General features: G+C 38.4%; 1 protein-coding gene and 2 long non-coding RNA genes across 3 annotated transcripts; all 3 read left to right on the top strand.

Moving 5' to 3' along the window:
- Positions 1-26,860: 26,860 nt before the first annotated feature.
- On the top strand, positions 26,861-32,400 carry LOC135463448 (uncharacterized). The gene is made up of 5 exons (XM_064740708.1): positions 26,861-26,972; positions 28,897-29,001; positions 29,681-29,920; positions 31,665-31,871; positions 32,348-32,400. The coding sequence occupies exons 1-5, from the start codon at positions 26,861-26,863 to the stop codon at positions 32,398-32,400; spliced, it is 717 nt and encodes a 238-aa protein (XP_064596778.1).
- Positions 32,401-65,034: 32,634 nt separating this feature from the next.
- LOC135463558 (uncharacterized) lies at positions 65,035-68,171 on the top strand. The gene is made up of 3 exons (XR_010443557.1): positions 65,035-65,172; positions 66,952-67,158; positions 68,028-68,171. It is a non-coding gene; the product is annotated as an uncharacterized LOC135463558 (long non-coding RNA).
- Positions 68,172-68,680: 509 nt separating this feature from the next.
- Positions 68,681-70,937, top strand: LOC135463612 (uncharacterized). Its single transcript, XR_010443560.1, has 3 exons — positions 68,681-68,815; positions 69,117-69,263; positions 70,794-70,937. It is a non-coding gene; the product is annotated as an uncharacterized LOC135463612 (long non-coding RNA).
- The last annotated feature ends 1,152 nt before the right edge of the window (positions 70,938-72,089 follow it).

Genomic DNA, 72,089 nt, shown 5'->3' with positions numbered 1-72,089 from the left:
ATGCAGCCATTTTCTAAAACGTAGAACCATACACCTCCCTTCAACTGAAACTTACCCATAAACCTTAAAGTTTGAAACGGCTTCCTGTGCTTCTTCAGCAGGATGATATGTTAAATGTGATGACAACATAGCATTTGGAGAAATTCTAGACCAGTGACTTCTAATAAATTGCTGACAAGAGGCCGTATGTCACCGGTTACTTGCGGACATTTACCAGCTATCACACTGTCGTCGCTGCTCTGGTTATACTCTCTGGTTGTACGTCTTCAACTATATCACTGTCATGGCTTCTGCTGGCTCTTTCTCCGTTCGTACCTGGGAAGGTCTGCTAGCGTCCTGCAGATGTTCGTTGCTTTCCTTCGGGCTCTGTCCAGTTTCCTGTCATCACAGTGCTGGTCACCGTCGTATAATTGGAAAATATTCTTGAGTAGGGCGTATAACACAAATCAGATGAAACATATAAAGTAAAGGCTCTTGACCAGGTATGCTCTTTATGCAAATTAAATCCTGAATCAAATCCGCGTGACATGTTTTGAGTATTTGTTGACCAGTGACGTCTTATCAATTGAAATTAACATTATTGCATTATTTCGACCAAATTCTGCTTAAGCCAGGGTGCTTGGGGGCATGTAAATTGCTTATTTGTGCATTTGCCTGAGCAGTTAGAATAAAATCCTAACTGAGGTAAACTGATAAGAGGCTGTATTTCTCTGGTTACGTGTGACCATTTGCCATCTATCACTTGTGTCTCTGCCCAGGTCTTACTCTCAATGCTGTACGCCTTTAATTATTTTGTAAACTGCTACTATTTATGCATTTACTAGAAGAGTTAAACTAAAACCCTATATGTAAATGAAGTAACCTGATAAGAAGTCGTATTTCACCCGTACATGTGAGTATTTGCCATCTCTCACTGACATCACTGGTTTACCTCTCTATGCTATACGCCTCAAATATACTGTAGAAAGCAGTCATTGTATAATCAACAGACGCTTCCTAAACTATTACTTTACAAAAGATAAAGATTGAAATAACATGTATCATACGGACTGTCTAGCCTCCACTCCATAATCTTTTCCGTTAAGTCTGGGTTATATAACGGTGTCATAGTTTACTAACAGTGAAACAAAACCATCAATACATGTCGAAACAGACATGGATGTCCCTTATATTACCTCCGGCAAGAAGACAAAATCCATAGAAAAGAAAAATGTAAATTTCCACCGAGGGACAATACTTGTGTTGTTTACATAACACGACACCAGTATATTTATGATTCAAGGACAAATATCACTTTTAAGCCTATTGTGTTCCGCTGCCTTCAGGGATTGCGTATTTTTCAACAATGTGTCCATTATTTACAACCGTCGGCTTTGCTCGACTTCAATCTACAGCCTTGGCTGGAGCTAAGTCGTTCAGTTTAATGTTTCACTTGACTCCGATCCAGAATGATTTTGCAGAAAAGCTGACTTAATTAAGATTCATTACCCTGCTTGCACGCTTCATTAGATGCCAATAATTAATTTTCTGTCGCTTCTTGTCTGATCGAAGTCAGAAAATTTTCACCCTTAGTACAACAGCCTACTGGCGTACAACTCCAGACGTGCGATTCCGTGACAAAAATATGCATGCTCAGGCAAGTCTACAGAGGAAAGTCAGCGTTGAAATATTTATCTGGTAGAGGATTCCATAAGCATAATAATCAAGGCCTTGGATTTCAGCCCTGTTACTATCAGAATACCAAACCTACTGCATATTTCATATTCTACTTCAGCTACCGGTGCATGAGTGAAGCGTACAAATTTATCTGTGGAATGTGGTCTTAGAGATTAGAACTTTTTTTCTGATATCGTATTCGATTTTGCATGCACTGCTAACTTCATCGCTATTATCCATAGTAACCAAAGTCGACAGTCAGTACTGGAATAGATACAACTAAACCATTCTTCTGATTCCAGGTGCTGATAAAAACCAAGAGTTGCTTTTGGGATAATTCAGACAGGATATATCAGTGTAGCTAATTATCTGATTTTACTCTGTGCTACAATAAGGTTAAACATATTGCAATCAACACACCATTGCATAATTTTGTTAAACTATTTCTGCTTCAGCGGTGGTGCTGGGGCGAGTAATTTGTTACTATTTAAGCATTTACAAGAATAGTTAGAATAAACCCTCAGGTAAAATGACTAGAGTCGTATTTCACCGCTTAACTGTGACCATTTGTCAGTTATCACACTGTCGTCGCTGCTCTGGCTTTATTATCTACTCTTTTAAATTCTAAATGCGTTGACAACAGAATAGTTAGCACTCTGGCAACCGTATAATTATATTTGCAAACTATCACACTGTCGTCACTGCTCTGGTTTTACTCTCCAGTGCAGTGTGGTCTTGATATTTTTACTTTATGTTGTATTCCTGCATTAACCAGGAGTTTGCTGTTGGCCTAAGCATACCGGAAGTCTGACACTTTCCACTGTTTTTATTGTTTGTCAAATGTGATGACAACATATAAGTTTGAGTATTTCTAGACTGAGAAGTATTAAATATTGCAGTTAACATAACTGCACCTTTTTATTTAATTCTTCTTAAGCATGTGGTGCTAGTGGTTTTGTAAGTTGCTGCTTTCAAGCATTTTAAATTATCTTGTTATTGCCAGCAGTAAGCTCGCAGAGACGGCTCTCGCTGTCACGATGTTAGTTATTCATATCCAGAAATATAATGGACATATTTGGCGAAAGGATGGTACGTTATCTGTAACAAGATATTGCCTAAAAGTCTTCTTTAAGACTACAAAAGAGTGATATCTATAGCTTTGCCAGTAAAGCAAACAATGCCTATACAGGAAACCTGGCCAGTTCGGGGTTGGGTCTAACATATTACTTCAAAAGTGACCAATTGGGTACTCTGCAGCCTGCTGCCTACCGTAAGACCATAGCCAAAGAGTGTGTTGTGCACGGTGAGTGAGAGGTATGCTTGGTATCCAGGATTTAGCTGAAATCCTCTCTAGCAGACTGTACGACAAGAGGGGCGGTCCAAGTTTTGACATTGTAAATTATTCTTACTCGGACAGCGGTATTCCGAAGGGCCCTGCATACGACTGGTAAATATCTCGTTAAATCTGTTAAATCGTGTGTGTTATGTTACGATTTCAATCAACGTCACAAGTTATTAGGGCAAAAACCGGTGTGTCACAGTTGTTCCTCCAAACGCCTTCATTCGAAATTTCTGAAGTTTTACAATGAGTATAATTCTCTATAGAACAGAATCTCTGGGATTGTGCTCATGCTTGTGTTTAATTCCGATTAACCCGGGTCTTGGGGCAGTATATTCATCGTGTTGAATTAAATCGCCACACTGGATATATGAACAGTTGCAGTCAGAGCGCAACTGAGATACATACATTAATATCATGAGTTACATGCTGGCATGGTACACAGCTTGAATACGGATTTCACTCAGTCGCCATGAATATATCTTTCGCCTTTCCAACATCATAGAAAATAGTTAACTGTTTCTCTTTGCATAATTCCGGTCTAATTGCATATTTTATATACTTTCTTAGGTCGTTGGTGGTTGTCTTAAACGCCGATTTGGGACGTCAGTCTTGTTGACAGCTGGTAAATGAATGTCTGGGCACGCATAAATTGTATACAGTGATTGAGTGGTGTTGCATGTCTGGTGTCTTAGGTTTGGTAGCAACCAGTTAGCAGAAATGTCGTTATTGTACGGAACTTCGACAATCATTCATTCTATGACATATTGTTGCAGAAAAACAAATATAAACATATCTCCCATGAGATCAATAAAGAGAAATATACATAACCATGCTACATGTAATGTTGAAAGCGAAATAAATCTCAAGGAAACAAGCACACAAATATATAACCAAATGTCCTTTTTTATTTCTTGTTTCATCATGCTATACGATAAAGGGTTTCATAACAAATTATTTTATTTCACTTTCCTCGAAATTTACGCTTTATTTTGTCTCCCAAGGGAGGTGCTTGTGAATAAAAAAAAATACCACAGGCTGTGCAATCAAACACAGGATCGAAATGTTATTATAGTCATCCAGATTATAATGACAATTTTCTCTTGCTGTCTAAATTTGAATATTATCATCATTTCTTTTGATAACCATGGTGATTTATTAGTGACCGATCTCAGATGTGGCGTAAAATCCTAATCATATATCAGTAAGTGGCGAGAAAATAGTCTTGAGTGTGGCGTTAAACATCAGCCATAAATAAATAAATATCCGTTAGTGGCCCTCCGGCACTAATACAGACTTTATTAGTAAGCACGCTACCAAGTGGTCAAGACGATTTCCTGTGTCCGCTTTGGATCGAGATACTCGGTGGCTGTTATACAGGACGACTCCTGAGCTGCCATATTCTATGGAATTATCTGGCCTCGGAAAGAAAACTGGAGAGAAACCAATCTTTGCCACTGATCGTTATCGCGTCATTACGTTCAAGTGATCAGCAGACGTGTTTTCGTCTTAACAAAGGGTATCAGGGAGTGTGGATTAGTGGTTGCGTTCACGTAAAATCTTCTGTGATGTTCTGGTAGTTTCGAAGCACTCTGCTGAAATATTGCCAGTATCTTCCTTAAAGCAACTGTGGGTATTAGAGTTGTCAATATGATTACCGTTCCATAATCCAAGCGAGGTTTTAAATCTCAACGTTAACGACCTTCACCTTGGGATTAGATTATATCGCGGTCAGAAAATCCCAGAGAACACGCGCCTCTCCTTAAGTACATATTTGAACAACGTAAGCCTCTGGTGTCTGAAGATGAAAAGTTTGTCCCATGGGAACAAGTCTTGAGAGCCTATATACATGTAATCGTCGTTCTTGTTATAAAACCGTAATTCTAGACCAGTGACGTCTAATTAATTACATTTAACATCACTACGTATTTTGTTTTACTTAATTTTGCTCAAGCCATGGTGCTAGGGGCGTGTAAATTGCTATTATTTATGCATTTACATGAACAGTTAGAACGAAACCCTGAAGTAAATTGACAAGAGCATTTCACCGGTTAGGTGTGGCCATTTGCCAGTTATCACACCGTCGCTGTTCTGGTCTTACCCTCTGTGGAGTACGCCTTTAATTGTATTGTGGAAACGCCAGTGACAAACAGCTTAGTTGTCAGACTCCTCGTTGTGGCCCTTTCTGTTAGGGAGGTAAGAAAACACGTCATTTGAGCAAAAGTGCCTGGCTATTGTTAGGCTCGTTAGAGGTGAGGCTCAATACTAGTCCCACAATTTATTTTTATTGGGTTAATAATATTTCATTCGTTATAAAATTTTAAGAACATTGTGATCATGATAGAGTCTGTACTTAAACCCTGTAACATACAATGTAGCGATTACAGGATGTAATATGGTATTAGGTAATTACGCATGGTAATGCGATATCGTACTGTCGTTGTGAACAAGATACATATATATATATATATAAATATATAAACGTAAACTGCCCATCCTTCTTTCAAACTCTTTTCCGTTACACGTCGTTTATGTAACAGAATGCTGTCACAGTAAAAAAAATCAATATTTCCTTTACAATACTTCTTTATTCTCGGAAAGAATTCCAGAGTGTTACTTAAGTAAAAGATCAAATTTCCACCAAGGGATAACAATTGTTATAACCTTTAACTACGACGGTATCATTATGTTAAGTATTCAAGGACAAACAGTACTTCTAAGCCCATTATGTTCATCTGCGTACAGAGATTTAGCACCAGTAATTTTGTTCGATTTAAATCTACAACTTTTCGCTGAAGCTAATGCTGTTCAACGTTAACAGAGTTAAATGTTGCATTTCACTACGGCCTCATCAGGATTCATTATCCCCCTGCACTCTTCGCTAGATATCGATAAATAATTTCTGTCTCCCTGTATGGTTAGGGTGAGAATGTGTTCACCTTTCTTAGCATACGTCTTTCAACTTACTGCCGTCAAATTCCAGAAGTCCCATTCCGTACGTTTCTCTACAACTGCAGACAGCTGATGAGTAGCAAGCATTGTCCTCTGTTCGTTATCGCCGTATTACCATAAAACCATGACTTGTTCTGTCCTGCGAAAGGAGTGTCATCAAAAAGGATGTCCTCAAGTGTGGATGACTTGTTATATTTACTGTAATATCCGGCAATTGACTGTTAGTTTTGGAAGCCCTCTTTTTTTAAATGTGCCTAACGTACCCCCTGCCTGTCCTATCTGGTCTTGTCCGACAGTCATATCAGCTAGGGGCATAATAGTTGTCAAAATGACTATCATTTCATATTCCAAGCGTGGTTTTAAAACTCATTATCGTCCTTGACCATCAGAATAGAGTTTATCGCGTTCAGAAAATAGCCAGACCTGCACCGCTTCAGCCTCCTTAAACACAGTCGAACGAGCAAAGCCTGTGATGTTTCAACGGGGTATTCTGCCCCTTGGGAATAAGTCTATATACATGGAATTGTTGGGCTTTTCTGAACGCACTAACGACCTTGAGATCAGATTATATTGCTGTCAGAAAATGCAAAAGACTTACACGGCTTTCCGCCTCCCTGAATTTACAATTATACAAGCAGAACCCCCTCCCTCTCCACTCCACCCCATCCCCCATGCCAGACCCGAATAATTTAGTCATCGAGAATAAGAGTAGAGAGCACAAGTACATGTAAATGCCGTGTTTGTGGAAATGGCAGACAGTGACCTAAAGCTTCCTCGCTTGGCGTTTAGCACCAAGGGGATATTGCAATGACTGGTTGATCCGTATCAGTAAAATGGTTCAGGTGGGGCAGCTTACATGTCTCAGTGAAGCATAACTAGATAACATGTACATGCACTCTTAGGACTCCATCGTCGTAACCAACGGCGTTAAACCGTAAGCACTCACTCACACACTTATATGTGATAACACAACATTTTGATAAATTCTAGACCAGTGACGTCTGATAAATTGCAATTTAGCTGTGATTTCGGAGGGGGTGGGGGGAAGGGTGGGGGTGGATAACGCGTGTAGATTGCTGCTATTAAACCATTTACACGATCAGTTAGACTAAAACCCTAACGTGACAAGAGGCTGTATTTGTAGAAGAAAAGAAATCTAGATCATTATCTCGGAAAAGACATGGATATTGCTTTGTTTCCGGAAAAGAAAACAGATTTTCCTTCCACCGAGGGACAACGTTTGCGATGTTGTTTACGTAAGACTATAACTATGTTAATCCTGTAAGAGCAAATACCACTTCTAAGCTTATTGTGTTCCTCGGCGTTCATAGCTTGAAGAAGTATTCTTCTGTGTGTGTATTACATAGAACAAGCGGTTTTGGTGCACTTAAATTTACAACTTTATCTAAAGCTAACGTCGTTGAACGTTAATCCAGTTCATTTTACTCTGGCCCAGACTGACATGCAGAAAATCTGATTTTGTTAATATTCATTATCCCTCTTGCACGCATCATTAGATATCAATAATTAATTTCTGTCTCTCTTTGTATGGTCAGAGTGAGAATTTTGGAGTAGGAGTGAGAAACCTTCTAATAAACTGCTGGTTACTAACAGCTGTCCGTGCTCTGCCCGGTGTTCTCCCACCATAACACTTTTCGCCGTCGTATAAGTGAAATATTCTTGAGTCCGCTGTAAAATACCAATCAAATAAAAAACTAACAGTTGTTCCTTTCCAGGCGTCTGATTTCGTATCTTTCTCTACGGACGGCTGTAGGAAAACAAATCGTTCAGGCTGGTCGTTATTGCCAGGTTACCTTCACATCATGACTTGTTCTGCCCATTCAAAGGGATGCCAGTAAGTGTGGATGTCTCAACACGTTTTGGTAAAGTGTACGGTGATGTACTGTTACTTTCGAAGGTCCTCTTGTTCCCCTGCTTGTTATATCTCATTCTGCCGGACAGTCAGGGTTGCCATAGCAACTGGTGGGTAGTACAGTTGTCAAAATGGCCATCACTTTATAACCCAAGCGATGTTTTGAAACTTGTTATAAAGACCTTGACCTTGGGTTTAGATTATATCACGGTCACAAAATACCAGAAGGCTTTCGCGTCTTTCAGCCTCCTTAAACATAAAGTCGAACAAGCAAAGCCTCTGATGTCTGAGGTGAATAATTCTATCCCTCAAGGATGAGCGAATAGGACCCATGTACATGTAATTACCGTTCTTGTGAACACGCCACTGACAAACGGCTCGAGTGGCGGACACTGTCCTTCTACTGTGACCTGTGAAGGGAGATGACAAACACAAACTGTCATTTCATTACTATTCATTACATACAGGAACCTTTTAATACTTTTGTTTGAGGAATATTAAATCTCTGAAGGAAAACTTGTTCAATAGAATGAAACCATCTCATTCAGTGGACATTTCAAAGGTTAAGAACAAAAACATGACTAAGGTAAATGGACATTTCACCTGTTACGTGTGACCATTGGCCAGACCTGACACTATCGTCACTGCTCTGGTTCCATTCATTATGATGTAAGTCTTTGATTATATAAAATTTCTTAACGCAAAGATCAATACCCGACGTATTAATGTCTTTGCGCTGCGCACGAACGTTTCAATACTCTTCATTGCATGTAAAGCAATGTATGTTCTTGCTCCGTTTATTACGTTTATGAATGGTTTCTAGTCGGAACGAAGTCGTTTGGCGAAGTTATTTAATGAAGAAGTGTTAAACATACATGAACAAACATACAAAAGCTTCCGTGTTAAACACCTGTGACACATTTCTTGGGTGCAAATCTTCGCACAAATCATAGAATCCTTCGTTTCTTTTTTAAAGATAAAGATTGGGATAAGTTGTATAACGTGAACAGTCTGGCCCCATTTCTGTTGTCTTTACAGCTACTCCTGAGTTATATAACAGACTGGAATAAAAAAAGGAAAGAAATCAATATAATTATTCCGACACAGACATGGATATCGCCTAATCACTTCTGGGGAGGAAAACGGATTTTCCCAGGAAAAAAAAAAGAAATTATATTTTCACCAAGGGACAACGTTTGTGATGTTGGTTACACAAGACGATAGTATGTTAATTATTTAAGGACAAATACCACTTCTATGTCTACTGTGTTCTACTGCCTTCAGGGATTTGTGTATTTTTTGCTATGCGTGCATTATTTAGAACCGTAGGTTTTGCTCGATTTAAATCTACAACTATCGTTGAAGCTAGCATCGTTCAACACTGATCTACTTTAATGTTTTATTTTACTCACACCCAGACAGGCTTTACAGAAAAAACTGACTTAATTAAGATTCATTATCCCCCTTGTACGCTTCATTAGATACCAATAATTAATTTCTGTCTCTGTGATCGAAATCAGAATTAATTCAACCCTCTATGGCAAACTACTGGTCACTGAACTGCCGTCCAATTCCAGATGTACGATTTCGTGACAAAAATATTTATATAGAGGCAAATTGTCCAAAGGAAAGTCGGCGTTAAAATATTTATCTGGTATATGATTCCATAAGTATAATAATCAAGACCTTAGATTTCAGCCCTGTCACTGTAACAATACCAACCCTACGGACATGAGCAGCAACACTGAAGCCTTCCAGCCCACATTTTGTGATGTTCTGTATCAGCTACAAGTGTATGAGCAAAGCCTATGAATTTATCTCTGTACACAGACTGTTTACAGACTTCCCTTGAATACATACCATCTATCTGTTAAGAGAAACATGATGCTCATTACGCCAGATCAGTTTCTATTGGCGTTTTTCAAGTTATGCAAATTTTGGGGTCTGCATTAGAATGCAATGTAGGTACCTTTACTCATAATTTTCGATCCACTTTCGTATAAATTCCGTTAGATAGGGCCTGTGTTAAAATGGGTATTGCTTGTCCAGTGGATTGGTTACGCCCATTGTGTGTGTGTGGAGGATAAAGACAAAAACGCCAGGAAAGCGCGGCTTTTCCATTGCGATATTTCGAACACAGATTTGCTTTCAGAGACGGATAAGTTTAACATGGATCGCTATAAAAAGAAAGCGAATGCTATAACATTAAGACCAATCTTGACACTTATTCATGCCTGTTCCATTAATTAAGTTGTTTTAATGTTATTGTTTGTTAAATGTGATTGTATGTTAATGGACATGACAGCGCAGCGTCTTGAGTAACTGTACACCTGAGACGTCTCATCAATTACAATTAGAGTCAGTACAATGTTTTTTATTGTTGTTGTTGTTTTGGGGGGTTTTGGCGTAATTTTGCTTAAGCCATGGCGTTAGGGTTCGTGTGATTTACTACTATTTACACGAACAGTTAGAATAAAACCATAACTAAGGTAAACTGACAAGAGGCCATTTTTCACCGGTTACGCGTGACTATTTGCCACCTATCACACTGTCGTCACTGCTCTGATTTTACTCTCTGTGGTGTATGTCTTTAACTATATTGAAAATTAATTAACTTGAAAATATTTTCTGAAAATCCGAAGAAATGGAGTTACAAAAGCAAAACATTTAATTCTGTGTCGACGCACAACAGAACGTATTTCCACGCAGAAATTAGGTGTGGCTCTCTTTAACTTGCACCCCCATTCCATCTCAACACCCAATGACAATGTCTAAACACGCACGATCACATGTCCTAGGTGACTAGAAAGTCAAATGAAAGAGTACAGAAACAGATTATTTGCCTAGGATAACCATTATGGCTGACGATTCATATACGAATGACTGTTGAGACGCCATGAGTTCTTCTCAATGGCATTTATGGCATATTCGTACTAATTGTTAGCGTGAGAAAGTACATTAAAGCTGGTGTCTGCCTCAGCAGGGAGTGTGTTCTGGAGCGTGGTAAACTGAAATAGCATCCTTCTTCGTGGTGGTCATTGCCCTGGAAACGTAACCCTGCTTCTTGACTACCGCTAAATCGTTCATTTTGTCGATAGTATTATTAGTCACGAAGATGCCTGAGGAAGATGTCTTTTAATTCATGATCAATACGGCATGTAAACCCATATATGACCCAGAAGCTTCTCACCAATGTGGTCGCTTCTCACCAAAGTTCAAGTCCAGCTCACGCAGGCCACCTCTCTGGCCGTATGTGGGTAGGTCTGTCAGCAGCCTTCGGGTGGTTGTGGCTTTCCCCCTGGTTCTGCACGGTTTCTTCCAACCATAATGGTGACCGCAGTGAAATATTCTTGATTACGGCGTAAAAGATCAATCAAATAAGTAAATAAACGCGTCAAACATTTCTTGAGAGGCTCTATCGGAGACAATGGTGAAAATAACTATACACATAAGTTAATCAAATTCTGTTTTGGAGCAAAAATAGCTCAAACTGGTGGTTTTCAGTAAATATAAGGCTCGAGTCTGTATTATTTGTGGTGTTCAAATAATTCTACAGCTCAAAAAAGTTATAATGATCACGGCGTAAAACACCAATCAAATAAATACTTATTTCACTAGAAAACTAACCAGACGTTCTGAGGAATGTCTTTCTCATTTTAGATGCGATGACGGTCAAAACATAATATAATTTCCATGCATCAACTAGTGTTTAAAACTAACAAAAAATTGTGAGAGGAATTTACATTGGACATTACCATTTTGATACCCTCGCAACAAAAACAAACATCAAACAAAAACACTTCTAGAAGATAATGGTTCAGTCATCTCTTTTAAAAATCTGTGACTATCGACTGCAAACAGATTAGGTTTTAAACGCTGGCATTGTTACATTTATAGGGCCTACATCCATTGTGTGAAGATGAACGTGCTTTAACGTTATGAATGGAATGAATTTTCTTCTTACTCCGGCGAGAGCAAACCTGTAATACTGAACCTAGTTTCGCTAAATCAGAGCAGTGACGTGGTTAGTGTTCAGCAATGTTTGTCTCCCGAAGAAAGAGATTCTCGCATTTCCAGAAAAACAAATTGAGTTGGCCCGAATTTAACGGCTCGACTTTTTTAAATCATTGGCTCTAGGCCTGTAATGAGAGGAATGTAGATTGGACAAATAGAAGAAAACCTTACGGAAATGCCAAAACACACTGCGGCAGTAGACTTTAAAACTGGAATTTCACTATTCCAAAAATCAAAGCCAGCGCAGAGAGCGGTTATCCTTGACCTCTCGTCTTTGGTCGCGTTTACGTTGCTTACGTTAGCTCGATACTTTTCCACGACCTTGGTCTATAAGATTATCTGGTCACAGGGCTAATGTGAGAGAGAAACAAATCTTTCCCTGCGGTCGTTAACGTCACATTACCTTGGAATCATGACCTGTTCTAGTCTACTGGGCGTGGATTAGTAGCTACTTTTACAACAAATGTATATATTTGACTGGTAGACGCACTTTCGACTAGTGCGTAGTAGCTGCCGGTTTGGTTTATTTTGTCTGCCACAAGGGATTCTCAAAGCTGCGGAACGAATCCCGCCTATCCTTAAGCCATCGTTATTTGGTCTAAAATTCTGCACAATGGCGAACGGTCTTGGTCCTAGGGGCTTGTACAAGTTGGTAATTTTAATCATCCATAAGAACAGTTAAACTGTGTGTACGTGCAAATATGTTACTAAGGAAGTTCACCAAATGTTCTAGTATAGTTACTCTTCCGGGCGTATTGCTGCAGTATATAATGTTGTCACGTATGGCGCTTTTTTCCCAAGACTGCATTTAATCAAATGCGAGTGTTGTGTAATAACGTCTCGCTGGTTGTTCATATACTTTCAACACTTCTGCCCTGTTTTGCAATCACTGGCAAAGCTTCATTTGATGAGATCATTCCAAAATCGGTGTATGATTTCAGAAAACGAATCGAGCTGAGCTCTGATAGTATACTGAGCAAGCTGCTTGAATCAAATAACAGGTTTACGTCAGCACTTATGGATAAGTGGCATACTACTTTATATGTTCAACAATGCCGCTTGTACATTGGTGTAGCGCAGAGCTTTGTGGTCGTGACATTTTGGCTATTCTCTTACTTCTATTGTAAAACCTTCTTTTCATATGGACCTTGGCGTCTGAAATAAAGCATTATTATTATTAGTTATTGAATGAAGCCCAGACGGAGGTGACAATTCGCCAAGATTACAATGTTTCTCGTTTTACTCTCAGTACTGACATATTTTCTATTCCTTTTGCCACCAGGTAAGCTTTTTTTGCAGTCAAAAATACCCCGGAGATACGCTTTACATGCCGAATCTTGAAACGCACGATGAACAACCGAAGGTGTCATCAACCCCTGTTGGTTAAGCGGGGGAATTTGTTCCTCTGTAGGATAGGCGACATAATTGCCCTGTTTGTTCAACATCCCTGGCCAGCAAACCAGTTGTTACTGAATAACTGGTCTATAACCGTTATTTTTTTTACACCACGCAGGTTAACAGACTTCAAACAAACACGGTAAGGTGTCAGTACCAGTTGAAAGCAAGAACAGCAAACAGAAAAATGATCTATGTGGATAGGCGCAAGAGTCTTTTCTGAATAGCTAACAGTTGTATCAGAAAATTGTTGCTAAACAAAAGTATCAAATTTCTATGCAAGTCTATGTTCAAAATCAGATATTTGCATTTTTCTCATTCACCGAGAATCATCTATATCCAAAGCAATGGACACTAAACATTGGTAAAACGCCGGAAGTACATGACTATTGTCAATAAAGAAATTACGATAGCAGCGTATTCAAGGTATGCTTTGATCCCAGTTATTTAGTGTCGTACAGTAGATTGATGGGAAACGGAGATCAGTGTTATATTTATGAGTATTTTTCTAGACCAGCGACGATAATTAAATTACAATTATCACTGCATTTTCTGCTTAAGTCAGCAAGGGAAATTGCAAGTGTTTATGCATTTATACGAACAGTTGGAATAAAACCTTGACTAAGGTAAAGTGACATATGGCCGTATTTCAGCGATTCTGTGTGACCATGTGTGAGCTATCACCATATCGTCGTTGTTGTAGTTTTTCTCTCTATTCTGTGCGCCTTTAACTATATTTACTAACCAGTGCTGAGCGGTATATAAGGTAGGGTATCTTCCATTTCCTAACCATTGGCAATAATGGTCCAGGGCAGTTTGTAAAAATTAACCAAACTATTTTGTCTGTTTATTGGAGAATGTTATAAACACAGGGACGCTATGCAGTGGGAGATCATGATGTAAATGTTAACTTGAAGTTAGTGGAAAGCTGGATGGAGTAAAATCTACCCCCAATATGCAAGACTGAGTTATTTATTTAGTTGATGTTTATTTATGTAATATTTAGTAGATTTTTACTTACATACTTGTATGACGACAAGGTTTACGGTTTGGAGAAAATTAACCTCCTGATATGAAGATGCCACATAAATAGCAACAGGTGGATTCGAACACGCTGTCTCATGGGCCAAAGGCTGAACACGCTGTCTCATGGGCCAAAGGCGGAACACGCTGTCCCATCGGCCAAAGGCTGAATACGCTGTCTCATCGGCCAAAGGCTGAACACGCTGTCTCATCGTCCAAAGGCTGAACGCGCTGTCTCATCGGCCAAAGGCTTGGCAGTTGCACCGAAATAACAATATTTCTTTGCAACTCATTGCTCTGGTACACCCAGTCACCAGGCTACAAAATCATCCCACAGCGGACACCACAGTCCCTCCCAGGTTTTGTTTCATTGGACAGCTTTGCCAGTCGTTATAGAAAAATTACCTGCCTGTGGAAGAATAGTTGCTCAAGGCGCAAGCGGTCGATGACCATTTACAGACAAGAAACACCGAAAAAACCTTCACACCGGATGTGTTTTCGCTGAAGTCAGTTCGCTAGGGGTTTATTGGAAAAAATCAGTATACCGCGAGCCACACATGGTTATTGCTTAATTACTTCCGGAAAGAAAAAAAAAGATTTTCTCACAAAGACATATCCCGATCAAGAAAATACGCCTTTGAGCGACCTACGTGAGAGGATTTTTTCATTTATTCCAGGAAAAGTTTTCACTCTTAAAGCAGTTGCGTTCGTCTAACTATTCATTAATATAGTACAAACTATATATTTGTTCATATTATATACCTGACTTTTGGATATACATTAGATGAGAATAGTGTCATATGGGGATAGTTCATTAATCGCTTGTCTTTCATATAATCAAAGAAGTATAGCATAGAGAGGATGACCCTAGCAGCGACGACAGTATAATAGCAGGCAAATGGTCGCACGTAACTGGTAAAATAAGGCTTGTTGTCAATTTACCTCAGTCAGGGTTTTATTCTAATTGTTCATCTTAATGCTCTAATATAAGCAAATTACACGCCCCCCTCCTTGGCACCATGGCTTAAGCAGAATTAGCTAAAAAAAAAAACAGTGATGTTAACTGCAATTTATTAGACGTCACTGGTTTAGAATTACTCAAATTGCTGTGCTGTCATCACATTTAACGCACAATCACATTAAAACTATGCTAAGAAACCAGGTCTCTGGGATGCTTAGTCCACCAGCAGAATCCTAACACAGGGTCAACTGTCGCCAGTGTGTCCAGCTGTGTGTTTTCATGAATCTGATAAAATTAGTCCTTATTTAACAACCTGGCACATATGTCGGCGTGAAGGCAAACTAATGATGTTGTGTTTGGAATAAAATTAACCATTTTCCAGAGCGACAACCGTGTCAGAAGGTCGACGCAGACTTGTTCTACTGAGTAATCAGCTCTACTAAGATCCATTATCTCCTATGCACACTTCATTCGATTTCAGTAATTATTATATGTCGCTCCACCACACCCTGTTCCTCACCCTGTACGGTGGAATTCAGAATTCTTTTTCCCTTCAAGCACATTTTTCTCACTGTATTGGTGTGACTTTCCTCAAGGTCGGGTTCAGTCACGAGCCCGGGAGAAACCCACGACCATCCGCAGGTTGGTGCAACACCTACAACGTACGGCCGGAGAGGAAGAAGGCCACCAGTAAAAGTGTAGTAGGCTGTCTTGCGTTAAATAAGTGTTATCATAAATTAGAATGGATAATTGCTAAGTTGTGATATTACGTGAGGTGTGGCAACCATGGCGAAATCATACGTTAATCCTGGTTGAGAGCACACGTGGCCATCTACCTATCATAGACATTAAAGCTGAACATTTTACCTTTGTGGTGCAGTGATACCGTGCCGATTTCCCGCCTTACTGTGGTTGGGGTTTTATTCCACCTGCATGTATATACTCAAAAAGTAACAACAGACACGTTCCCTAACACTGTGTCTTAAGCAGAATTAGGCAAATAATGGATATCAGTTGCAATTTATATGACATCACTGGTCTGGAAGTACTCAAAATGCTATGCTTTTATAACATTCAAAATACAATCACAATAAATCAATGCAAGAAAGGATGCTTAGCCCACCAGTAGATTCCTGGTTTATGGACACAATATAAAAATATGCGACATAAAAGACTACAGCATACAAAGTAAGACTGGTGAAATCATATTACGTACTGAGGTGCGATGTTCCAAATCGGAACCTTTTTTTGACAATGATGTAATACTTAGAAGATTGCCTAACTCAAGATTTGTTATATTTAAGTAGTGCCAAGGTCACTGAGCTCAGATCATATATTGTACTTCATTTATATCAAAACGCTATGGTTTTAACTTTGTTGTGGTACGTTTCATCTCTGTTGTGGTTCGTTCATCTTGAGAATCTATCCAGAATACGAAGACAAATACGAGAGACTCGCATCACAAAAACACGAAGTTTGGCCTCTTCACGTTTTTGATCTTGCTCTCCTTTAATGCGCTCAAACCCCGTCATGTATGTGGGAGTCATTAACAGTATAGTATCGATTGTGGCCAGTGGCTAAGTCATAAGCTTGTACAACCCTTGGGACGTAAGGGGAACATCTCATTCGGTCATATGTTCTATTTTAAATACCAGTGCATGCGAGACGTACTAATCATACATCTGGTGTGTTTCCAGAGATTAGAACTATTTTTGGTGGGAATTCTGTTCGATTTTTGTATGCATTGTCGATTTCATCACTGTTATCAGCGTTACAAAATGTAGTATTGGGCGACATTCCCATTAAGAATAGATAACGCTCAACCGATGTTTAAGCTTACCGTGATCAATTCCAGAAGTAATTTTCGAAACGTTGATGCAAAATATTTGAGTAAATATACATTTAAATTTATTTATTTTATTGCTGTTTTATGTGGAACTCAAGAATATTTCACTTATATGATGGCGGCCATCTTCATGGTGGGAAGACGCCGGGCAGAGACAGTGGCGAACCTACGACCATCCGCAAGTTGCCTCAAGATCTGCCCATGTAAGGCCGGAGAGAAAGCCAGCATAAGCTGAACTTGAACTTCGAGCGCCCGCATTGGTGAGAGGCCCCTGGGTCATTGCACCTGGGCGTGCCCCTGTTCATTTAAAATAGGTTCTACAAGAGTTACAGCATTTCCGAGTTACGACAGCGGTGACGTCCCTTTATTGGAGTTAAAGGATGTGACTTAACAAAATTCTGATAGCAGTGTTTCTTAAGTAAATAAAATATTTGTTTTAATGTTGCTTGATGACATAGCGACCGCTTCGGCGGCGTTATGGCTATAGGTTAGGTGTTCAAATCCAGCTCTTGTTTTGGGGGGTTTGAAGTCATCAGTAAGGTCGGGCATGGGGGTTTCCACTACACATAAAGTTGATTACCGTCAAACTATAAAAAAAATCTGGATTATGGTTTTAAACAGAAGCTAAACAAATATTTTCAATACGACGCCTACAACACAGAATATAAAACCAAAGCAGTGACGACAGTGTGATAATTATTGTCACAATATTGCCACAGGTATTACCAATGGTCCGAGTGCTTGTGAATTTATCTCAGTTAGGACCGAGTACATGCTTAAAAAGTAACAACATCTACGCTCTCCTAACCTCATGGCTTAAGCACAATTAGACAAAAGAAATGCAGCCATTGTTAGTTACTGAGTAGACATCTCAGGTCTGGACTCACTCAAAACACTGAATCCAACTCTCTCTCTTTTTTTCGCCCAGAAGTAGGATGTTAGCAATCAGACCTGGTTCTCTCTGAGTGTTAATCCTACAGTGTCTAGACACACCCGCTGTGATTTCCCAGGCGAATGGAAGGTCAAGTAGGAGACTACAAAAGTCCATGGCCTTTAGGGTTTAGCCATCCACAGTATTTCATGTATGAAAACACGTTAATATCACTCCCTCCTGTCTAGTTACGCAGCAGGACGTGTTTTCCAATAGCGTAGTAAATGAAAGTAACACCTACATTTGTGATCAGGTGATCGCCCTAGAAAGACTGCCTGGATTCATGATTGTGACCAACAAGAAGGCGACCAAACACGGGTATTATAGTCCCTAGCTCGTTTGTACACTCATACGTATTGGCCACCTTTTCAGAGCTTTTTTTTAAAAGACTGTTGCATTTTTATTGATTTCAAATTGTGCACAAACTGAATTGTACGGTAGAATTCTATTTTAAAAAAATAGTAAACATAGACAGAAACTAATGGGACTAAATTAATTGGAAGCTTGTAGTTGTCCATTTCGGAACATTCCGCACCTTATCACTTTGCCTTGTGTTTTCGCCTCCAATGGTATGCAATGTGTTTATTGGTTGAAAAAGTAACTTTCCCTCTCGTTTTTGGACAAAATCATACAAATTAATGGATGGAAACTACTATCTACTTTGACCCATTCGCAGATATTGCTTCATACAATTTACCTTTACCATTTCTGGTCAAGTGTTAAGTGTTTTTCTGCGCTCTGAAATTTTTTCTCCTTCAAGTTGACCTTCAAGCCATTTGGGAGTGTGCAATTCTCTTTTAAAGCAAATGACAGTAATTGTGGGATAACGTTTACGCCCATAAAGGGTTCTGCTTGTGCTCATCGGAACTGTTAACGGCTAGGCGTCCGATAAGACACATTTGAACCATTAAGTTTTCCAACCAGTTGGTTAAACCGATACCCCTTTTGACGCTAAATCTGTTTCCAGTGACAAATTTCATTTGTCATTCTGAGACAAAATCACAACAGCCGAGAGCGTGGAATTCAACTCATATTTTAACGACATTTCAATAGCCTGTCGAATAATTCTGGGAGTTGAAATGTCAGTATGAAATTGTAATGTAGTACCTGAAACTAGTGCTATCAATCATGTTTTAAAAACACTCTGTCAATAAAGAAGGACAATTGCATCTGTCATTTTTTGTCTTTACCCACGTCTTATCAATTCACTGCCGTTCTTATAATTCTCACAGAAAAAGCGACGGCTGATTGCCTGACATTTAAATTATCAGCAATGAACGTTATTGAGTTTGTAAAAATGACAGCAGCAGAACGAGTCCTCCTCAGTCTTTCCGTACTGAATTTTTTATAGCAACCATCATTAGAAGCGAGTCACATTTTAGCATAGAGGAGAAACCAGGCACAAGTAGAAATGGTTCACATCGTGTAGCATTAACCTGGTTTAAAGCGTAAGGAGTACATTCGTTTTTATAATCCTGACAAATCCGGACTGGAGTTACCAATCGATCAGTTTCTGGAGACTACAAGCTTTATATAATATAAAATACAACAAAGTGCTGATCCTAAATAGCTTATGTACAAATTGTAGCATTGTTCTATTAAATGTTGGATTATATTTTTCGCACTACACATGCTGTATGAGACTTCGGTCGAATGTATATAGTATACTCTTTTACAGGTATAAATGTGTAGTACATTTAAGGGAAATCTGTTAGAAAACGGTTTTAAGCAGGACATTTCCATCGGAAACAATGTAATTCTTTTTGTGATCTGTAGACTCGTTGAGTGCATTGCAAGGGAGAGAACAAATATTCTGCACTCAAGAATATGCATAACTTAGGTTGCCTCCCTTGGGTGATGTTGGTTACACGATTGATTTATTTATGTATTTGTTTGATTGGTGTTTTACACCGTACTCAAAAATATTTCGCTTATGCGACGGTGGCCAGCATTATGGTGAGAGGAAAGCGGGCAGAGCCCGGGAGAACCCCAAAAGTATTCCGAACCATTTTGTAGACGAGTTCATTGGTTTACTTTTTGATTTATGTTGTAAATTTGTCTAATTTCAACATAAACAAATATGTATCATCTTTTACATGGTAAAATTTTACATCACCTTGTGTACTTCCATATTTGTCCACAAGATATAAAAAATCAATGTAGCATAACCTCGATTTTTCAGTGTTGCTGTCGAAAGGAAAATCAGATCATTTTGTCACCATGAAATCCTTCATGTGGGCGAAGAGTAACATCGAACAGAGATTCAGTTTTATCCCAAAACAGGCAACATTCTTACAGTTTTACCCATGTGCAACGTAACATTTCACGAATTTATAGTGTGTTACCAATCATTAATGGCATAGTGCCCGTATTTTCTATCATTGACTAAACATTATTATCGTTGTCAATGCGTAATCATTGATTAATTTTATATTCACCAATTTACAATATATATCATACAGAGGTGAACCGATATAGGACAATATTTGCTGGAATAACGCTCCACAAAGCTTGCTCTATCCCAGCGTAGTTATTAATTAATACTGATGACGGTTACGGTGAATTATACACCACAGATAACAGATTCTGTTAAAGAAATATAAAAGAAAACGAAATATCCTTGATCCATGTATCCTACTGTGTGAACACTACGTGATAAGCATCTGTTGCAGGCGTTCAAATGTTAGTTTTAATTTAAACATGTGGAAGGCTTACTCCTGATTAGTGTTTATGATATATTTATAACCAATTATTTTGGGAAAAGATCAAATATAAAATCACAACATCCTGTGATCCTAACCCAATGATATGGCGGAATACTTCTGATCACAACGTATGAGGTGCACATTGTTCACTTTTGAAACATCATTCCTGTGATATTTTAACGAATGATTTTTTGAAAGAAATATACTGGCTCTGCCGGTGTGAACGATACCTGGACTTCTAAACGATTTTTTGTTTGTTTATTTTTGGTGCACGTAGGTATATTTACACTGGATCGAATTGTGCTGTCTTACTTCTATACACTAAATCCTCGTTGTTCACCTAGTCTTGCAAATTCAAATGTATCGTTTTAAAAATGCCTAAGCTTAATGAAGATTTGAAAATAGCTTTATTGTCCACACTGTAGGGTTGGTACTCAGCACTGTGGACGAAGTAGCATATAGCGTAAACAGTTCCAAAAATCCTACTGTACTGCAGCAAGCTCTAATACCTGGAAGAAAGCATTAGCATTTTTTAAGCCCAGAAGCATGAATATCGTCATAAAATAATATAAATATTCAAAACCCTGTAGAGATAAATCAGTATTCACCTTTAAGTGTAAATGCCCTCTTGAGCTGATTCCAATTATATAACATATAAACCAAAGGAACTTATAGATTCAAGGAAGCAGTACTAAAATATAGCTGCTAAAGCAGCGATACAGGCGGTCAAGACGGTTACTTCCGGTTAATTGCTTGGTGCCTTTATACATTGCGATAGAAATAGCTTAATTAGAAACTTGACACTCTTCCTAGCCATGAATCGACCTGTGAACAATTTTTGACGGAATGTAAGCTCACTGTTTTTAACACAGTTTCGCGATTTTCCGCGTGCATACGGCACATATATAGCCCTTTTTTGCGATTCTCACCTTTACAGCTGTAAAACAGTTTTCTGCCACGTGACCTGCGAATATGGACGAAATTGCACTTTTCCCCACATTGATCACAATTTGTGACAACAGCACACATTACAGGAAAGAAACAAGACCAGATCCTTGACCAGGACGTCAAATTAAACCAGGTAGCCTATATAGAATCTTCAAATTAAAAAAAAATTCTTCCTCACTTGTCATCACTTCCCCTGTATCAGCTAAAATCTAAATTACTCACACTGCATTCTTTTCTTTCTAAATAGTTTCCAGGAAAGATTTGTTATGTATGCTAAATTTGAAGTCAGTTGGATATAAGAGAAAAAAAATGTCATATGTTTTGATATCAACCCAATATGACTGCCAGGTCATGTGATTCAGGACTACTTTTTCTCTCTCTAAAGTTCATCTCTAGATCTGCAAGGGTGTTTTACCTGCAGAAGCCTCTCAATTTTGAAAAATGAACAATGGCGATCTTTGTGGGACATTGCATATTCGGAATCAGCATTTAAAACTGCATCACATTCGACTTATTCACAACCGTGAAGGTTCGCAGTGTAGTAATTTTTGGCAAAATGAAGCTTTTTGGACGCATAACATTTTTACCCAGTGACGAGCTTGTACAATTGTAAAAGTCCTCATGAACAAATTGAACATCTCTAGGTTTTGTTCAACTGCAGTTTTATTTCTACCTCAATCGCATTACCCGTTCTGAAGTCGTTTTTTTTTTGGTTTTTTTCAAGTCCATTTTCAAGACCTTAACTAAAACATACTGAAGTTTTATATGATTTACCCTCTTTCTAAAAAAAAAACAACAAAAACGCTGCACAGTTTTTGTGAGAATAACAATGATAATTCAGATACATGAGGGATTCAAGCCCGAAGGCCTTTTAGGTTGTACACCATCAGAAAAACAAAAAGGCACGCTTTCTAACCTATTTATATGATGCGCTTTTGATGCTAATACATATTTTGCTTTTTGTGTTATTTTCCTTGACTAAAGAATAATTTACTTATCCGAAGGGTAGCCAAACTAGACTGACAAACATTTTAATGTGCCGACTTCGAAATGGCTGCCGTAATCTCAATGGCGATCTATTAGACAACTTCCTTTCTGATTCTCCAAAATTGTGCTTGTGGCCACAAGTATGAAATGCGGAACATTACCTGTTAAAATGTCATCTGTATGATGCACAGAGGGTAAAACTAATGGATGGTGTTACGGCGTCGGGTTATACTGGTTTTATTACGCCTGTTACGATACTTTTTGGGACGACACATTTCCGGCAGAATCTAATGAAATAATTATGCAACTTGTGGGTTGCTTTATTAATCAGAGCCGGAGATATAATTAAGCACTGTGTATTTATATCATCAGTCTCAGGCTTTACTCCAAGAGACAAAAACATCTGTAATCCTATTTGCATATTTAGCTGTATAATTTTAGGAAATTTTCCAAAATATTGTGTCCAGATATCTGTCGATTTTCCTATTTATTCAAGCGCATATCTATATTATATCGTCCATTTTGAACTGTTGATAGCCCATTCAGCACTACACATTCCCACCTAAACACTTTCTCTTGCACATGTAATTCGTTAGACTGATTACATTCTATATATATACACACATACAGTTACTCGTCTGTCAAATGGGTCACAGTATAAGTTTCGGCTTATTGTCGTCCCAAATATTACAAAATAAAGACAACATTATGGTGGGAGAAAAGCAGGAGTGGGTTGGGGATGGGGAATGGGCACGACCTGTTTCTTTAATACAACAGCTACGAAAACATTTCAATGTCTTGCCGGGTAACTAGAAGGAGTTTATTTTTTGCAGTATTTCGCTTTACCATCTTGCAGCAATTTGAAATTCAATGAGTTAAAATATGTGTGGAATGAACCGTGAGTACCTGTAGACCAGTCGATCTGAACCTTGTTTGGATGGATCTCTTTACATCCTAATACAGTTCCGTGCCTTAATGTTTAGTTCTACCCGACGTGGAGGTGGTGTATTATGATGTGATGAGCACATGTTAATCACTCGAACTGATATTACTGTTGTACCAAGACATGAGCAGCTCACAAAATCTCTCCGTGAGTAAATGTTGAACACCCGACGTGAGGCTGACGTCGGCAGCTCATAAAGCCCTTCATGGGTAAATGTTGAACGCCCGACGTGAGGCTGGTGTAATATGACTTGCGCAGCTCATAAAGCCCTTCACGGGTAAAAGTTCAACGCGCGACGTGAGGCTGGTGTAATATGACTTGCGCAGTTAATAAAGCCCTTCGAGGGTAAATGTTGAACGCCCGACGTGAGGCTGGTGTAATATGACGTGGGCAGCTCATAAAGCCCTTCACGGGTAAAAGTTGAACGCGCGATGTGAGGCTGGTGTAATGTGACTTGGGCAGCTCATGAAAAGCACTCTATAAGAGCATGTTGAACATCCGAAATCAGGCTTGTGTAGTATGGCATGAGCAACGCATAAAAAGCCATCTATGAGTACATGTTTGAGACCTTAACTAGGACGTAAATATACAATAATATAAAGTAAACGTCCCAGGAGAAGCTGTTGTGATATTTAAAGTGGACTACCTGGTTCTATATACTCACGTAGATAGTTGAACAATAGCCGGTATGATATATGATAATGGAGCTCTGCATGAAAGTTTACTCAGTATCTGTCAGATAAACCTAGTATTGTTTGTCATAAAGTCTTCATCCAAGCGGAAATAACCAGTTAACGAATACATAAGACAAGCACAGAATGTCACATAAACAGGTCATTCATTTTCTGTATTTTACAAACTATTCACGTCCGGTAGCTACAGAAGCCCATTGGTAATACAAAAATACGGGGAGAAGTCTAAACTACGATAATATCTCGTAAGTATGAGAATATTTTCTCGTCATTACGAGAATATAGCCTCGTCACAGAAGCGCCCCCAGGTGTTGAATTTGAGAATTATGGACATGTTGTCATTAATTTAACATGTATGGAGTCTGTAGGTGGAGTATTGATAGGTCAAACAGCTATTCAGACTCCTCTAGTGCAATGGACAGAGGCACCGTCTGGTGTTGGAATTGAGAAGTACGTTCGTCACTTGATAGCCCGCTTTAGGTGTCATTGATATATCAAGTATGATGTCTGTATATAATGTATCAGTGGAGTTAAGGTACATCACTATTCCAAATATGATGTCTCCAGGTGCAGTATTAATGGAATTGTGGACTGGACAGCTATTCCGACTGCTGTGCACAAGAGCACCCCCTGGTGTTACCATATAAAAGTATGGGATTGGCTTGATAGCCCGCAATGTTTTTAATATACTAAGAATGAAGTCTGTTCGTGCAGTATTAATGAAGATATATACTATTAGATTTTATTGCAAGTAATGACTGATCCCATTTTAATAACCAACTGCTAACTGCTAACTGCGAACCGCCGAACATGTTCTTTCGACGTCACAGATTTCTAGTATTCATGTACAAGTGTAGTGCCAGACTTTCTGTGGCTTCTACAATCCGTCAATTTATCACTTATTTTGCAACAATGCACACGCATTTTTTTCTTGCAAATACAAGATAGCTTAGGAGATATTTTTTCCTACTTCCAAGAAAATACGGAACCTCGTAATTACGAGAGAATATCCCGTGTTTTCTACTATTTTCACTTATGGGCTTCTGTACATAAGTTTTTAGTTAGTAGATGTAACTTGTCCGTGCACTATACGCAAAAGATTAGCTCATCTCAAAAGGTTGGACTGAGCTATACAAATGTATTCTTCAAAATGTAGGCCAGACAACAATGGCCATGAGGTATCACGGAATAGAGATATCTCTGAATTACCAGTTAAACTTACATGCAAGTGAACCTCTCGTCTAAAGTTCTGTTTAGTTTATATGTGGACAGTAACTAAGAAAATTATCTGTGCCTAGAGGTGAGATATTTGAGCGGACATGTTCCGTATATCTGGGAAGATCTAATCCGTGTAAAGATTTAGTTTGTGGGAAGGTCTCATTTCTGGTGAGAATTTCTCCTTGGTGGAAAATTACATCAAGACAAAATATTGTGAACCTGGCCATGGCTTATATATTGTTACGACCCAAACTGTCTGTCTTATAAAGAGATGGCTTGTTCGAAATACACGACAGTTTAGCCGCACAAAAAATTAACCAAAACCAGCAGATTTTATTTTACAACGATTTATTAGCCTTAACAAGAACAGATAATAAGACTTATACAAATACTAAAGTACTTAAGTTTAACAAGAAAGGATAGCAGTATCTATACAAATACTAAAGTACTTACGGTGTCAAGTCCAAACGGACGCATATATTCCACAATATATATATCACACAGGCATAAATGCTCAGAGGCAAATTCACAAGAGGGAAAATCCACAGTATAACTGAGTGTATGACGAAATATACACAAAATTCCACAGACAGGGTCTGTGTACTAATAAGCACTGTGTATACAAGAGCACAAATTAAACATACAAGTTCAGACCGAACAAGTGCTCGGTGGAGATAGGATATAACAAAGCCAGAGGCTATAGAGATACCAAAATTCAGCACAAATGGCCTACTAAAGTAATACACAGCAAAAGCATCCAAAACTCTCAATGATTCTCCTTTCTCCGTTCTCTGTTCCCTCTCTGTTTGACCTGCTTTCATAGGTCTTATATAGCCTGGTGGAATTGTCTAGAATAAGAAAATTCCTGAACACTTGATGTAAACAAACAGGCACCGAACTGAGCGTATTCTGGAATATTCTAAGGTAGAGGCAGACAGCACTCCCTGAACTTAGCATATGTAAACAGTGGCAAGCTATATTTAGAGACTGACGGCAGTCGTGTACATAACAATATAAAGGAAGCACATGCTCGAATGTTTCGAGTTTGAAATTGATTTACTTTCAATCTATAATGAAAATTAATGAAACATACTTTTACTTTTATGGTTTACTTTGATGCGCTATTAAGATGTCCCATTCAACGTAATAAGTAACGTGGCAATAGCGACCTCCTGTACAGGTGTGCTTAGTGGTTAATAGGCGCAAACAATATATGGAGAAAGTTTGTGTAACAGTATTTATACAAAATTATAATTCTGGAAAATATGTGAGTAGATGTGAAAGATATAGTACGCTTTTGAAGTACAGTTTGTATACATGGCGAGAAGAGATCAAATTATATTCATAAATAAGGATGAAAACATTCTACATAATAATATGTCTGTGTTGTGGGACAGTCTGGAGAAATTTGAAGTGACGTATGTGAAGAGATGCAAAGTGAAGAAAAAGAAAAAAGTCGACCTGATGAAGGTAGTGAGAACACACATCTGTAAAAGAAGGAACTAAAAAATGAACTGGTGCAATATGCTCAGCGTATGATTCTATCTTAATCCCAGTAAGACTAAATATATGGTGTTTATTGAATATTGTATTATTTATTGATTTCATTAATTTGCTTAGAACATACCATGCGTCTTTCCAACATCATTGACAACTGTTGACTCTTCTCTTTACTTGATCCCGTCCTATTTTCGTACTTTATATACCTTCTTTGTTGTTTGATAGTTTGTTTTATTTGTCGTTTTGGAAATTGGCTTTGCGATTATTGACCTGGAACTTTCTTATTGGTTGACGGCTGGTATACGAATGTCTGTTTCGACGCACTGATTCTTACTGCATATACAGATTTGCTACACACATGCTCAGCACTCTAACACAGATAGTTTTAACTGGTGTAAACTATTGAGTTTTCATTCCACGATCTTCAAAACATTTTTGCAAAAGCCTTTTTGTTGGCTCTAAACACTTGAATTTCATGGATAATAAACCTCTTGTCAAATGTGGTCATACATTTATTAATAAAACAAACAGATCTTGCGACCATGGTAATTGTAAATGCCATGACAATGCTGATGTTAATTCTGTAATGACTTAAATTTAATTTAATTGGATGTTGAAACAGGTTATAATCTTTATAATTAGGACCAGTAGGTGTAAGTATACCTATATTTATATTTGAAAGTTTATATAACTGTCTGTTTAGGTACAGGTATGGGTCCTACGTACCGATTTCAAGTAATTATTGCATTTCAAAAGATCTTCGTCAGATAAAATGGCTGGATTTGACGTTCACAATCTTTACAGTAGTATAACACACGACCAATACAACTAGAGGCCATACAATACTGGCTTACTTCAGTCTCTAGTTTAATTCACCAACGTCTTATAAATCATCATTGTCACTGATTGTATTGAATTTATTTTCAACATTATTTCTTTTTGCTTCAGTGATAAATACTATATGCAAATTACGGTAGTACCTTGGGAACAAAAATGGTCCCAGTATTGACAATGTTGTTCATAGGGGCTTTGAAATTAAATTCCATGAAACTATATCTTGTAAACACGGAACTGTGTGTAGTGAAATCTAAAAAAAAGAAAGCAGTGGCAGTGCCATAGGCCTGGACCCTCTGGACAACACGTGTATTAATTAACCACACATTGTTGTACTTTATTCATTTAATGTACAAAATCAACTGTATTGTTGTTTGTCTTAGGTGTAGTAATAGCATATTTTTTCATCTTTCACTGTATATGTCCTGATTACAACACTCTTGCATGTTTGTGCTTGAAGATTTGTTATCTAAGTGACCATTTACTCTTTGGAGACATGCACATATATAAAACCTGACGATCTGCTGTACTTCATTCCTTGATAAGAACAAGACGTTCGAAACTGCAGTTGGAATACAAAGGTGTAGAAGATATATGGATTATTTGTTCATTTTTATGTTGAGGAGATTTTCTATAGAGGCTGCAAAAAAATCCTCTATAAATACATTAATAAAATAAAAGTCTGGTGCTGTCATCATAATACTTCAGTGGTGGCAGCATGGACTCGCCCTGCTGCAAGAACACACAGTGCATATATACACACCTAATGTCTCCACGTTCCTAATATGAATGAAATGCATACATACATACAGCTCTTTATCCCACAACAACTGCAGATTGGACTTTACAGCTTGGCATGCACAGAAGCTTAACACCCAACCCTGCTTCACATGGGAGTTCACATTGGGAGCTATTTTTTGCAGATCTAATTAAAATGTTTCCATGCATATCTGTTTAACAATTAAACAAATTAGCCCACGTCGCAAATTAGAGAAACCGTTGCCTCTACAATTATCCTCAAAACCTAATCATAGGCCTGTGTGCACTAAGAGTCGATCCTGACTGTATCTGAATTTCAGTTTGTGGACAGCTTTGCAAGAACTGTGAGTATGGATGCGATAAAGAAACAGAATTATGCACCGGAAAGTGTAATCCTGGCTGGGATGGTCCCACTTGCTCGAGACGTAAGTAAGAAGGCATCAAATGCAAGTACTCATATACATGCTGTGTGATCTGTAGCAAGAATTCTTTCAGAAATTAACCAATTTCCATCCGTCAACAGTTCTTATATAAACTAAGTTGAATACAACGGCTTCGCGGTAAGACTGAAAATAAGTGCGGTCGCTGTGAGTTCAAGTCCAGCTCATGCCGAATTCCTTTCCGACAGTTCGCGGTAAGGTCTGTCAGCAAATACAACTTGCGGGTAATCTTGGGTTTCCACCAGGCTCTGTCCAATTTCGTCTCACCATAATGCTGGCCGTTGTCTTAGTGAAGTGTTCTTGAGCTAAACACCAATCAAATCAATAAACAACACATTTCAAACAAAAAAGTTTCATCACAGGTGTGCACAGACATTTGGCATATTGATCATATTTGAAATATAAAAACTTAGAGCACAGAGAGTGAAATCAGGGCGGTGTGATAAACATAAAGTAGACATGACCCGCTTTGTCAACATGACAGTAATCCGAAAACATGTTAAGCTATACTCAAAGTTCTAACTTCAAATCTTGCAAGTATTGTACCCGGTTTCCTCCCACCATAATGCTTGTCGACATCGTATAAGTGAAATATTCTTGAGTACGACGTAAAACACCAATCAAATAAATAATTAAATAACAGTTATTGTACTTGTGATAACAGGAAATGTGGCGTTAGGACAAAGAACGACGCAGTCTTCGGTTTATACCGAATTAGGTTTCAGCTTCGTCTCCAGGCTCGCTGTTGACGGTAGGACTGGACATATGTTTTTCAACAAACCGTATACATGTTCTCACACCGAAACAAATCCGCAACCCGCATTCTGGACAGTTACGCTCGATGGAGAGTACAGCGTCTACAGGTTCAGGATATATAACAGGAATGATGTGAACTGTTCATTGTGTAAGTTAGCATATATATATTTATATACTAATCCCATAATTTGCCTGTGTCAGTGATATAACAACAGTGATGTAACTTTTCAACAATCTACGCGTTATATAAATAAACCGCAATTTGATCGGTCACCTGAATTTTCATTGACAAGCTTATCCAATGAAAAAGTACAACTGCATACCGCACTACTTCTATTGTTTGTTATCGTGAAAAAGAAAAATCCCGGCAAGCGAGCACTTACTACACTGTGAGACCGGTTTCCACCGGTTTCTTTGTGCCCAACAGTTTAATTTTTTGGACACTGGATATCCAAAAAATTTATCGCCATGAAATGCACAAAAAAGCAGTGGTGAAAGGAAATGAAGCGCTTGACGCGGTACGCCTAAAACAAGATACTCACCGAGTTCAACGCTCGACGACGACAGCAAATCTCGAAATTAACACCTACAAAGTTACTTTACTACTTTGCAGAGCATCAAAGAGCGGTCCCGTGTGTATGATCTGGTCTGTAACTCATGTACATCAAGATTATTCTTAGATCTAGTTCATTCTATTTGCCACATCGAACAAGACAATTGGTGACCTTCAGATTCAACATTACGTCTACCATCACAAGCAAAGTCCACAACACAACCAAAACTAATCCCTTTGAAACATCGTAGACATTGTTTTCCTGCATTTCTTGCCAAGTTCCAAGATGGTTAGTGAGACCAGCAAATAAGTTTTGGGCGAATTGTTCGCATTAAAAGCCTAACTTTAAATATTTCGTTCAGTTTTTCGAGATCACCGCTCCTTGCACACTGCAAGTCATCGCCCGTCGTCAGTTGTCATAGAGATATGACCTTGGTTTAGCTCACAATTTTGGAACCAAATGTTTCGATAAGTGAGCTATTATGAATGCTGATATTTTCGAGAAAAAAATAATGCATTAAGCTCGTCATCTTATCGTAAACTAATGGACTGGGTTTTTTTATAACAAAGATGGCAGATTTCCTTATTGGTTTCTGGAACTATGTTTACTGAAATCTGTTATTCGGTTCCAACAGGTTCACGTATATGAATATCAGTTCGCATCTCATTTACATACTTGTCAAAACAAACAAACCCATTTTGACTATTTAAAATTACAATGTAATTTGTTACAGTGTAGCTTGACGAGGACGTTTTAAAACATTACCAATACCACTCCCACTTTACCATACATTCTGATGCATTGTTGATACCTTAACATTCAGTTCTGAAGGAAATTTTTGCAAACCTTACTTATGTAGCCAATGCCTGTGCCTTCATCCACAATCTTCAAATCTTCCCAGCCTGTTGTTGACCCATGTAACTGTGGAACCTGTCAAAATTTCGCACCACCATCAGACATAAAATTTCAGGTACAGCTTTTCAAGCACACGTGTGATCAGGGGAAGTCATATTAACAATAGTAAGATAAAGTTCCTTACCCCATTTTCATGTGTGTATGTCTGCCAGTGTTACAACTTATACCCAGAAGAAATCACCTGACTCACACCCAATGAATAGGAAAAGGAAAATGCTTGGAAAAAAACTCAAGCTAGAAAGTTGTGAAAATTAGTGCTAAAAATAGCTGGAACTACATGTATATATGAACGTTCTTTCCGAATCCCGGAATTACTAATTGTCGTCTGTGAAGAAGAAATGTACCTAGTAATTATGTCTAATGAGAGCACAGAAGTAATATACTGACTGGATGAATTCAGATAAACTTTGTGTTACTTTTCAGGTTATCGCCGACTTAACGGCTTTACCCTATCCGTGGGTAGCTCCTCCCAGAATTACAAGGACTGTTACCACGACACCACCACAGCCCAATCAGGTCCCGGGAACATCATTACCAAAACTTGTGTAAATGGTCCTATATTTGGAAACACTGTGAAGATTATGATAACTAATTCCGAAGCCCTTACTCTCTGTGAGGTACAGATTTTCGGCAAGTTATGTGTTTTTGTTAATAGACACATAGTACATGCTGTGGGGTGGAATATTAGGAATTGTCAGCTTCAGAAAAACAATATGCTGACAATTCCTGATATCTACAACATACACCGAAAGAAAGTGTACATATGCTTGCTCAGGTCGATAAACTTTTACGTCGAAGAAGGAGCAAACGATCGGATTGTTTACTTTACAAAGAAGCGAACGTCCGAGGGCACGCAAAGGAGTGCCACTTCTCGTCGACGTAGGATATTACCTTGTGAGCGTAACGTTACCTGCCTTAAGCGTGTTGAAGTTATTTTTAATGAAATATCATGTGACCGCTTATTGGCCACTGAAAACCAAGAATCACCCTAGGGGCTATAATAACTTCAATTGTACATAGCTAAATTTTGTTTTTTCGTCACCCTGTACTCCAGCTGAGAAAGTCAACCATATGCGTATATTGTGTTGCGGTTGTGCTATCCTCAGCTTTTTCCACATGTGAGGAAAGCCATGAGGTCAGCTTGCTACAAGTAAACTAGGTGGTAATGCGAACCAAAAAAGTGATATGAGTGAAATATGAAGTGTCAAAATAACACCTACCCATAAACGTTATTTTAAGATGTCTCTCAGTGTTTTCACAACGTCTGTATGCATCAGTGTGTACCCCTGGGACGTATGGGCAAGAGTGTGAGAACAGATGTGGGAATTGTGCCGAGGGACCCTCTGTATGTAACACAATATCCGGGCATTGTCCGCAGAGAAAACCCATTTGCATGCCGGGATACTCCGGTCTGAAATGTGACATGGGTGAGTTTAACAGTTTGCGTTTTATCTCGTTTAGCATAACAAGATGTACTCCTGTATAATTTGAGTGTCCCACAACGTCATTGTCGACGTCTGTTCACCGTTTCCAACGTGTTTTAGGTCCAAGTTTGATCCTACATTTGATTTTGAATCAGCTGAATAGAGAATACGTATTCCTCGCTTAAAGTTACAGCGAAACATAAAACAACTCAATGACATAATTCTGCTGCAATACATATTCTGTCATATACTTTCGATCTTCGTATATTTACTAAATAAAAGATACGATTGTGAAGAGCGCCATCTTTCCACAACACTGTACTAACATGTTATATACTTTATTGATATCTGTGAACTTTGATATTATTGTACCCTTTAAACTTTCCTATAGTTTCTTGTCGCCTGCTACATCATAATATTTTGTGTCCTTACATACAGCATGCACAGCAGGGAAGTACGGAGCAGATTGTGAGGAGAGATGCGCACATTGTGCTGACAACCAATTAGCCTGTGACACTGCAACCGGGAACTGTTCAAACACAACACCCAGATGCATGCCGGGATACTCTGGTCCGAGGTGTGACACAGGCAAGTCAACTGTTTACGGTGATGAAGACAATTTTCCATACAAACAGCTAGACTCTGTAAAAGAGACTATGAACATATCGGGACATCTCTTCAGTGATTTTTTTGACCGGTGTAACCTTGCAAACGGCGTGTATTTAATATATGAAGGTCCTTTTACACCAGCTGAACTGTTTTAACGTTTCTTTGGTGGAAATGATATGAGTTATGTCAAACATTTATTGTGTCGCCGTTCTAAGGTTTTTGGATTACCTTCATATCTGGTGTAATACACTTGACTCGTTCGTAAATGTTGTTCCTTTAGCTTGCTACGGCTCATATGGTCCCGACTGTGGGACGAGATGTGGTCACTGTGCTAAGTTACCGACAGTCTGTAACGCTACATCCGGGACCTGTGCTGAGAGAACACCGAGGTGCATGCCTGGATACACGGGTATAAAATGTGACACAGGTTGGTCTAGCTCGGTATCATCTCTGATAATATTTGGAATCGCTCGCCCACTTTTGAATATTTATGTATATATTTATTTTTTTATTTTATTTGGTGTTTAACGCAGTACGCCATAATATTTCAAACTGTCGATTTCACAGGAGTACAATACAGTTCAAAACCCAGTGAATGATTCCTAAGTCAAATACACCATAAGTATCTCCGTCGCGCGTTGAGTGAAAACATCCGGTCATTAAGACCCATTATTTTCTAAACCAGATCCAAATTTGCCGATAAACGCGCCCGGTTTCAACCAATCTCGAGAAAAGTCTCAGAAATGGTAGTGGAGAAATTTAATTTCTTAATCAAACGCTCTTTAAATGTATTTCTGACCTATGAGGATATGATCATTTTGATGCTAGACCTGCCCTTGGACAGTTGGGTGTCTATATCTTTATTGCAGTATAATGAAATAGAGGCAATATTAAGGAAACTAATTTTATAGGATTTTCTTAGGCCACTTTCGATATGCAATACAGAATACAGCAATCTAGAACAGTAATAACGGTGTAATTGGTGGCAATGACGCACACGTAACCATTGAAAGTTTCTTGTTAATTTACCCGATTTTTGGTTTTATTCATGTGTGTTAAAGCAAATACTTAATAATAGCAACATGGACATCATAAAGCACCACGACATAAACAGACACAGCAAAACACAGATACAGTGATATTAATTGGAATTTATATTACGTCACTGGTCTAGAATTACTGAAAATGCCTTTTCATCGTTGCATTAAATAAACATTTGACACAAATAATGCCAAGAAACCAAGCTTTCAGGGACCAGTAGTCCACAAGCACAAACCTGTTTTATGCAGATGTACAAGGGAAAAGGCGTAGGCTTCAAGAGTAAATCTACTCCAGCGCTGACAGGTGAAATACTGTGAACTCTTGATAATTTAAGTCACTTGGGTTTTTTCTGATTGTTCATGTAAATACTTAGAAGGTAACACCTCGGCTTAAGTAAAACAAAGCAGTGCTGTTAAATTCATTTGATTAGACGTCACTGGTGTAGAATGTCTCTAAATGCTGTGTCGCCATCACAACTGAAAAACAGTTACATAAAAACAATACACGAGTACTCAGCTTCCGAGACCTATATTTAACCGACAGAACCATGGTTTATGCAAGTATACAAAACAAAACAACACTAAGAATAAAACTAGAGCAGCGACAACAGTGTGATGTCTGGCAGGTGCTCAGCGTTACACCGGTTTCGTGCATCTAGCCAGAGGAGAACCAGATACAAAAATATTTGTCACATATATCTGATTTGCTACTCTCTTTTGAATGTTGGATTGTGAGCATTTTTATACAGTGAATATTAATGTTTTATTATTATTAACATAAATATTAATATTCATAGTTAATATTAACTCACGTTACTTTTCTATCAGAATGCACACGGGGAACTTTCGGTACAAATTGTGAAGAAAACTGTGGCTTCTGCGCCGAAGGGAACGCTGCCTGTAACACTACATCCGGACACTGTCCCGACAGAGAGCCGCGCTGTGCACTAGGGTACTCTGGTCTGAAGTGTTCTACAGGTATGTCTCAGCATATTGAAAAATCGTTTTAAAAAACATTTTACAAGAAGACTCTGCAAGGAGGGGTCATCATTTTAAAATGGTAATTATATATATAAAAAACACAACCATACCACAGAAACGTATAGCAAAAACATTGTTTGAGAAAATGTCCAACAAATATCAGGCTAAACAACAGGGGCGAGGAGCATACGACCCTATTCCCAGTGCTCCCAATTTTGTCTAGTTTATTCACGCATTCACTTTTATTTATCAGTCGACTCTCAGGATTACACGGGAGTAATTGCCGGAAGTGCTGTCGGAATCTCATTTGTCTTGATCATCGGAATCGTCATCATTGTTGTGGTGATGTAAGTTTGAACATTTTTAAATTCGTGTCCAATCGTTTTGTGTTTAATAATAGTAACAAACATGTAACTCATTCACATGTGTAGTAAGATATTTTATTTCTGACAGCATGCCCAAAATGAACTCCCTTAATCCCAGACTCTTCTGCACAGCTAGTGCGAAAATGGAGATAAACTCAAAAATGCGAGCTGGCTGGTGCCAGTGACAGTCGTAGACGCATGCCTTGCTTCTGTTTGAAGAAATTGCGCGAAAAAATGATGTTTTTTTTTGGTAGCTACGACACATTGATAAGTGTTTTGCATAGTACCTCTTGTACCTTCGCCACTCGAATCACAATTACATATTTGCACCTAATTTGATAAACTTTTATGATAACATATTGGAAATAGTATTCAATCTAGTTGTATTGAGTTATGCAAAAGGCTAGGTGGGGATTGCGGCGTGCTAACATATAGCACGAGTGACGTTTTAGATTGACAGTACAGAAGCGCTAAATATAGGGTTTTGTTTTTCGCTGCATGACCATTCCTTGTTTTTCATTAGCAGGAGGAAGCCCAGAAATGTTCAGACAAGTGGCGCTGAGGGCTCTGGACCAAACAGTATACCATTTCAAGAGAGCAGTTCTATTGGTCCGCACGCCATCGACAGAAGTAGAATTCCTGAGTCATCAAGCCAGCGTGATACGTGCGAAGGAAATTCTAATGAAGACCACGCCTACGAAGCCATTCGTCAAAATACCACTGGTGTGCACCAAAATAAATCTTCCCGTTAAAAGAGTAGAAACGTGTAATAAAAGTACATCAACATCAATCAACATTTTACACGAGAAACAATGGCTATTATGGTGTGTATGTGTGTGTGTGTGTGGCTGTGTGTGTGTGTGGCTGTGGGTGTGTGTGGCTGTATGTGTGCGTGTGTATGTGCGTGGATGTGTGTATCTAAAGTAACGTAAAGGTAGACGTGTGGGGGATTTCATTTGCTTTGAAGATAAAAACTATTTGTTTGTTTGTTGCTTTACGTGATACGCAACAAATGACCGCAGTGGTGTATAAGTCTTGCAAAAAGCCTTCCTATTATAAATTAGCTTTCTATACATGTATATTACTCAAGTTAATCATCTGACCAGATATATATATATATATATATATATATATATATATATATATATATATATATATATATATATATATATATATATATATATATATATATATATATATATATATATATATATATCCAGATAAAACCTTCGTTTAAGCTATACATTTTCCTTTGCTTCATGTGGCCGTTGTTTTAGTTCTCAGGATAAAACAGGTCTTGTCGGATGGATTTTATTACGAATAATTAAGTTAACTCATGTAAGTAAATTTATGACAAATCCAGGAAGAGAAATGAAACAACATAATGGTTACAATATTCATCCTAATTGACCTTCGCTCGCAAAGTTTTATTCCATACAGTGCATGTGTTTATATATTATCTGTAGTCGAAGTAAACATGCATGGGCATATTGCATCGGAACAAAAACTGTTTACGAACGAATTGTTGATCCATCTAAAGTGTGGAAATAAAGCAGATACAATGCCTTTGAATTAATGACTTCAATGTTTTCCTGTTGAATGTAAAGCTATATATGCAATGTTACAGAGGCTGCAATATTTTGTAAACATATTTCTGGTCATTTCATTTACGTATAAGAATTTGAGGGTTAATAATCTAATCTTTAAAACCAGAGAAAATTCATTGGTAAATAAAATATACATTGCGCAATCCAAATGGTATGGCGCACAGAAAAACTGAGAATAAGGAATAACGAATGAAGACGTGGGCAAAATTTCATTTATTTATTTATTTGATTCTTAACACTGTACTCCATAGTTTTTCACCCATAAAATGGTGGACATTTTATTTCGAAGAGAAAACAGTGTGCTAGGCGTGCCAGGGACTATCGTGTCCATTGGGAAGTCAACAAGATCTTCATGTTGGTGGAATGAGACGGGTCAATCGACTCCACGAGTGCCTTTCCTCAATTATTGTCACCCAGACTCCAAGAACAATGAAAACGCGTAATAAAATAAGAGAAAGCAGTGACAACATTATGATAGTTTGTATACGCGTCATCGTTGAACGATGAAGACATGGCTTTTCATTTCTTCGTAAATTTTGATATGTAAATTTCAGATTCTATGATTTTCAAATGGTTCAAATAGATTCGCCCGTCTTGGTACTAATCGGGTCGGCGATTGAGCCAGACCTTGGTTTGTATACACTTTAAAGCCTGCACTTAGAGTATAGAGTATATTAAGCAAGGGCGACCCTAATAGATTGCAACTGTCAGTATATATGATCTGTATGTATAGTAAATTGGTCGTCCCTTCGAGAATGAACTGAACTGAATTATAGCACTATTTCTGTCCATGAAAAGTAAAGGATTCAAGAATGTTGTTCGAGCGTGTATATAGCCCAGCTCACAAGGGGTTAGTTCACAGTCTATTGTCGTCAGGAAAATCCGTTTTTATTCACTGAGAGCCACTTGGCACTCTTGCCACTTGACGCTGTCATTTTGAAAGCTCTGTTTTACTGCACCATCACACATCAATGGAACGTTTCATCGCCCACTTTTCTGCGTTTTAGGATTCTGTTTATGATCCTATATTGCTCCTCGTGTCTTTGTGCAGTACTTTTATCCCAATTCTATAGGAGGTGCTGTTGCACTTGAGGTCACTTTGTGTCACGAACCGTTGACTTCGTTCTTAGCGCCCAGCATAGACCTGGGACTCTACCGCTAATCAGTTACAATGAAGTTTGCGACTCGCAGGGAGATTGGAAACCAACTAGTTGTCTGTGCATTGTGTCTGTGCCTGGAATAACCTATTTCTGTGGAGTGAGCCTTGCTATTGAGACTTGCTATTGTGCGTTTTGGCCAGAATTGTTGTCTGCTGTCACCACCGTAAGAAACTATATTTTGTTGTTGTTTACATTATATTTTATTTATTTATTTGATTGGTGTTTTACTTTGTACTCAAGAATATTTCATTTAAACGACGGCGGCCAGAATTATGGTGTGAGCAAACCGGGCAGAGCCTGGCGGGAAAACACGGTCATCTGCAAGTAGCTGGCACCCCTACCCACGTATGGCTGGAAAGGAAACCGGATTGAGCTGGACTTGAACTCGCAGCAGCCGCATTGGTTAGAGGCTCCTGGTTCGTTGCACCGCGCTAGCAAGGTAACCACCTCAGTCCCCCACTTTTTTTCATACTGTGTTTAACTTGCATTATTTAGATTATATAATTCAATTATATGCATTGCATTCATCTAATTATGTTTCTTCTTGTCTGGCTGGCTTTTTCTCCGGCCGCACGTGGGAAGGTCTGACATCAACTTACGGATGGTCGAGGGTTTGCCCCCGGGTTCTGCTTGGTTTCCTCCCACCATAATGCTGGCCGCCATAGTTTTAGTGAAATATTCTTGAGTACGGCGTAAAACACCAATCAACTAAATAAATGAATTCTTTGTCTGGTGGTGTGTGAGGGTTGTCACTCTCTGCTACTTGCACAAGTCATGTATTTACAGTTTTACCTCTCTGATACTGATACTTTTACGGGCTTTTCTTGTATATTTAAAGATTTCAAATGACAGGTTATCAGCCTATAATGTAGTTAATGTTTATTCATGAAGTTTTAGCTATATGACTGAGAGTGTGATATTTGTTTGTCTGTCATGTTTTGATTTATGGTCATCCCTGTAAAATGTAGGACGCGAACAATGCCCGTCATGAAATTTTCGTATAGTCCTATTATCTACCGCAGGATATACCTCCATGGCTCCCACAATGTATTCCAGACTAGAACCAAACGATTTGTTTGTTGCGGGCTATTTTCATTCTGTTCTTTGTTTGGAATACATGGAAACTGGATAGGCGAACAAGTTTATTTGCCTGTAGGAACACTGTTCTATAAATAGACCATATAAATCCCATGTAAAGCATCGATTTACACATATGCAACATTATACAGCCTTTGATAATGGTTTCACCATACTTAATGGAGAAAAAAAACTAAAAATTATGCCGAAATCACATGAAAGCACTTTTTTGCAAATATGGTCATTAATATTTTTCTGGATTTTTTTACCAGGAGAAAAGGGTATATGAAAATTGTTTTTGTATGGTGGGTATTTGGGACCACCTTTTGGTATTTGTTGCAGAATAATGTGCCAAATAAAGATGTGATCCATTTAATTTTTTTTAATGTAAATTTGTAGTTTATATCCTAACATATGCATTTACTCTGAATTATATTCATATTTATGAACATATTAGAAATATAAATGTGATCAAAATCCAGGTTAACACATTGTTAGCTGAGAAAACCAAACTGTAGTGCAAACATATTTTAGCTTGTGTTGCATTCTCATTTATAACATTATTACACAAAGATAATATATTCCAAAAGGCGGTCACTAACATGGTCAGTTAACAATGGTAAGGCCTGACAGCAACCGTGGTAGATGGTGATATCGTAAGTAGAGCGTGACAATAGCCGTAGTGGAGCATGATAAAAACCTTTGTACAATGTGATATAAGTTATAGGACAGTGTGGTAAAAACTATGGTAATGCATTAGCAAATGACCCTGAATTTGCCATCATTTTTTGTCTTAGTAAAACCATGGTGAACCCAAGGGCCTTGGGTAATATTATCAACAAATCACTTTTAGTACTGTCCATGAAGTCTTCCACAGAACTGACTCACTCGCCGCCCCCAGTCAACACGGACTGAATATGATGCTACATCGGAGTCACTTTCAGTATAGTCCATGAAGTCTTCCACATAACTGACTCACTCGCCGCCCCCAGTCAGCACGGACTGAATATGATGCTACATCGGAGTCACTAGCAGTACTGTCCATGAAGTCTCCCACAGAACTGACTCACTCGCCGCCCCTAATCAGCACGAACTGAATATGATGCTACATCGCAGTCACTATCAGTACTGTCCATGAAGTCTTCCATAGAACTGACTCACTCGCCGCCCCTAATCAGCACGGACTGAATATGATGCTACATCGCAGTCACTATCAGTACTGTCAATGAAGTCTCCCATAGAACTGACTCACTTGTCGCCCCCAGTTAGCACGGACTGAATATTATGCTACATCGGAATTACTATCAGTACTGTCCATGAAGTCTCCCACAGAACTGACTCACATCGGAGTCACTATCAGTACTGTCCACGAAGTCCCCCATAGAACTGACTCACTCGCCGCCCCCAGTAAGCACGGACTGAATATGATGTTACATCGGAGTCACTATCAGTACTGTCCACGAAGTCCCCCATAGAACTGACTCACTCGCCGCCCCCAGTAAGCACGGACTGAATATGATGTTACATCGGAGTCACTATCAGTACTGTCAATGAAGTCTTCCACAGAACTGACTCACTCGTTGAGGAGAACAACAGTTCTTTCCATAACTACCCAACGGCCCTTTTCCACTATCACACTGTCGTCCTCGATCTGGATTTACCCTCTATGCGTCTTGGATAGTATCCTGTCTTCCGGAAGATAATTTCTTAATGTAAATACTTGTGGTTTGTTTGTCATCATGAAAGGTTTATGTCTATGGTGTGCCTTCGCAATTCGCCTGCTTATTTTTAGGTAGGCGAAATGTGAATAGCGCTCAGAATGAGCTAGGATTAAGCTAAAGGAGTCAAGCCCATTACGACCCCTGGGTCTCTTACACAAGAAGCAATTTCATATATATCGGTCTACCTGGCACATATCCGTCCAAAGAAAATAATTAAATTAAGCTGTGGTTTGGGGCTCGAATATTTTATGTAATGCAGAGAAAGTAAGTATACATTGTACGTAAGGGAAATATGTTACAGTTGTGTAGAGAAATGTTTTTTCTAAAACATGCTTTTAGCGAGCATACATGCAGAAGATGCCTTGTTCTTCCAAAAAAATATATTTAACTAACAGCTCGACAGGCTACATGGGCATGTTCCCAGGGAGTAAATAGTTATTTTTATCAATAATTAAATTATATCAATTTGTAAAATTTCAAAAGGATTAGTCCTTTGCCGTAAACCATAAATATTGCGGTAAATGTATCACTTTGCGCTATGACGTAGGTATTACGTAATGCATGTATGAATGTGAGAGGAACCGCCAGACAGGAGTCGAAGCGGGGACACTGGGCCGTAAACATTTATAGTCATGCTTTTAGATGTACCGTGTTACCACAATAAAACCGGCCTTGTACATAAAACCTATGTCCATTTTTTTATTATTTTATTTATTTATTTATTTGATTAGTGTTTGACGCCGTACTCAAGAATATTTCACTTATACGACGGCGGCCAGCATTATGGTGGGCGGAAACCGGGCAGAGCCCGGGGGAAACCCACAACCATCCGCAGGTTGCTGCAGACCTTCCCAGGTACGGCCGGAGAGGAAGCCAGCATGAGCTGGACTTGAACTCACAGCGACCGCATTGGTGAGAGACTCCTGGGTCATTACGCTGCGCTAGCGCGCTAACCAACTGAGCCACGGAGGCCCCCAATCTATTAGACGCAACTGAGATACATATTTTGTGATTGACAACTGATATTCTAGCATTGTACACGATTTGAATACTGATTTCACTCGCCTAGAACGTACCAGACTCTTTCCTACATCATTTAAAACTGGTGACCGCTTCTCTTTGCATGATTTTCGTACTTTTTGTACTTTCTTAGTTCTTTGGTAATTTGTGTCAAACGAAGTTTTGGGAATTGGCTTTGCGATTATTGACGTGAAACAGTAAAACAAAGGAAACGACGATAGACATGATACACCGGCAAATACAACTTAACACCTTTACAGTCTAACTGTCTGCCGTTGTCTTATAAAGTGAGTGATGATGAACAGGGAACAGTTGGACAATTTAAAAACCCTGAAGAAGTTAAAAATTAAGGGTAACATTAGCATAACCACTATCATGAGCAAATTTGTATATATTATTTTGAACTTTCCGGTAGATAATGCAATTAGAGGTAAACACTGATCCAGTGTTTTAACTTAGCTTTTATTTGTAATGGAATAATGTTAATTTATGGTAAATATGATGACAACACAGTATTTTAAAAAGATTTAAACCAAGGACGTCTAATAAATTTTAATTAACATCAATGTATTTTCTTCCCCTGTTTGGATTGCTTACAGCTAGCAGATCAAAAAAGGCAAAACATGCGTTCACACCAATGTTTATATTGCATGTGTACTGACAGTTGTCCCGAACGAAAACTTCATCCACTTGTGATGGTGCAAGAGAAATTAAATGTGTGCCATTAACAAATCATCGAATACCCGCGCTTTAATAATAATTTTTACAAGTAGACGTGGAAACAGAGTCATGACCACGTTATTAATATTTAACATGTTAGATAAATATTCTTTGATCTATTTCTCAAAATGTATGCTTTATAACATTGCCTGTTGAGATTATTAGATTTCGTCCTTCTTTTCGTTTACCTAATTCTGCTTCTGCCATTGTGGTTGGAGGCGTGTAACGTTTTTTTTACCTAATTCTGCTTCAGCCATGGTGGTATAAGGGGAGTGTAATTCGCTACTATCGTTTTAATGTGATTCTATGTTAAATGTGATGACAAACCCAGGATTTTGAGTAATTCTAAATCAGTTGTTACGACCCAAACCGTCTGTATTATAAAGAGATGGTTTGTTCGAAATACACGACAGTTTAGCCGCACAAAAAAGTAACCAAAACCAGCAGATTTTATTTTACAACAATTTATTAGCTTAACAAGAACAGATAGTAAGACTTATACAAATACTAAAGTACTTAAGTTTAACAAGAAAGGATAGCAGTATCTATACAAATACTAAAGTACTTACGGTGTCAAGTCCAAACGGACGCATATATTCCACAATATATATATATCACACAGGCATAAATGCTCAGAGGCAAATTCACAAGAGGGAAAATCCACAGTATAACTGAGTGTATGACGAAATATACACAAAATTCCACAGACAGGGTCCATGTACTAATAAGCACTGTGTATACAAGAGCACAAATTAAACATACAAGTTCAGACTGAACAAGTGCTCGGTGGAGATAGGATATAACAAAGCCAGAGGCTATAGAGACACCAAAATTCAGCACAGATGGCCTACTAAAGTAATACACAGCAAAAGCATCCAAACTCTCAATAATTCTTCTTTCTCCGTTCTCTCCGTTCTCCCCCTGTTTGACCTGCTTTCATCAGTCTTATATAGCCTGGTGGAATTGTCTAGAATAAGAAAATTCCTGAACACTTGATGTAAACAAACAGGCACCGAACTGAGCGTATTCTGGAACATTCTAAGGTAGAGGCAGACAGCACTCCCTGAACTTAGCATATGTAAACAGTGGCAAGCTATATTTAGAAACTGACGGCAGTCGTGCACATAACACACTCACCCTTCAAGAAAAAAAAGTTTTCCTAACTTTTTTTTTACTTACAATATATGTTAAACAATATATGTTAAACAATAATATATACAACATTGTAAAACCACATGGAATTAAACATTTATACACAACTTATACACGAGACAAGCAATCTGCAATAACATTATCTTTTCCTTTTACATGTTTGATTTCAAGATTGTATTCCTGCAACAATAAACTCCACCGTAACAATCTCTGATTCTTTCCCTTAACTTTCTGTAGGAACACAAGTGGATTGTGATCAGTGTTTACAAATCACAGGCTGTCTCGAAGCTGTTACATACACTTCAAAATGTTGCAGAGCTAAAATTACAGACAAACATTCTTTTCAACAGTTGAATAATTCCTCTGAAACTTGTTAAGTTTATGGGAAAAGAAACAAACTGGATGATCAACACCAAGATTGTCCTCCTGAAGCAAAACTGCACCTATAGCAACATCGTGAAAAATGACATCAGTTCTTGATGGTACATCCGGAAACAAATGTGAAAACTCAAAAACAAGTTCAGACAGTTGCTGTTGCTGAATGGGTTCCAGGTGTTGCAGTTTAGAATCAAGTTGTTTTAAGATATCTGAATTCTGAAGCTTTGAAGAATTGAGCTTAGAATCAACCAACTGTTCGCCAATATCATCTGTATTACAGCAACTCTGGTCAATGTCAGCACCAACAACATTAACAGAATGCATAGCAGTGTTGTCAGTGTCACTTCTGTTTACATAGGGTTTCAGCATGTTAATATGACATAACTGACTTGATTTGCGCCGATCAGGTGTTTTAACAGCATAGTTAAGCTCACTCAGCTTTTTGTCAACAACATATGGACCAAAATATCTGACATCAAAGCATTTACCAGGTACAGGTAACAATTCTAAAACTTTCTGACCAGGTTGAAATGACTGAACAAAAGATTTCTCATCATATCTACGTTTCATATTCTTCTGAGTACATTCAAGATTGGCTTTAGCCAATTCACATGCTCTGACAAGCTTAGCACGAAAATCAGATACATAATCCAAAAGATTTACATTACTTGTGTCATCATTGAAAAACTGTTCCTTGTAAATTAACAAAGGTCCTCTAACAGTATGTCCAAATACTAAATCAAATGGACTGAAACCCAATGATTCTTGTACTGACTCTCGAACAGCAAACATAAGAAATGGAATACCTTCATCCCAGTCTTTCTCTGTATCATAACAATAAGTCTTAATCATGTTCTTTAATTTTTGGTGAAATCTTTCAATTGCAACTTGACTTTCTGGGTGGTAGGCAGACGACTTGTATTGTTTAATGCCTAACTGGTACATAACTTGCTGAAAAATACCAGACATAAAGTTTGAACCTTGATCAGACTGTATGGATTTGGGTAAACCAAACAGAGTAAAAAACCTTGTTAAAGCTTTGACAACTGACTTGGTGTTTATATTCCTTAAAGGAACAGCCTCGGGAAATCTGGTTGCTGTACACATAATAGTTAACACATACTGATGCCCAGACTTCGTCTTAAGTAGAGGACCTACACAATCAATCAATATTTTGCTGAATGGCTCTTGAAAAGCTGGTACAGGCTCTAACGGTGCCTTAGGAATAGTCTGATTAGGCTTACCCACTACCTGGCATGTAGGACATGATTTACAAAACTGGGTTACACCTCCCTTTAATCCTGGCCAAAAGTGGTTCAGTATCCCGTAGTAGGTACAACAATCTGATGTTTAACAGCCCAGTCATCATCAACAGATACATCAGGTGGTCTCCATTTACGCATAAGTATATCAGACTTGACATAATAACACACAGGTTCAGATGAAATAACACAATCATCGAGAGCTCTGTCAAACAAACATGAAATTTCTGGGTCTTTATGTTGTTCAGTTACAAGCTGATGTTTAGAAACATGTGATATATCACTAGGTGTACAATGGTCTGATTCATCAATATCAATGCAGTCGCCTTGAGTAAACATTTGTGTAAGAAATGTATCTTGTAAGTCCGTTACTGTGTTTTTGCCGTTATCAGAAAGTTTGTTTGACATAGACCTCGTTACAGCACAAGAGGGATACAAATCTGGAATTTCTTTCAGTCACAATAGGATTAACCATTACTTTGTCACCAGCAAGATCATTGCCAAGTAGTAGATGAATTCCTTTAAAAGGCAAAGTAGGCCTAATGCCGACAGTAACAGGACCGAAAAGAATATCTGATGACAAGTAAGCTTTGTGAAGAGGTACAGATTCAAATTCAGCAGAGCTTACACCTCTAATTAATACATTTGATCCAGAATATGACTCATCAGAAAACGGCAAAACATCTTGTAACAATAAAGACTGAGAAGCTCCAGTATCTCTTAATACCCTGATCTTTGTATCACAAGACATGTCACTTTTAAGTGAGACTTTACCGTCACAAATAAATGGCTCAAAACCTTCATAACATTATCATGTGAATTCTGTGTACAATCTACTGGTGGAGTCTTAACATAATCAAATGCATCAACATTGTTCACTATATCAGGCTTTTTAGCAGTAACACACAAACCAGTAGGCTTGGAGCCACCCTCCTGTTCTTGCCTTCTCTTTAAAGCATAACAATTTGATATGACATGGCCTGGCTTCCTACAAAAATTACATGTAACCCTGCTAAACTGTCTATCAGTAAATGTATGGTCAGACCTTCGTTGAGTAGTGTTCGAATTAACAGGTCTTCTTTGATCACCTGATTTGTCAAAATTTTGAGCCTGTTTCGGTGGGCCTGAATTTGAGTCAAATGAACCGCTGGAAAAGGGTTGAGGCTTTCTAAATGTAGACGGCTTTTTTTGAAATGAGACCTTATGTGTAACCGTGTATGTATCGGCCATAGTGGCTGCTGCTTCTAAAGTATCAGCCTCTTTGTCCTCAACGAAAGTTCTGACATCATCATTAATACACCTTTTAAAGTCTTCAATCATAATGATCTGTTTCAACTTTTCATAATCATTATCTACGCTTTAAGCATAACACCACCGCTCAAACAATTGTTCCTTCTGCCTAGGAAATTCAATGTAAGTCTGACCTCTTTTCTCAAAATTTCTAAATTTCTGCCGATAGGCCTCTGGCACAAGCTCATATCTTTTTAAGATAACATCTTTCACAAAATCATAATCTGCAGCCTGTTCTGTTGATAACTCTATGTATATACCCATAGCTTTGCCAGTTAACACACTCTGTAAAAGGCTAGTCCAAAACTTTTTAGGCCACTCTAAATTTTTGAGCAATCTTCTCAAACTGTAGAAAATTTTTATCTACATCAGTTTCACGAAATTGTGGCACCAATCTTATGTTTCTAGCGAAGTCAAATTTTGGAGGCATATCAGAAAAACTTAAGCCAGACCTATCTCCTTCTAGTTTCCTTGCTTCAATTTCGCTCTGAAGTCTCAATTTCTCCAATTCGAACACTCCTTCATTTTCCCTTTCTCTAAACAACCTTTCATCTTCCTTTTCTTTAAACAATCTTTCATTTTCCTTTTCTTTAAACAATCTTTCATTTTCCTTTTCTTTAAACAATCTTTCATCTTCCTTTTCTTTAAACAATCTTTCACTTTCCCTTTCCTTCAGTTCTAACTCCTTCAGTGGAATCTTCACCCTCAGGCCTGTACGCATCTAATGCACTTTCATCAAACTCATGTAATTCTACCAAACACTTAGCAATACTAAACTGCATATCTTTCTTACGTAAGGATCTTTTGATATTGAGATTTAGGTACTTGCTTAAAGTATACAAATCATTCTTATTTAACAAATCAAAAATATCCTGATCTGGCGCTTCCATAAACTCGTCGGGCTTAAAATCCGACATGATGAATAAAATCTGCTGGCAAAATTTACTACAAAGTCAAAGACTAGAAAAATGACACAACTTAGACAAAATCCTTTCAATTCCAATTCAAATCCACTTCCCGGACAAGCCCCCAATTTGTTACGACCCAAACTGTCTGTATAATCAAGAGATGGCTTGTTCGAAATACACGACAGTCTAGCCGCACAAAAAAAAGTAACCAAAACCAGCAGATTTTATTTTACAACAATTTATTAGCTTAACAAGAACAGATAATAAGACTTACACAAATACTAAAGTACTTAAGTTTAACAAGAAAGGATAGCAGTATCTATACAAATACAAAAGTACTTACGGTGTCAAGTCCAAACGGACGCATATATTCCACAATATATATATCACACAGGCATAAATGCTCAGAGGCAAATCCACAAGAGGGACAATCCACAGTATAACTGAGTGTATGATGAAATATACACAAAATTCCACAGACAGGGTCCGTGTACTAATAAGCACTGTGTATACAAGATCACAAATTAAACACACAAGTTCAGACTGAACAAGTGCTCGGTGGAGATAGGATATAACAAAGTCGGAGGCTATAGAGACACCAAAATTCAGCACAAATGGCCTACTAAAGTAATACACAGCAAAAGCATCCATACTCACAATAATTCTTCTTTCTCCGTTCTCTCCGTTCTCCCCTGTTTGACCTGCTTTCATATGTCTTTCATAGCTGGTGGAATTGTCCTAGAATAAGAAAATTCCTGAACACTTGATGTAAACAAACAGGCACCGAACTGAGCGTATTCTGGAATATTCTAAGGTAGAGGCAGACAGCACTTCCTGAACTTAGCATATGTAAACAGTGGCAAGCTATATTTAGAAACTGACGGCAGTCGTGCACATAACACAGTGACGTCTATTAAATTACAACTGACATCACTGCATATTTGTTCCACTTACTTGGGCCATGGTATAATGGGGCGTGTAGATTGCTACTGCATGAAAAGTTATAGTAAAACTCTAACTGATGTAAATTGAAAAGAGGAAGTATTTCACCGATTATCTCTGCTGTACGTCTTAATTATATCATATGTTGTGGAAGGCTTACTCTTTCTACCTGTAAAGGGTTGGCAGCAAAATTGGCTCATTCTTTAACTGGACAGTAAGTTGACTACACAATTCTCATATGCACAATGCCTAATCATACAACGCCTTAGTCATCTGTTAAATATGGCGAACATTTTTAAACAATCTAACTCAACTGAAGATGACCCGATCCTTAAAATGAATTCCATGGTAATGTTCAATCAGTCAAGCAATACAATTCTAAGCCTAAAGAAAACCGTTAAAGGCGTACAGCACAGAGTAAAACCAGAGTAGCGAAGACAGTGTAATAACTGGCAAATGGTCACGTCACCAGTCAATGCAACCCTTTATTCTAACTGTTTTTTTCTAGCCAAGTTGATACCACGACGAGAAGTATTGGAATATTGAGGTTTAGCCAAATTTTATATTGAGTTTCATAAAATAAATTGAGTGTCTTTATATTTCGGCTTTAGGGTTGTTCTTCTTTCAAATGTGTGTTTCGTTTCATCACTATCTTCACTACTGCGCAAAGGTTACGCGCACACAAGGTTGTGATTTGTGTTTTTCCCTGGCACTCTCTTCGGATGGGACATTTTCGGCAGTCGGTATTCTCCCCCACCGACAAACAAAACCACCCACAGATAAATAATGGATCGTTAGAGGCATTCATTCAACGCACAATATGTCCACGTGAGAGAGGTATGGAACATGAATGTGTATGACCCCTCAACCAACCAAGCGACAGTTGGTTACAAAATGTTACGTAATAATTAAACTTGTATCATGCCAAGAAGAGTTCATTATTACAAGGCAGCCTGGAAGGGTGAACGTGTCATACATCTTTCACCAGTGGTATGTGAACAAACCTAGTATTGTTGAAAAATGTGCCGAAAAGGAAATCAGGTATGTTAAAGATGACACGGTGAAAGACAGTGTATCTGAAGTTGGATTCGCTGAAGTTAAACAAGAAAAGCCATCTTGAAAACCCAGATGAAGATATGAATGTTGATCGTCGAAGTCGAGGTCGACAGAAGTGTTGCGAATGTGGAGTTCTGAGCACCCCTGGTTAATGTATAAAGTAGACAAGGAAACATCGATGCGCAAAGACTGTGAAATGTTTGGTGTGCCATCAACAGGCCAAAACTCAAAATGTTAAGTAACTACAGACATGAAGTCTTTAGGAAGGAGTGTAAAACATAGAAAACATAAGCAAAGCAAGAATCAGATGATGTTTCTTTAAAGAGACAAGTGAAACCATATGGAATTGCCGGGGTTCACGCGACTAGACTTTTGCGACCTCTGGTAGCCTGATGTCTACAAAGTTCATGATAATGGTTGAAAAAAAAAACCACGAAATTAACTGGATTTGATTTATTTATTTATTTTATTTGATTCAAGAATACTCAATACTCAAGAATATTTCACTTACACGACGACCGCTACACTGCCAAGCATCATTTACACTTGGCTAGGTACTGAAGACTAGAATAGAGATTAGGCGGCTTTGGTTTTATGCTGTATCCGAGGACAAAGGCAGAAAGAATACATTGTTATGAAGTTGGTGCCCCAGAGCAGAAGACAGAGATAATGCATTGTTGCAGGACTAACGCCCGTTCCCACGGTAGAGAGCAGTCAGTGGTTTCATGCAGTCTAGCTCAAAGCTCCCGTGTTACTTACACAGGACGGTTTTGTAAAATTTTGGTGGTTTATTTAGTCATGACATGAAAACAACACAAATTCCGAAAAAAAAATTCTTGAGATTTATAACCATGATGTACACCAGATAGTGTGTTTGTTGTAAGATTTTAAGCAGTTTTGAAAACTGACCTAATTTTGAGCCAGTTCATTGGTAAGTTTTGGCCTTATTTTCACACCAATCTAGAAGTCTTTTACAATATGGATAAGGCGATCCACCTAATAAGTGCAAGCGTAAAGTTTATAAAGTAAGTTTATTTATGGGTTTAACCGTTTTAGAGAAACATATTTGTTTTAGCTTATCAATAAAATTCAAAATGGTCGCTAAATCATGAGACTTGTGGAATAGAACGAAAAATGAAAATTTGCTTCATATGTTCCTTATTAAGACGCTACAAATTTGTTATTTCTACCTTTTATAGCTTTTGAGATATTGCAATTTTACGATTAATAATAATCCTATCTAGGAATCCCCCTAGGAAATAGCTTGGACCCCTAATTAGCCAAACTGCAGAACAGACTCTTTCCATTAGAAAGAAAGCAGGAAAATAACGAAAAGACTGCGAGAAAATTGTTTAAAATTGTGATTTTTATTGTTCAGAAAAAGTTGCCTCAAACAACAACATATGAAGATTTGGTGCACGACCATCCGCAGGTTGCTGGTAGACCTTCTCACACACGGCTGGAGAGGAAGGCAGCATGAGCTGGACTTAAACTCACAGCGACCGCATTGGTGAGAGGCTCCTGGGTCATTACGCTGCTACAAGTTTGAAGTATGCATTGTAATGGATAATTGCTAAGTTATAATATTACTTGACGTGTGGCAACCATGGCAAAATCATACGTAAATCCTGGTTGAGAGCACACGTGGCCCTCTAGCTATCACAGACATTAAAGCTGAACATTTCCAATATATGTATTTAACTAATTGTTGCATAACTGTGTGTTGTGTTCTAGAATTTTTCAGAAAGTTACCTTTGTGGAGCAACCCCCCCCCCCCCCCCCCCCTCCGCACTCTACAGTGTCCAATGCATAAAAAAAGATATTTCAGTGTGGACCAAGCCACCATATTTTGATTTTATTACCTATGCATTCCCTCGGTACATGCTTTTGGAGCTTTGTAAGTTGCATGCTTACCATATAACCGGAAAAGAGAAGTAAAAGAACTGGAAAAAGAACTAGCCTCATGAGTGTATCAGTATAGTCAATTTCGCTTCTTCAAGGACACAGTTTCTTGCATTGGGGTCGATTTCCCGCCTTTTCATACCAGGTCCTTTACCTCAGTTGGGGTTTTATTCCACCAGCAAGTATATACTTAAAAAGTAACAACAGACACGTCCCCTAACACTGTGTCTTAAGCAGAATTAGGCAAATAATGGATATCAGTTACAATTTATATGACGTCACTGGTCTGGAAGTACTCAAAATGCTGTGTTTTTATAACATTCAGAATACAATCACAATAAATCAATACAAGAAGGATGCTTAGTCCACCAGTAGATGTGATAATTATTACTTCATTAATCTATCCAGAACACGAAGGCAAATACGAGAGACTCGCATCAATAAAACACGAAACTTGGCGTCTCCACGTTTTTGATCTTGCTTCGTTTAATCCGCCCAAACCCCGCCATGTATGTGGATGTCATTAACAGTATAGTATCGATTGTGGCCCGTGACTGGGGTTTTTGTCATTGAGGCGTAACGGAAACATTTTATACGGCCATATGTTCCATTTCAAATACCAGTGCATGTCAGGCGTACTAATTATACATTCGGTGTATTTGCAGAGATTAGAACTCTTTTGGTGGGAATTCTGTTCGATTTTTGCATGAATCGTCGATTTCATCACTGTTATCAGCGTAACAAAATGTAGTATTGGGCGACATTCACATTAGGAATAGATAACGCTTAACCGATATTCAAGCTTACCTTGATCAGTTCCAGAAGTAATTTTCGAAACGTTAATGCAAAATACTTTAGTATATATACATTTAAATTTATTTATTTTATTGGTGTTTTATGCGGAACTCAAGAATATTTCACTTATATGACGGCGGCCAGCATTATGGTGGGAAGAAGCCGGGCAGAGACAGTGGCGAACCTACGACCATCCGCAAGTTGCCGCAAGATCTGCCCACGTAAGGCTGGAGAGGAAGCCAGCATAAGCTGAACTTAAACTTGGAGCGCCCGCATTGGTGAGAGGCCCCTGGGTCATTGCACTGTGCTGGCGTGCCCCTGTTCATTTAAAATAGGTTCTACAAGAGTTATAGCATTTCCGAGTTTTAACAGCGGTGACGTCCCTTATTGGAGTTAAAGAATGTGACGTAACAAAATTCTGATAGCAGTGTTTCTTGAGTACATAAAATATTTATTTTAATGTTGCTTGATGACATAGCGACCGCTTCGGTGGCGTTATGACTATAGGTTAGGTATTAAAATCCAGCTCTTGTTTTGGGGGGTTTGAAGTCATCAGTAAGGTCTGGCATGGGGGTTTCCATCACACATAAAGTTGATTGCCGCCAAATCGTTAAAAAAAATCTGGATTACGGTTTTAAACAGAGGCTAAACAAATATTTTCAATACGACGGCTACATCACAGAATGTAAAATCACAGCCGTGACGACAGTGTGATAATTATTGTCACAATATTGCCACAGGTATTACCAATGGTCCGAGTGCTTGTGAATTTATCTCAGTTAGGACCGAGTACATGGTTAAAAAGTAACAACATCTACGCTCTCCTAACCTCATGGCTTAAGCACAATTAGACAAAAGAAATGCAGCCATTGTTAGTTACAAATTGAGTAGACGTCTCAGGTCAGGACTCACTCCAAACACTGAATCCAACTCTCTCTCTCTTTTCTTTTTTCGCCCAGAAGAAGGATGTTAGCAATCAGACCTGGTTCTCTCTGAGTCGTAATCCTACAGTGTCTAGAAACACCCGCTGTGATTTCCCAGACGAATGGAAGGTCAAGTAGGAAACTACAAAAGTCCATGGCATTTAGGGTTTAGCCATCCACAGTATTTCATGTATGAAAACACGTTAATTTCACTCCCTCCTGTCTAGTTACGCAGCAGGATGTGTTTTCCAATAGCGTAGTAAATGAAAGTAACACCTACATCTGTGAGCAGGTGATCGCCCTAGAAAGACTGCCTGGATTCATGATTGTCACCAACAAGAAGGCGACCAAACACGGGTATTATAGTCCCTAGCTCGTTTGTACACTGATAGGTATTGGCCACCTTTTCAGAGCTTTTTTTAAAGACTTGCATTTTTATTGATTTCAAATTGTGCACAAACTGAATTGTACAGTAGAATTCTATTTATAAAAAATAGTAAACATAGACAGAAACTATTAGGACTAAATTAAACGGAATCTTGTAGTTGTCCATTTTGGAACATTCCGCACCTTATTACTTTGCCTTGTGTTTTGGCCTCCAATGGTATGGGATGTGTTTATTGGTGGAAAAAGTAACTCTCCCTTTCGTTTTTGGACAAAATCATACAAATTAATGGATGGAAACTACTATCTAGTTTGACCCATTCTCACATATTGCTTCATACAATTTACCTTTATGGTATTCCACATTTCTGGTCAAATGTTAAGTTTCTTTCTGCGCTCTGAAATTTTTTCTCCTTCAGTTTGACCCTCAAGCCAATTGAGAGTGTGCAATTCTCTTTTAAAGCAAATGACAGTGAATAAGGGATAACGTTTACGCCCATAAAAGGTTCTGTTTGTGCTTATCGGAACTGTTAAAGGCTAGGCGTCCGATAAGACACATTTGAACCATTAAGTTTCCCAACCAGTTGGTTAAATTGATACTCTTTTTGACGTTAAATCTGTTTCCAGTGACAAATTCGTTTTGTCAATTTGAGACAAAATCACGACAGCCGAGAGCATGGATTCCTACTCATAATTTAACGACATTTCAATAACCTGTCGAATAATCTGGGGATTTGAAATGTCAATCTGAAATTGTGATGTAGTACCTGAAACTAGTGCTATCAATCATGTTTTAAAAACACTCTGTCAATAAAGAGCGGAAATTGCATCTGTCATTTTTTGTTTTTACCCACCTATTATCAATTCACTGTCGTTCTTATAATTCCCACATAAAAGCGACGGCTGATTGCCTGACATTTAAATTATCAGCAATGAACGTTATTGAGTTTGTAAAAATGACAGCAGCAGAACGAGTCCTCCTCAGTCTTTCCGTACTGAATTTTTTATAGCAACCATCATTAGAAGCGAGTCACATTTTAGCTTAGAGGAGAAAACAGGCACAAGTAGAAATGGTTCACATCGTGTAGCATTAACCTGGTTTTAAGCGTAATGGAGTACATTCGTTTTTATAATCCTGACAAATCCGGACTGGCATTACCAGTCGATCAGTTTCTGGAGACCACAACCTTTATTTAATATAAAATACAAAAAAGTGCATATCCTAAATAGTTTATGTATAAATTGTAGCATTGTTATATTAAATGTTTGCTTATATGCTACACATGCAGTATGAGACTTCGGGCGAATGTATATAGTATACTCTTTTACAGGTATAAATGTGTAGTACATTTAAGGGAAATCTGTTAGCAAACAGTTTCAAGCAGGACACTTCCATCGGAAACAATGTGATTCTATTTGTGATCTGTAGGCTCTTTGAGCACATTGCAAGGGAGAGAACAAATATTCTCCGCACTCCCGAATATGCATAACTTAGGTTGCCTCCCTTGGGTGATGTTACACAATTGATTTATTTATGTATTTATTTTACTGGTGTTTTACACCGTACTCAAGAATATTTCGCTTATGCGACGGCGGCCACCATTATGGTGGGAGGATAGCGGGCAGAGCCCGGGAGAACCCCAAAACTATTCCGAACCATTTTGTAGACGAGTTCATTGGTTTACTTTTTAATTTATGTTGTAAATTTGTCTAACTTCAACATTAACAAATATGTATCATCTTTTACGTGGTAAAATTTTATATCACCTTGTGTACTTCCATATTTGTCCACAAGATATAAAAATCAATGTAGCATTATCTCGATTTTTCAGTGTTGCTGTCGAAAGGAAAATCAGATCATTTTGTCACCATGAAATCCTTCATGTGGGCGAAGAGTAACATCGAACAGAAATTCAGTTTAATCCCAAAAACAGGCAACATTCTGACAGTTTTACCCATGTGCAACGTAACATTTCACGAATTTTAGTGTGTCACCAATCATTAATGGCATAGTGCCCGTATTTTCTATCAGAGACTAAACATTATTATCGTTGTCAATGCGTAATCATTGATTAATTTTATATTCACCAATTTACAATATATATATCACACAGAGGTGAACCGATATAGGTCAATATTTGCTGGAATAACGCTCCACAAAGCTTGCTCTATCCCAGCGTAGTTATTAATTAATACTGATGACGGTTACGGTGAATTATACACCACAGATAACAGATTCTGTTAAAGAAATATGAAAGAAAACGAAATATCCATGATCCATGTATCCTACTGTGTGAACACTACGTGATAAGCATCTGTTGCAGGCGTTCAAATGTTAGTTTTAATTTAAACATGTGGAAGGCTTACTCCTGATTTGTGTTTATAATATATTTATAAGCAATTATTTTGGCAAAAGATCAAATAAAAAATCACAACATCCTATGATCCTAATCCAATGATATGGCGGTATACTTCTGATCACAACGTATGAGGTGCTCATCGTTCACTTTTGGAACATCATTCCTGTGATATTTTAACGAATGATTTTTTGAAAGAAATATAGTGCCCCTGCCGGTGTGAACGATACCTGGACTTCTAAAAGATTTTTTGTTTGTTTATTTTTGGTGCACGTAGGTATATTTACACTGGACCGAATTATCCTCTGTCACTTCCATACAGTAAATCCACGTTGTCCACGTAGCCTTGCAAATGCATATGTATCGTTTTTAAAATGCCTAAGCTTAATAAAGATTTGAAAATAACTTTATTGTCGACACTTAGCACTGTGTACCATGTAGCACATGTCGTAAACAGTTCCAAAAAACCTACTGCACTGCAGCAAGCTTTAATACCTGGAAAAAAAGCAACAGCATTTTTTAAACCCAGAAGCATGAATGTCATCATAAAATAATATAAATATTCAAAAGTCTGTAGAGATAAATCATTATTCACCTTTAAGTGCAAAAGCCCTAATAAGTTGATTCCAAAAATATATTATATAAACTAATAGAACTTATAGAGCCAAGTAAGCACTACTAAAATATAGCCGCTAAAGCAGCGATACAGAGGGTCAAGACGGTTACTTCCGGTTAATTGCATGGTGCCTTTATACATTGCGATAGAAATAGCTTAATTAGAAAGTTGACACTCTTCCTAGCCATGAATCGACCTGTGAACAATGTTTGACGGAATGTAACCTCACTGTTTTTAACACAGTTTCGCGATTTTCCGCATGCATACAGCGCATATATAGCCCTTTTTTGCGATTTTCACCTTTACAGCTGTAAAACAGTTTTCTGCCACGTGACCTGCAAATATGGACGAAACTGCGCTTTTCCCCACATTGATCACAGTTTGTGACAACAGCACACATTACAGGAAAGAAACAAGACCAGATCCTTGACCAGGACGTCAAACTAAACCAGGGAGCATGCATGAATCTTCAAATAAAAAAAAAACCCTCCTCACTTGTCATCATTTCCGCTGTTTCAGCTAAAATCTAACTTGCTCACACAATGCATCCTTTTTTTCTAAATAGTCTCTAGGAAAGAGTTCTTACGTGTGATAAGTTTGAAGTCAATCGGATATGAGAGGAAGTATCTGTCGAATGTTTTGGTATTTATCCAATATGACCGCCAGGTCATGTTATTCAGGACTAATTTTTTGCTCTCTAAAATTCATCTCTAGATCTGCCAGGCTGTTTTACCTGCAGAGGTCTTTCAATTTTGAAAAATGAAAAAATGGCGACCTTTTTGGGACATCTTACTTCCAGTTTGCAGGCATCACTTCCGGTTATGTAAAATTTGTCAACTTGTCTTAAGATGATGTCAGGCCTGAAGACTGCGTATCTACCTATATTTGTTAAAGGGAAATACTTTCCGGTTATTCAAAGACTGTATATTCGGAATCAGCGTTCACAACTGCATCACATTCGACTTTTTTCTCACGGTGAAGGTTTTTGGCAAAACCGAGTTTTTTGGACACATGAAATTCTTACCCAGTAGCGAGCTTGTATTATTTAAAACTGTAAAGTCCTCGTGAACAAATTGAACATCTCTAGGCTTTGTGCAACTGCGGTTTTATTTCTGGTTCAATCGCATCACCTGTTCTAACGTATAATTTACTTATCCGAAAGGTAGCCAAACTAGATTGACAAACATTTTAATGTGCCGACTTCGAAATGGCTGCAGTAATCTCAATGGTGATCTATTAGACAAATTCCTTTCTGATTCTGCAAAATGTGCTTGTGGCCACAAGTATGAAAATGCTGAACATTAGCTGTTAAAATGTCATCTGTATGATGCACGGGGGGTAAAACTAATGGATGGTGTTAAGACTTCGGGTTATTCTGGTGTTATTACGCCTGTTACGATACTTTTTGGGGACGACACATTTTCGGCAAAATCTAATAAAATAATTATGCAACATATGGGTTGCTTTATTAATGAAAGCCGGAGATTTAATTAAGCAGTGTGTATTTATATCATCAGTTTCAGAAACAAAAACATCTGTAATTCTAGATTACAACCTAGATGCATATTTAGCTGTATAAGTTTAGGATATTTTCTAAAAGATTGTTCCTAGATATCTGTCGATTTTCCTATTTATTCAAGCGCATGTCTGTATTATATCGCCCATTTTGAATTGTTGATATGTAGCCCATTCAGCACTACACGTATCCAACAAAAACACTTTCTCTTGCACATGTAACTCGTTAGTCTGATTACATTGTACATATATACACACATACTGTCATTCACCTGTCAAACTGTTGTATTCACCAAATGGGTCACAGTATAAATCACGGCTTATGGTGCGCCTAAAGATTACAATATAAAGACTATACAAAAATGAAAACAAAATGGGTAACCAACATTATGGTGGGAGGAAAGCGGGAGGTGGAGGGTAGGGGCGTGGGAGAGTATTTCGCTATCTTTGATAAAGCATGTACATGTAGAACACACGAATTGGTCTTACTGATGTAATACATCATGAGACATGATGTGAGAGACCAGAACAAAATGTGGCTTAACATGACATGAGCAGCTCACGAAATCTCTCCATAAGTCTGGGGTAATATGATGTGGGCAGCTCAAAGCCTTTCACGTGTAAATGTTGAACGACCGACGTGAGGCTGGTGTAATATGACGTGGACAGCTTGTAAAGCCCTTCGCGGGTGAATGTTGAACGCCCGACGTGAGGCTGGTTTAATATGATGTGGGCAACTCAAAGCCCTTCACGGGTAAATGTTGAACGTCTGACGTGAGGCTGGTGTAATATGACATGGGCAGCTTATAAAGCCCTTCACGGGTGAATGTTGAACGCCCGACGTGAGGCTGGTGTAATTTGACGTGGGCAGCTTATATAGCCCTTCGCGGGTTAATGTTGAACACCCGACGTGAGGCTTGTGTAATATGATGTGGGCAGCTCAAAGCCCTTCGCGGGTAAGTGTTGAACGCCTGCCATGAGGCTGGTTTAATATGATGTGGGCAACTCAAAGCCCTTCACGGGTGAATGTTGAACGACCGACGTGAGGCTGGTTTAATATGATGTGGGCAACTCAAAGCCCTTCGCGGGTAAATGTTGAACGCCCGACGTGAGGCTGGTGTAATATGACGTGGGCAGCTTATAAAGCCCTTCGCGGGTGAATGTTGAACGACGGACGTGAGGCTGGTGTAATATGACGTGGGCAGCTTAAAAAGCCCTTTACGGGTAAATGTTGAACGCCCGACGTGAGGCTGGTGTAATATGATGTGGGCAACTCAAAGCCCTTCACGGTTAAATTTTGATCGACAGACGTGAGGCTGGTGTAATATGACGTGGGCAGCTTATAAAGCCCTTCGCGGGTGAATGTTGAACGACCGACGTGAGGCTGGTTTAATATGATGTGGGCAACTCAAAGCCCTTCACGGGTGAATGTTGAACGACCGACGTGAGACTAGTGTAATATGACGTGGGCAGCTTATAAAGCTCTTCGCGGGTAAATGTTGAACGACCGACGTGAGGCTTGTGTAATATGATGTGGGCAACTAAAAGCCCTTCACGGGTAAATTTTGAACGACCGACGTGAGGCTGGTGTAATAGGACGTGGGCAGCTTATAAAGCCCTTCACAGGTGAATGTTGAACGCCCGACGTGAGGCTGGTGTAATATGATGTGGGCAACTCAAAGCCCTTCGCGGGTAAATGTTGAACGACCGACGTGAGGCTGGTGTAATATGACTTGGGCAGCTCATAAAGCCCTTCACGGGTGAATGTTGAACGCCCGACATAAGACTGGTGTAATATCACTTGGGCATTGGATTCCCTGAGTCTATATACACAGGTAGAACGTTTAACAAAAGCCAGTGTGATATATGATATTGGACCTTTGCAGGCAAGTTTCGAGTGTACTTGTATCCGTAAGATAAGGCTGGTATGGTATGTCATAATGAATTCATCCAAGCGCAAATAACCAGTTGCTGAATACATAGGACAGGCACAGAATGTCACATAAACAGGTCATTCATTTCTTTATGTACTTTACAAACTATTCACGTCCCAAAGCCCATAGGTGAAAAAGAAATCAGGGGAGAAATGTCGAAATTACGATAATATCTCGTAAGTACGAGAATATTTTATCGTAATTTACGAGAATATAGCCTCGTCACAGAAGCGCCCCCAGGTGTTGAATTTTAGAACTATGGACATGTTGTCATTAATTTGTCATGTATGAAGTCTATAGGTGGAGTATTAATAGTGACATAGGTCAGAGAACTATTCAGACTGCTCTAGTGCAATTGACCGAGGCACCGTCTGGTGTGGAATTGTGGACGAGATAGATATTTAGACTGCTTTTCACAGAAGCACCCCCTGGTGTTACCATATAGAAGTATGGGCTTGGCTTGATAGGCTGCAATGTCTTTAATATACCATGCATATATTGGTATATGCTAATAACCAACTTCTAACTGCGAAACGCCGAACTTCTAGTATTTATGTCCAAGTGTAGTGCTAGACTTTCTGTCGCTTCAACAATCCCTCAGTTTGTCGCCTATTTTGCAACAATGCACACGCATTTTTTTCTTGCAAATACCAATACGAGATAGCTTACCAGACTTTCTTTTGTTGTACTTACAAGAAAATACGGAATTTCGTAATTACGAGAAAATTTGCCGTGTTTTCGACTTTTTCAGACATTTATGGGCTTCTGTACATAAGTTTTTAGTTAGTAGATCTAAATTGTCCGTGAGCTATATGCAAACAATAGTTCATCTCAAATAGCTGGAGCACGACCGAGCTACACGAAGGTATTCTTCAAAATGTAGGCCAGACAACAAGTATCAGTGGGTACCTCGGAAACCAGATATCTCTTAATTACAAGTTAAACTTACATGTGGAACTTTCAAGTGGAACTGTCGTCTGAAGTTTTGCTTAGTTCATATGCGGGCAGTAACTATGTAAGTAAACTGTGGCTAGAGTTAAGGTGTCTGGGCGGTTCAATATGTTCAATATATCCCGGAAGATCTAATACGTGTAAAGAATTAATTTGTGGGAAGGTCTCACTTCTGGTGAGAATTTCTCCTTGGTGGAAAATTACACCAAGACAAAATATTGTGAACCTGGCCATGGCTTATACCATCAGGCGATTTCTCATCGTGATATTTACAAGTGTTACACTCGGTAAGTCATCTGCTGCTTATTTATGTATTTATTGGATTGATGTATATCAGGATAAAAATATAGTACATGTACATGTTCGAATGTTTTTGAGTTTGAAATTGATTTACTTTCGATCTATTAACAAAAATTAATGAAACATACAAATGGCTTACTTTTATGTGCGGTTATGATATCGCACTCACGTAATAAGTAATGTCGCAAAGACGACCTCCTGTACAGGTATGCTACGTGATTAATCGGCGCAAACAATATATGGAGAAAGTTTTTGTAGCAGTATTCATCAATAATTATGGTTCTGGAAAATATGCGAGTAGATGTGCAAGATATAGTAGGCATTTGAAGTACATTTCGTACATATATGACGGAAAGAAAACGAGTTATATACATATATAAATGTGAATACATTCTACATAACACTGTGTCTGTGTTGTGAGACAGTCTGGAGAAATTTGAAGTAACGTATGTATAGAGATGCACAATGAAGAAAAAGAATAAAGGCGACCTGATGAAGGTAGTGAGAACACACATTTTTAAACGGAGGAACTTAAAAGAAAGAACTGGTGCAATATGCTCAGTGTATGATTATATCTTAATCCCAGTAAGACTAAATGTATGGTGTTTATTGTATATTGTATTGTTTATTGATTTCATGCATTTGCTTAGAACATACATTGCGTCTTTCCAACATCATTGGCAACTGCTAGCTGCTTCTCTTTACAAGATTTCGCCCTCTTTTCGTACTTTATATACTTTCTTTGTTGTTTGATGGTTTGTCTTTTTTGTCGTTTTGGAAATTGGCTTTGCGATTATTGACCTGGAACTTTCTTATTGGTTGACGGCTGGTATACGAATGTCTGTTTCGACGCACAGATTCTTGCTCCATATACAGATTTGCTATACAAATGCTCAGCACTCTAACACAAATAGTTTTAACTGGTTTAAACTATTCAGTTTTCATTCCACAATGTTCAAAATATATATGCAAAGTCCTTTTATTTGGCTCTAAACACTTGATTTTCATGGATAATAAACCTCTTGTCAAATGTGGCCATACATTTATTAATAAAACAAAGAGATTTTCCGACCATGGTAATTGCAATGGCCATGACCTATATTTATATTTGAAAGATTATATAACTGTCTATACAGGTACAGGTATGAATCTTACACACAGATTTTAAGTAATTATCGCATTTTAAAGGACCTTCGTCAGATAAAATGGCTAGATTTGACGTTCACAGTCTTTACAGTAGTATTACACACGACCAATACAACTAGAGGCCATACAATACTGGCTTACTTCAATCCCTAGCTCACTTCACCAACGTCTTAAAAGTAAGTTTATCATTGATTGTATTGAATTCAATTTCAACAATATTTTTTTGGCTTCAATGATGAATACTATATGCAAATTACCGTACTATCTTGGAAACAAAAATGGCCCCAGTATTGACAATGTTGTTCATGGGGTTTTTGAAATTAAATTCCATGAAACTGTGTATTGGCAATACGGAACTGTGTGCAGTAAAATCTTTAAAAGAAAAACCGTGACAGTGCCATAGGTCTGGACAATGTATTAATTAACCACACATTGTTGTACTTTATTCATTTAATGTACATAATCAACTGTATTATTGTTTTGTCCTTGGAGTAGTAATAACATTTTTTTTCATCTTTCACTGTATATGTCCTGATTACAACACTCTGGCATGTCTGTGCTTGAAGATTTGTTGTCTAAGTGACCATTTACTCCCTGGAAATTCCCCTGTATAAAACTTGGCGATCTGCTATACTTCATTCTTTGATGAGAAAAAGACGTTCGAAACTGCAGTTGGAACACAAAGATGTAGAAGATCTATGGATTATTTGTTCATTTTTGTGTTGAGGAGATTTTCTATAGAGTCTGCAAAAATCCTCTGTAAACAAACTAATTAAATTAGTCTCATCATAAAGTCTGGTGCCGTCATCAGAATACTTCAGTGGTGGCAGCATGGACTTCCCCTGCCGCAAGAAGACACACCTAATGTCTCCTCGTCTTAATATGAATGAAATGCATACATACATACAGCTCTTTATCCCATAGCATCTGCAGATTGGACTTTAAAGCTTGGCATACACAGAAGCTTAAAACCCAACCCAGCTCGACAGGACGATATGGGAGTTCCCCACAATGGGAGCTATTTTTTGCAGATATAATTAAAATGTTTCCATGCATATCGGTTTAACAATCAGACAAATTAGCCCACGTCGCAAATTAGAGAAACCATTGCCTGTACAATTATTTTCAAAACCGAAACGTAGGCGTGTGTACACTAAAAGCTGATCCTGACTGTATCCGAATTCCAGTTTGGGGACAGCTTTGCAAGAACTGTGAGTATGGATGCCATAAAGAAACAGAATTATGCACCGGAAAGTGTAATCCTGGCTGGGACGGTCCCACTTGCTCGAGACGTAAGTAACAAGACATCAAATGCAAGTACTCATATACATGCTGTGTGATCTGTAGCAAGAATTCTTGCAGAAATTAACCAATTTCCATCCGTCAACAGTTCTTATATAAACTAAGTTGAATACAAGAAATTCGCGGTAAGACTGAAAATAAAACGATATAGTGATGATTTGTACATCGCAACACATGGTCATATTTTCACTCTTCGTGGCAATTTCCTTTTCATCAAGCCTTGAGCCGAAACGTAGTGAAACAGTTCTCACCAAAACGCCTGGAAGGGCCACATGCGCCTCATTGATTAACGTGCCAGCGCGATGATCTAAGACCCTCTCATCAGTGCGGTCGATGTGAGTTCCAGTCCCGCTCATGTCGAATTCCTTTCCGACCGTTCGTGGGAAGGTCTGTCAGCACATGCAACTTTCGGGTAGTCTTGGGTTTCCCCCGGGCTCTGTGCTATTTCGCACCACCATAATGCTGGCCGTTGTCTGAGTGAAATGATCTTGAGCAAAACACCAATCAAATCAATAAACAACACATTTCAAACAAACAAGTTTCATCGCAGATGTCCACAGACATTTGGCATATTGATCATATTTGAAATATAAAAACTCAGAGCAAAGAGAGTAAATTCAGGATGGCGACGACAGTGTGATAAACATAAAGTAGATATGACCCGCTTTGTCAACATGACAGTAATCCGAAAACATGTCAAGCCATACTCTAACTTCAGTTCTTTGCAATTATAGTACCGGTTTCCTCTCACAATAATGCTGGCCGCCGTCGTATAACTGAAATATTCTTGAGTACGACGTAAAACACCAATCAAATAAATAATTAAATAACAGTTATTGTACTTGTGATGACAGGAAATGTGGCGTTAGGACAAAGCACGACGCAGTCTTCGGTTTATAGCGAATCCGGTTTCAGCTTCGTCTCCAGACTCGCCGTTGACGGTAGGACTGGACATATGTTTCACAACAAACCGTATACATGTTCTCACACCGAAAGAAATACGCAACCCGCATTCTGGACAGTTAAGCTGGATCGAGAGTACAGCGTCTACAGGTTCAGGATATATAACAGGAATGATGTGGACTGTCCATTGTGTAAGTTATCATATATATATTTATATATACTAATCCCATAATTTGCCTGTGTCAGTGATATAACAACAGTGATGTAAAGTTTCAACATTCCACGCGTTATATAAATAAACCGCAGTTTTCACTCGTCACCTGAACTTTCATTGACAAGTTAATCCAATGAAAAAGTACAACTGCATACTGTACTACTACTATTGTTTGTTACCGTGAAAAAAAATCCCGGCGAGCGATCACTTACTACACCGTGATACCGGTTTCCAACAGTTTCTTGGTGCCGAATACTTTAATTTTTTGGACACTGGATATCCAGAAAATTTATTATCATGAAATGTACAAAAAAGCAAAGATTGGTGAAACAAAATTAAGCGCTTGATGCTGTACGCCTAAAACAATATACTTACACGAGTTCAACGCTCGACGACGGCAGCTAATCTCGGTCTCAGCTTTTCACGAAATTAACACCTACAAACTAACCTTAATACTTTGCAGAGCACCGAGAACTTGTGTCGTGTGTATGATCTGGTCTGTAACTCATGTACATTAGGATTATTCTTAGATCTATTTCATTCCATTTGATATATCGAACATCACAATTGGTGACCTTTAGATTCAACATCATGTCTACCACCACAGGGGGAGTCCACAACACAACCAAAACCAAGCCCTTTGAAACATCGTAGACATTGTTTTCCTGCATTTCTTGCCAAGTTCCAAGATGGTTAGTAAGACCAATAAATAAGCTTTGGGCGAATTGTTCGCGTTAAAAACCTAAATTTAAATATTTCGTTCAGTTTGATTTCCGAGATCACCGCTCCTTGCACACTGCAAGTCATTTTGTGACATCAGTTGTCATAGAGATATGACCTTGATTTAGCTCACAATTTTGGAACCAAATGTTTAGATAAATGAGCTATTATGAATGCTGATATTTTCGAGAAAAAAATAATGCATTAAGCCAGTCATCTTATCGTAAACTAATGGACTGGTTTTCTGATAACAAAGATGGCAGATTTCCTCATTTTTTTCTGGAACCATATTCACTGAAATCTGTTATTCGGCTCCAACTGGTTCACGTATATGGATATCAGTTCGCATCTCATTTACATAGTTGTCAAAGCAAACAAACCCATTTTGCCTATTTAAAATTACAGTGTAATTTGTTACAGTGTAGCTTGACGAGGAAGTTCTAAAGCATTACCAATACCCCTGCTACTTTACCGTACATTCTAATACATTGTTGATACCTTAACATTCAGGTCTGAAGGAAATTTTTGCAAACCTTACTTATGTAGCGAATGCCTGTGCCTTCATCCACAATCTTCAAATCTTCCCAGCCTGTTGTTGACCCATGTAACTGTGGCACCTGTCAAAATTTCGCACCGCCATCAGGGATAAAATTTCAGCTACAGCTTTTCAAGCACACGCAAGCACACGTGTGATCAGGGGAAGTCATACTGACAATAGTAAGATAAACTTCCTTACCCCATTTTCATGTGTGTGTGTTTGCCAGTGTTACAACTTATACCCAGAAGAAATCACCTGATTCACACCCAATGAATAGGAAAAGGAAAACGCTTGGAAAAAAAAATCAAGCTAGAAAGTTCTGAAAATTAGTGCTAAAAATAGTTGGAACTACATGTCTATATGAACGTTCTTTCCGAATCGCGGAAATATTAATTGTCGTCTGTGAAGAAGAAATGAACCAAGTAATTATGTCTAATGGGAGCACAGAAGTAATATACTGACTGGATGAATTCCGATAAACTTTATGTTGCTTTTCAGGTTATCGCCGACTTAACGGCTTTACCCTATCCGTGGGTAGCTCCTCCCAGAATTACAAGGACTGTTACCACGACACCACCACAGCCCAATCAGGTCCCGGGAACATCATTACCAAAGCTTGTGTAAATGGTCCTATATTTGGAGACACTGTGAAGATTATGATAACTAATTCCGAACCACTTACTCTCTGTGAAGTACAGATTTTCGGTAAGTTATGTGTTTTTGTTAATAGACACATAGTACATGCTGTGGGGTGGAATATTAGGAATTGTCAGCTTTATTCATTGTCTGCCCGGCATCAATGAAAACTGATGACCGCTCCTCTCTTGTGTGTTACCGGCTTTATTTCTTATTTGTATAATTTCTTACATACCTTTGTCTTTGGGAGTTAGTGTTAAACGTTGTTTTGGAAATGGATCTTGCGATTACCGATTTGGAACGCCCTTTACGGACTACGAATGGTACAGGAATGTCGGACTTGACGCTTATATTTAGAAAAACAATATGCTGACAATTCCTGATATCCTACAACATACACTGAAAGAAAGTGTACATATGCTTGCTCATGTCGATGAACTTTTACGTCGATGGCGGAGCAATCGATCGTCAGATTGTTTACTTTACAAGGAAGCGAACGTTCGAGGGAACGCAAAGAAATGCTAGTTCTCGTCGGCGTAGGATATTACCTTGTGAGCGTAACGTTACCTGCCTTGAGCGTTTTGACGGTACTTTTAATAAAATATCATGTGACCGCTTATTGGCCTCTGAAAAAAAAGAATCACTATAGGGGCTATAATAACGTCAGTTGTACATATGAAGCTAAATTTTGTTCTTTCGTCACCCTGTACTCGAGCTAAGAAGGTCAACAACATACGTATATTGTGGTGCTGTTGTCGTGTCCTTAGCTCTGTCCACACGTGAGGAAAGCCATGAGGTCAGCCTGCTACAAATAAACTACGTCGTAATACGAACCAAAAAAGTGATTTGAGTGAAATATGAAGTGTCAAAATAACACATACCCACAAACGTTTTTTTTTAAGATGTCTCAGTGTTTTCACAACGTCTGTATGTATTAGTGTGTACCCCTGGGACGTATGGACAAGAGTGTGAGAACAGATGTGGGAACTGTGCCGAGGGACCCTCTGTCTGTAACACAATATCCGGGCACTGTCCGCAAAGAACACCCAGGTGCATGCCGGGATACTCCGGTCTGAAATGTGACATGGGTGAGTATAACAGTTTGTGTTTTATCTCGTTTAGCATAACAAGTTGTACTCCTGTATAATTTAAGTGCCCCACAACGTCATTATCGACGTCTGTTCACCGTTTCCAACGCGATCGACTTTGTCGCTAGGCTTTAGGTCCAAGTTTGATCCTACATTTGATTTCGAATAAGATCAATAGAGAATACGTATTCCTCGGGAAAAGCTACAGCGAATCATAAAAGAACTTGTTGACATAATTCTGCTGCAATACATATTCTGTCATATACTTTCGATCTTCGTATATTTACTAAATGAAAGATACGATTGTGAAGACATCTTTACTTTTTACATATTTTCACTTTGTAGGAGCGCCAGCTTTTCACTACACTGTACTAACATGTTGTATACTTTATTGATATCTGTGAACTTGGATATTATTGTACTCCTTACACTTTCCGATAGTTTCTTGTCGCCTGCTACATCTGAATATTTTGTGTCCTTACATACAGCATGCACAGCAGGGAAGTACGGAGCAGATTGTGAGGAGAGATGCGCACATTGTGCTGACAACCAATTATCATGTGACACTGCAACCGGGAACTGTTCAAACACAACACCCAGATGCATGCCGGGATACTATGGTCCGAGGTGTGACACAGGTAAGTCCACTGTTTACGGTGATGAAGACAATTTTTCATACAAACAGCTAGACTCTGTAAAAGAGACTATGAACATATCGGGACATCTCTTCAGTGATTTTTTTGACCAGTGTAAAATTGCAAACGGCGTCTATTAAATATATGACGGTCCTTTTACACCAGCTGAACTGTTTTAACGTTTCTTTGGTGGATATGACATGAGTTATGTCAAACATTTATAGTGTCGCCGTGCTAAGGTTTTTGAATTACCTTCATATCTGGTGTAATACACTTGACTCGTTCGTAAATGTGGTTCCTTTAGCTTGCTACGGCTCATATGGTCCGGACTGTGGGACGAGATGTGGTCACTGTGCTGAGTTACCGACTGTCTGTAACGCTACATCCGGGACCTGTGCTGAGAGAACACCGAGGTGCATGCCTGGATACACGGGTGTAAAATGTGACACAGGTTGGTCTAGCTCGGTATCATCTCTGATAATATTTGGAATCGCTCGCTCACTTTTGAATATTTATGTATATATTTATTTGTTTTTTATTTGGTGTTTAACGCAGTACGCCAGAATATTTCAAACTGTCGATTTCACAGGAGTACAATACAGTTCAAAACCCAGTGAATGATTCCTAAGTCAAATACACCATAAGTATCTCCGTCGCGCGTTGAGTGAAAACATCCGGTCATTAAGACCCATTATTTTCTAAACCAGATCCAAATTTGCAGATAAACGAGCCCGGTTTCAACCAATCTCGAGAAAAGTCTCAGAAATGGTAGTGGAGAAATTTAATTTCTTTATCAGACGCTTTTGAAATGTATTTCTCACCTATGAGGATATGATCATTTTGATGCTAGACCTGCTCTTGGACAGTTGGGGGTCTATATCTTCATTGCAGTATAATGAAATAGAGGCAATATCAAGGAAACTAATTTTATAGGATTTTCTTAGGGCAGTTTTGATATGCAATACAGAATACAGCAATCTAGAACAGTAATAACGGTGTAATTGGTGGCAATGACGCACACGTAACCATTGAAAGTTTCTTGTTAATTTACCCAATTTTGGGTTTTATTCATACGTGTTAAAGCAAATACTTCATAATAGCAACATGGACAACCTAAAGCACCACGACATAAGCAGACACAGGAAAACACAGATACAGTGATATTAATTGGAATTTATTTTACTGGTCTAGTATTACTGAGAATACCATTTCATCATTACATTAAATAAACATTTGACACAAATAATGCCAAGAAACCAAATCCTTCAGGGACAAGTATTCCACAAGCACAATCCTGTTTTATGCAGATGCACAACAGAAAAGGCGTAGGCTTGAAGAGTATATCTAGACCAGCGCTGACAGATGAAATACTGTTAACTCTTGATAATTTAAGTCACTTAGGGCTTTTTTCTGATTGTTCATGTAAATATTTATAAGGTAGCACTATTACTTAAGTAAAACAAAGCAGTGCTGTTAAGTTTATTTTATTAGACTTCACTGGTGTAGAATTTCTCAAAATGCTGTTTCTCCATCACAACTAATAAACAGATACATAAAAACAATGCACGAGTACTCAGCTTCCGAGACCTATGTTAAAGCGACAGAATCATGGTTTATGCAAGTATACAAAACAAAACAACACTAAGAATAAAACTAGAGCAGCGACAACAGTGTGATGTCTGGCAGATGCTCAGCGTTACACCGGTTTCGTGCATCTAACCAGAAGCGATCCAGATTCTCGCTTGTACAGAACTGAAATGCTTACATAAACTATTATTGAAGTGGATTTTACAGTTATGCTTTCTTGTGCCAAAAAAATAATAATTGTCACATGTCTGATTTGCTAATCTCTATTGAATGTTGGGTTGTGAGTTGACAATTTCAGATGGCATTTTTATACAGTGAATATTAATGTTTTATTATTATTAACATAAATATTAATATTCATAGTTAATATTAACTCCCATTTCTTTTCTATCAGAATGCACACGGGGAACTTTTGGTACAAATTGTGAAGAAAACTGTGGCTTCTGTGCCGAAGGGAACGCTGCCTGCAACGCTACATCTGGACACTGTCCCGACAGAGAGCCGCGGTGTGCACTAGGGTACTCTGGTCTAAAGTGTTCTACAGGTATGTCTCAGCATGTTGAAAAATGGTTTTAAAAAACATTTTACAAAAAGAAAATCAGGGGTCATCATTTTAAAACGGTAATTATATATATAAAAACCACAACCATACCATAGAAACTTATGGTAAAATCATTGTTTGAGAAAATGTACAACAAATATCAGGCTAAACAACGGGGGCGAACAGCATACGACCCTATTTCCAGGCTCCCAATTTTGTCTAGTTTATTCACGCATTCACTTTTATTTATCAGTCGACTCTCAGGATTACACGGGAGTAATTGCCGGAAGTGCTGTGGGAATATCATTTGTCTTTATCATCGGAGTCGTCATCATTGTTGTGGTGATGTAAGTTGGAACATGTTTAAATTCATGTCCAATCGTTTTATGATTTATAATAGTAGCAAACATGTAACTGATTCACATGTGTCGTAAGATATTTTATTTCTGACACCATGCCCAAAATGAACTCCCTTTTATCCCAGACTCGTCTGCACAGCTAGTGCGAAAATGGAGAAAAGCTCAAAAATGCGAGCTGACTGGTGCCAGTGACAGTCGTAGACGCATGCCTTGCTTCTGTTTGAAGAAATTGCGCGAAAAAAAAAATTATTTTTTTGGTAGCTACGACACATTGATAAGTGTTTTGCATAGTACCTCTTGTACCTTCGCCACTCGAATCACAATTACATATTTGCACCTAATTTGATAAACCTTTATGATAACATATTGGAAATAGTATTCAGTCTAGCTGTATTTAGTAATGCAAAAGGCTAGGTGGGGATTGGGGCGTACTAACATATGTTAGCCGAGTGACGTTTTAGATTGACAGTACAGAAGCGCTAAATATAGGGTTTTGTTTTTCGCTGCATGACCATTCCTTGTTTTTCATTAGCAGGAGGAAGCCCAGAAATGTTCAGACAGGTGGCGCTGAGGACTCTGGACCAAACAGTACACCATTTCAAGAGAGCAGTTCTATTGCTCCGCACGCCAACGGTAGAAGAATTTCTGAGCCAACAAGCCAGCGTGATACGGGCGAAGGAAATTCTAATGAAGACCACAACTACGAGCCCATTCGTCAAAATACCACTGGTGTGCACCAAAATACATTTTCCTGTTGACTTAAAACAGTAGAAACGTGTAATAAAAGTAC

Source organism: Liolophura sinensis, chromosome 3 (assembly GCF_032854445.1).
Source record: "Liolophura sinensis isolate JHLJ2023 chromosome 3, CUHK_Ljap_v2, whole genome shotgun sequence".
Classification (NCBI taxonomy): Eukaryota; Metazoa; Mollusca; class Polyplacophora; order Chitonida; family Chitonidae; genus Liolophura; species Liolophura sinensis.
Note: the sequence above shows the minus strand (reverse complement) of the source record. Positions and strands in the feature narration are given on the sequence as shown.

Bases quoted from the DNA above. Each gene is read 5' to 3' on its own strand.
- LOC135463448 (XM_064740708.1), top strand. From the start codon at position 26,861: ATGTCTGTGTTGTGGGACAGTCTGGAGAAATTTGAAGTGACGTATGTG. The intron at 26,973-28,896 runs GTAAAAGAAGGA...TCTGAATTTCAG, and splicing joins GGTAGTGAGAACACACATCT to TTTGTGGACAGCTTTGCAAG. The intron at 29,921-31,664 runs GTAAGTTAGCAT...GTTACTTTTCAG, and splicing joins TGATGTGAACTGTTCATTGT to GTTATCGCCGACTTAACGGC.